This window comes from Durotheca rogersii, assembly GCF_024521655.1.
Source record: "Durotheca rogersii strain YMJ 92031201 chromosome Unknown GGS23scaffold_83, whole genome shotgun sequence".
NCBI lineage: Eukaryota > Fungi > Ascomycota > Sordariomycetes > Xylariales > Xylariaceae > Durotheca > Durotheca rogersii.
The window spans coordinates 1-61251 of record NW_026251314.1 but is presented as its reverse complement, the minus strand read 5'-3'; the positions used below and the strand labels follow the sequence as shown (position 1 = coordinate 61251).

General features: G+C 36.0%; 1 protein-coding gene across 1 annotated transcript; it reads left to right on the top strand.

Annotated features, from left to right (window-relative positions):
• Positions 1-16916: 16916 nt before the first annotated feature.
• On the top strand, positions 16917-20909 carry GGS23DRAFT_608397 (formamidase; the record flags this gene model as incomplete). Its single annotated transcript, XM_051520202.1, has 11 exons — positions 16917-17007; positions 17089-17195; positions 17267-17439; positions 17516-18260; positions 19006-19101; positions 19167-19185; positions 19258-19315; positions 19368-19886; positions 20061-20164; positions 20252-20494; positions 20614-20909. The coding sequence occupies 11 exons, from the start codon at positions 16917-16919 to the stop codon at positions 20907-20909; spliced, it is 2451 nt and encodes an 816-aa protein (XP_051366942.1).
• Between the last annotated feature and the right edge of the window lie 40342 nt (positions 20910-61251).

Below are 61251 nucleotides of genomic sequence, written 5' to 3'. Positions count from 1 at the left end.
GAATAATTAAATTAAAAAGCGTAGTACGGTAAGTCCCGATTAATATCTCCCCTTAAAAACTACCGCGAAACTCCATTCCTCCGGCTATTATTTAATTATTACGGCCGCGCCTTTAACTTCTCGTTTAATATTATAAGGAAGCTTCTCTATTACTTTACGGTTAACTTAGCCCGGTTTACCTTCGCCGATCTAGCCCGATCGGCGTTTTCCTTCTTTATTTCGGCTACCTTCTTCTTAGTTTCGTTTTAGCCCTTCTAATTAAGGGAATAGTAAAGGAACGGGCGCGTCTTAAGGGTTAATTAGGTATCTTTCCTCTACCTATACGGTATAAAGGTCTCCCTCGATTAAAAAGCCTTAATCCTTTCTAGTCCGGGGGAAGGAAGGAGGCGCGTTATAACCTTAACGAGGTTATTATAACGAAGATCTACGTCCGTTAATACGAAAAAGTAAGAGGGGTTAGGTATTAAGGCTATAAAGGAACGGCGGACTTCGGCTTACGCGATAAACCGAACGGAGGATTTACGGCTAAGGAATTCGCCGATCGGCGTACTTTAAGCGGATATTATAGCGTTAATAAGGTTAATTCGCTTTTAATAATTTACGGCTTACCGGAAACGCTTAACGATACTAACCCTTCCTTTAAAACCCGAACGCTATAAAATTACTCTACTACCTCGGCGTATTCTCTTATAATATTAAAGGAATTAAGGCCCTTATTTTCTTAGGCCTAACGCGCGACCTCGATCGGTCGTTTAAAGATAAGATACGGTAAAATACCGCTTTAAAAACCGTAACTATAGCTATCTTATTAATTCCATTAACGCGATATAGTAAGTAAACTAAGAGGTTATACCGGGCTCGAGGCTACCGTTTTCCTAGGCTCGCTATAATTAAGCCGAGCGCGTACGCCGCCCGATCGAAGGCGCCGTTCCTAACTATATTAAAACTATATAATCTCCGGAGCTTAAGGAAGGTATAGCGCTACGGCGAAGTAAGCCTAGAGAACTTCGTAGGGTCGGTAATAACTCGTTCGGGTTTATTAGATCCGTATAAATCGTAAAAACTAAAGTAAAGGCGGGGTTATCGAGGAGGTATTAACGGGTTAAGAAATCGAACGATCCTATCGATCGGTAGCTTATCGTTTAATACGGGTTTACTTCGAAGGCCGCCTTCTTACCTTCGAGGTCGTAATTAATTATAATATAAAGAACGCGGATATCTTCGTTAGTAAGGTAGTCGTAACGGGCGACGTAAACGAAAGAATTAACTAGAGCTACTTTCGTTTATTCCTATAGCTATTAATTTATAATTCGGGTCGATTAACGGATAGCCGGAAGGCCTAGGTTATATCGGATCCTAACTCGATCGGACCCTTCCCGAATCGTAATTATCTAAAATATTAAGTTAATATTTCTTTATATTACTTTAGTTATCCTTACTACCGTAAATCTCCCGTAGGAGTTTAATTAAGTCGGCTAAATCGGCGCGACGTACGTCTTTATAAACGGAGGGAAGGGAGAAGGAGAGGAGGATTCCGGCGGAGCGGGGGGAAGATATAATAAAAATAAAAAAAAAGAATTAGGGGAAGGGAAGAAAAGATAATAAATTAAAGGTAAAAATAAGAATTTAAATTAATAATAAGAAAGGTAGGCTAGAGATTAATAAGAATATAATAATTATAGGGAGGGGTTTTCGAAATAGGATACCTAAAGAGGAAAAAAAGAGGAAGAAGGGAGACGTATTAACGATATAGTTAGATATACCTTTACGGCTAACGCTTTAGGAAAGCGCGTTTCCCCGTATACGTATAAAGCTATAATAAAGACGCGTTAGCTTATAGCTTCCTATTATATATTCTTAATAAAGTAATAAGTACGTACGTTCGTAGACTCGTAATTAAACGTAGGCTAGGGTAGGTACTTATCGAGACTCTTCCTAAGTACGGTACTTACGACCTAGGTAACGTATTCGACTCTCTCGTTCTCGTCCGACCTCCCTCTTATTTCTCGCTATTCTACGGTTCCGATCTACTTCCTTTCTTTTATTCCTTAGGTCCTTTATCTTCGTTTTAATTCGTTTCTCGATTTTTCTTAATTCTAGATTTATAATTTCGTCGTTCCTATCTTTCTTTTTCTTATATATATATATATAATAAACCTTATTATCTAAAAGTAATTCCTTAAATTAAACCGGGCGACCGTTTTTAAGTTATTCGAATAACTAAAGGCTACGGGGATTACCGACGAGGAAATCGCCGGGGCGTTTAAGAAAGCTAAGAAGGATAAAAAAAAAGCCGTAACATATTAACGGATTAAGTCGATACCGCCGTCGGTAAATCTAATAAATAAATAACCCGACGAATCCTTCCGCCGCCTACCTTCTACCGAAGAGTTCCGGGACGTTAATCGGCTAATCCCTAAGCCCTAGTAAGTACCGTACGCCCCGTACTCCCGCCCGTTAAACTAAAGCCCGAAAGTAATTATCGGCCGATAGCTCCGAAGCATCGAGGAAATTCGGGTAATAAACTAATAACGCTAGATATATAGCTCTTAATATTAATAAGATTTATTAATTAAAGGCTATACTAACTAATAGTAAAATAATTCGTAACGTTTAGTTTTATTTTCTAGGTAAGCCGGCGGCCGGCCGGTATATCGTATAGGAAATTATAAGTAAGGACTTTTAAGAGGTTACTTACCTTTAGAACTATGCCATACCCCTCGCTCGTTACGTTTAATCCTTTTACCGCCGGACGTTATTTATAAAGATTAATAATAAAGGTCCGGTTAACGAGTATTTCCGTCGGTTAATAACGGATCTTCGTTACGTCGCTAGCCTATTCGTTTAATAATATAAGGTACTTAACGAAGTACCTTATTAATATTACGAACGCCGGTTCGCTTCCTCCGATATTATTAAATACGCGAATATATAGCCCTTCTTTTCCTACCGATCCTTAGCTCCCGATCGTATCTTTAGGTACTCTTACGGTATTTACTTCTTCTTTATTAACGGGATACGTTATAAATTCCGGAACGAACGATTTACCTACTTACGGGTAAGGATAGATCGTAATCCCCCTCTAGTAAAGGATTTAAGCTAGGCCTTATACATACTTATAATACGGATAACGAAAGAAAAGTTATTAGCTATAATAAACTCGAAAATCGCTACGTTCCGGGGATCGGGAAGTAAGTAAGTTTTTAGTTTTCTTAGTAACTAATAAATAAAGAATGGAATAAAGGAACTAAGAAGAAAAGAGAGGTATTAATCGGCGGTTATATATTACTTCTGGCTTATTTTTAGACGCGTATTCCTTTTCTTTTCCTTTTTTTTTACTTTTATTAATACGAATTACTTTCCTTACTTTTCCTTTAAATATTAAAATATACCTATATTAAAATATAATAATTACGTAATACTAGGATATTAATATTCCGGATTCCTAACGATAAACGCAAAGGATAACTTATTTAAGTATAGGAACGCGTTAATCGGCGTTAATAATCTATAGAAATATACTTTCTTTTAAGGTAAGAAATAAGGAGGCGTATCTATTAGTATTTATAATTTAAGGTATTAATTTCGTATATAGGCTATCGGTTTAATAACCATATAGGAATAACTTCTTTCTTCCTTATTTAGGAAAGCGACTATATATTAAGCTCCTAGGCTTTATTTCTCCTCGATCGATATAAGTAGGTCATTTTAAGGATACTATAGCCTTATCGTATTATAGTAAGAGGGTTATTTATTAAGTCGGATCGATCTTCTTAGTCCGGGTTTATCGTTAGGTATAACTTCGTATCCTTTAAGCTTTCTTATTTAGTATTTTTATTATAATTCGTAGCCTTATCGTTCGGGGCTAATTATTCTTCTTTCTTCGTCGTCGATTACCGAGGGCATAGGCTCTAGGCCTCTTTAGCTTAAGGGTCGTTAGTAGTCGTCGATTCCTAGTCCTTATATTTAATCGGTAGTAGGCGTATAATTTATTCGTCTTCCTTCCGGGTTCTCTAGCTCTTAAAACCCGTTAATATTTTAGATAAATTTCCGTAGTTTATAGCCTAAAACTAGGTATAATAACGTAACTCTATCCGGTTCTTTAAGCTTATAACGACTATAGCCTAAATCTTCGGCGATTAAGTACGGTTTCTTTTAATAGTACTTTAGTTTTACGGCTATCGACTTATTTATATATCGTAACGTATCGTATAATAGTACGAGGTCGTCGGTTTTTAAAGGCTCTTTTCGTATCCGGTAAGCGTTCTTTTCGTCCTAATACCGGATAGCTTCTTATATTTAGCCGCTAAAACCTTAGCTACGGTTAATATATCTTCCTAGCGTCTCTCGATTAATCGTACGCGTATAACTAAAAGCGATTCTCGGTCCGGGATATTCTTTCTAGTTTATAATACGCTAGGTTAGGATAACGGTTTCTATCGGGATAATAGCCTTACGCCTATATATTAATTCGTATAGCGATATTCCGTATAAACGCGTCGAAGTTTTATTTACTTATATAATTACCCTTAATAGGTTCGTTTATTCCCGATCGCTACCGTTTATACCTTTTATAAGGCCTCCGCGAATTACTTTATACCTAACTTCGATTATACCTTAGGATTACGGAAATAAGTAATACCGACTTTAACTCTAGTACCGATTAACTTTATTACTTTACGGATCTCCTTTTTATTCTCGGAACTATTATCGTATACTTAATTACTAAGGGTACGCCGTACTATAGGAATATCTACTCCTAAAGGAACTTAGCGATCGTCTTGGAATTTATTTTTCTAATGGCTCGGGCTTCGAAAAAGCCGGATAATTCGTTTCGTGCTTCGATTATTACGATAAATCCGTTATTTATTAATATATATTATACGTTTATTACCTAGTAAGTAAGAACGTTAATTAGCTCGTTATATAAAGCGGGATCGACTTTCGGTATATTATTTCCTTTTTAATATCTAGGATACGATTTAACCTTTCGGGCGACGTATTTAAATATACCGCGTTAATAGTATAGTTTAACTATTCGATCGTAGGTCGAAGTACGTTCCTTATAGCCGAAATCCTCGTAGTAATTCTTAACTATAGCTTTACGTAGTTTCTCCTAATCGATAACTCGTCGCATGCCCTTATACTTCTCGGGCTTCCTCTATAGGATATCTTCCGAAACGACGTATTTAAACGCTTCCTTCTTAAACCGGGTTTATCGCTTTTAATACCTTATTAATCGGTTATTTCTTAATCGGCTAGGTAGTTAAAATCGCGTAAGAAACGTTACTATTTCTTACGATTTTATCGATTATTCTTCCGGCGGTTATAACGATAGGGCTTTATCGTTAAATTACTCGACGACGTTAAGTAATACGACTATATTTACGTATATTATATTAAGTTATATATTAATAAAATCCTTTATATCGCCTTTTTATTAATCGTCGTCGTCGTCGCTTAAGCCGTTAGGTTTACGTAAGAAACCGTCCGTAGCGAAATATCTTTTACCGGATATATATTAAATATCGAAGCTAAATATTTTAATATAAGTTATCTACTTAGTAAGGATAACGCCCGGGAGACTAAAGAATCCGTCGTTAAGCTAAGCGATTAATACTTTAGCGTCGGTTTTAAGTACGAAATAGATACCGTAAAGGTAGTTTCGAAGCCGTCGTAGGGACTTAACGACTCCTAGATACTCTCGTTTCGTAGCGTCGTAATTTAATTCCGCCCTTCTCTAAATCCCTAACTCGTATCTCGAGGATTTAAAATTACCTTTATCGTTATCTTAACCTAGTACGTAGCTTTAACCGTTTCTTAATGCGTCGACTTTTACGCGGATTAGTTATTCGATAATATAATTTAAAATAATTAATACCGGTATATTAATAAGAATAGTTTTAAGTAAATCCATAATATATTATTAATCGATACCTTAAATAAAGTATACTTCCTTACGTATTAATACTAGGAGAGGTTTAGCGATTATAGCGTAATAATCGATCTATATTTTAAAGAAAACCATAATACCGATAAAAGACCTTACTTCGTTTATATTCTTATATAACTTTTACTTTAAAATCTTAATTATTTTCGCTTCCGAGGACTTCTTATCGTTTATACCGTATAAATATCCGACGATTACCGTACTACCTTTATACTAAATAAACTTAATAACGCTAATAATAATATCGGTTAATTCGAAGTTTAGGAAAACGGCGTCGATATTCTTTAAGTGCTTTAAGATAAAGCGTCGTATTTCCGGAAAAGCTTCTTAGTTATCGTATCTCGATATTAGCCCTTTAATACTAACGTCGTCGAAGAAGGACTCGTACTTAATAGGAACTAAATCGTAAAGAATTCGTATAACGGCTCGGAAAAAAGCGGTAACTAAGTTCGTCGCGCCTTATAATAGAGTCGTTATACGTAAAAGGCTAATAGAAGTAGCGAACGTAGTTAGGTTATGGTTCGTTTCCGTTAGCGTTACTTAATCGTACCTAAAGAAAAAGTCGACGATTATAAGGATTAAATATATAACGAATTCTTAGGTAAAGGAGTCTTTATTTCGGGGTAGGAAAGCGTCGCGAATAATCTAGGCGTTAAGTTTTATCGTAGAGTTAATAAGTCGTAAATTACTATCTTTCTTTTCGACTACGAATTACGTATTTCGATAAGGACCGTAATTTTTTCTTAGATTCCGTTCTTTAGTCGTATACGTAAGACTTCGATTACTCGTTCCTTAAGGGGTACTAAGATCGGGATGCCTTTAGCTTACTAGGCGTTATATAGTACCGTTCTAATCTCATAATCGGAGTAAACCTTAGGTCGGATTTTCCCGATTTTAGAGAAATCCTAGGCTAGGGCTATTTCTTTTCGGTATAGGATCTTAATAAGTACGTCTTTCTCCTAATCGGTTAGTTCCGTATCTAATAAACCTACTTTAATAGCGTTAAGTCTTTCCGTTATTAATCTAATACCTCGGGAGTTACTAACGAATCTTAGTATAATATTCTTATAGGGTTTATTACGTTATAATACCTCTAGCGGTTCGTACTTCGATTTAACCTCCCTTATTACTTAATCCTTTTAATCGAGTATTCCTAGCGGTATCTAGCCGTTTAACGGTACATTATCTACGGGTTAAACTTTACGCGACTTAGGCTTATATATAGTATTAATTAAAAACGTACGTTTAGCTTAATAAGTTAATTCCGAAATAAGGGCTAGGTTTCGCCTATATTATTTCGACTCCTACGTCGTATATCGAATTACCTTCGTAACGGCTTTACTAAAGACGTAAAGGAATTCTTCGTCGCTTAATTTAGCGATCGCTTTATTTCCTTTATCTAGATTAAGTTCGAGAACCGACGAGTCTTTAGCTTCGGAAATAAGTATTACCTCTATATCGTCGTTATAAAGGCGGGTATAATTAATTTTAGCTTAAAGGCTAGCGTCGGTCTCTAGGTATTCGGCTAGGAACGCGTTTTTAGGCTTATATGCGTTATTAAAGCGGCCTAGGGTATTAATGGTATCTAGTTTTCCTAATCGCCGAATATAAGGCTTAGTAGCGTATCGCTTCTTAAGTCGATAACGAGAGGAATCATTATCCGGGCCGAGCTAAAGTTAACGGTTTCTATGAAGGTACTTTCGTCGAATTCGAGTTTTATATAGGACTAAAAAATAAAGTTTATACTAAGTAATAAGGAGTAACTAACGAACCTATCTTTAACGACGTAAATCGGTAAGCGAAGGTAATAATCGGTAAGCTAAATAGAACCGTCGATTATTCCTATATATAGGGTCTTTATAAAGGATCTAAAACCTCGCTATATCGCCTTAATACCGGTTATAGGGAGACGCTACTTCTTTATATAGCTTTTTACGATTATATTAGACTACGCCCTTATATCGATTACCGTAGATACGAGAGCTTCGTTTCCGTTAGGTCTTACGTTAATTATTAATTTAAGGAAAAGCCGGATATAGTTTTTAGTATCCTTCGCGATAATAAAATTTACCGCTATTTTATTCGAAGGGTTAGTAAACGGGGCGGTAGTTTACGGTACGCTAGGTATTTTAACGCTTTCTTTCTGATCCTTTTATACCTATTCCTTTATGATCTTAATAACCTTAGGCTAACCTTCGTTAATCTCTATAGCGCGTATCGTAAGATACTTAATTACTTATTCCGAAAACCCGGATATAAACTTAATTAAATCGTCCTACGAAACTTCGAAGCGTTTCCTATTATTCTTATTAATCTTATCTAACTAAAACTCTCTTAATAACTCGTTAATAGTCTTCGCCTTTCTAGCTAGGTCGTTCGTATTCGAAGTAGTATTCTTACCGGCTTTAGTCGGTTTACGCTTAAGCTATAACGATAGGACTTCTATATCCTCTTAATCGGGTACTTCTCTTTCGATATACTCGCCGTTAGGACCTCTAGTTCGCTTAATTACGTTAACTTCGACTAAGTCCGTTTTAATGGTACCCTTATAATAGTAGATATCTTCGTCGTCGATAAAACCCTTAGTTTAATTATAACCTAAGATTCTCGTTTCGTATAATTCGTAGTTATATTTACGTTCGATTATTTAAATAACGTTAATTTCCGATATAGCTTTTAATATCTCTTCCTACTTCGGTATTACTTCTTCGTTTTTAAAGTATCGTAGGTTAAAGGATATAAGCTTTAGCTTTCCGGCTAGGTAGTAATATGCCATCCTACGTACCTACTCTAGAGATTTCTTACTTTAGTATACGTAAAATAAGATATAATAGGCGATCGGTTCTCCTTTACGCTTAGCTTAGGTAATAATCGATCCTAGGATTAGTATTAACTTTAGCTTATCCGGGTCTCCGTTTTCGAGGTAGTATAATCGCTTATTATTCCTATGGTAGAATTAATTCTACGTTATATCCATTAATAACGAATAGCGGCTATAGTTATAAAGCCGATCGAAAGTACTATAAAACTAGCATTCGAATTCCTTATAGTTATTCGTTTAGGTTAATAAAATCCTATTACGTATGCTTCGGTAGTTTAGTATGGTATTACGTCTAAAGCTTATTAAGGTTCTTTCGTTAGTTTATAGGTTATAAAGACTTAGGTTCCGAACCGCGTTTATTAGGAACGGGTTTTCTTATTAATATTATTAATCGGCGCCGTACGTACCCCTAGGGCTATAAGAGCTATTATTTTAACGGTAGTTCTACGAAGTTATCTTTATCTTTAGAGCGTTAAGTCGGTTATAAAGGGCTTATATACTAGCTTTTTAATTAATACTTAGGTAGCCGTAAGAGGGTCTAGGCTACGAAGAAAGCGGTAGTAAAGGTATTTAAAGGCTAGGAGTCGTTAATCGTTAAACTATTTATATTATAAGCTTCTCGGGCTCCTCGAAAGTTACCGTTTTTTACTATCGTCGTTCCTCGGCTTAGGTTTTATCGGTAATCTATATTACTATACGACGTTCCGCTTACTTATAAAGCTAAGTATAAAGAATCCGGTAGTTAATATCTCCGATCTTATTATAATCGTAGTCTTCCGTTTTATAAAACTTTATAATTAAAGATATCCGGAGTTTATCGGTTAGGTATCCTACTTTCTAGGGAAGCTTTCCGTTATCGTTTACGAGCTTAAAAAGACGTTTATAGTTTATGAAATACGTAAAGATCGCCTTAAGATCGTTAATTACGTTACTTCGTTTTAGCTATACGAGTTTACGTTTAACGTTAGCTTAGCCTAGTTTATCGGTAATCCTAAAGCGGTACTTTAAGGCTATAACGATAACTCTTTAAATCGTTTAATCCTTCGTAACGTCGTTAATACGCTCCCTAATAATTTTAGTTATAATTTATTCGCCGATCTCCTTAATTCTATCGTCGTCGCTTATACGGTAGCGGTTAAATAATCGATCTATCCTTTTTAGCTACTAGGTTACGTTATATTCGTTAAACTTAAGCTTAAGGTAATCGATAGGATTAGGGAATCTAATAACTAATATTACGATAATTAGGATAGCTACCGGTATATTCTAATTACTAAAGGCCCCGTTATTATTATTTTAAGATAATACTATAGGGATTAACGGGATAAGTATAAAGCCGCGGTTAAGGGGTAGCTAAGTAGGAGTTTTATCGTCGTTCTTCTTCTCTTCGGGCGGATATAAAGGCGGAAAGCTAGTATCGACTCTTAAGGTCTTTATTAATAGTTTAGTCTTTACTGCTTCGGGTCCTAATGGCGATTTATTCCGTTTCCTAGCTATAGACTCCGTTTAGTTTAGCGGTACGAGGTATAAAGTAGAAAGGGAGGTAGTAGGGGTCTTATTATCTAATATAGGGGTAAAGGTATAATAGCTATTATCTATATCCTAATACTTTTCCTTTAGTACAAGTATATTATTATTTATTATATTATCCCGATCGATAAAGTCCGGGTATTATACGAGCTTCTCTAGTCGGCTAACGCTTAATTAAAGTACGATACGTATTCCTTGGACTAATAATTTAATTATTATAAATAAGTCGACGATAATTCCTCCTATTAAGGTCTAGAACTCCTAACGTATAACCTTCGTTAAAGTAACTCGTATAAGGGATAGATCCCGAATAAGGAATCGCGCTAGATACGATACCGATTATAGCTATAAGCCGGTTTCGATCTAACGAAAGCTATTTAATAATATTAGCGGTATTACCGCTAGGCGTCGTTTTACGCCTATATTAATATTTCTCGCTATACTAGTTATTAGTTAATAATATAGGGCTAGTTTATATATAGGTATATCTATTAGCTCGACTTTAGTTCCGTTTCCTTAATCCTTTATATCTATATAGTCCTATTAATATTAATTCCTAATTCTCTTTAAAACTATCGGTTATTAATAGCTATTAGTTTATTAATTCCTATCTATATTATTAATGTAAATATCTATATTATATCGTATACTATATCGTCGAATCGCTACGCTTAGGTATCCTAAAATGCCTTTAATATAATAAGTTATTAGTATTTATATATTTAATCTATATCGATTAATAAGTTTAGAGGAAAAAAGAAGTTATCGTAAGGTCGGTTAGGGTATAATTATTATTAGCCTTTATCCGCCCTTAGTATTAATAAAGGAGCAGTAGGTCGTATGGGTTATCGTAATTTATACTAAGGCGTTCGTACGTCCTCTATATAGTAGGTAGGTAACTATAAAGGGGCTGCCTTAATCGTTAAAAGCGTTATTTACTCGCGTAAGATATACTATACTACTAGCGGTTCGAGGAAGCGGTTAGTATCGAAGGCTAAGTATTATTCCTAATAGCGGTAATATTACGACGATAGTTTCCTAGGCTTACGGGTTCCTCCGTATAGGTAGGTAAATAACGATACGAGGGATATCCTAATCGGTATAAACGCGGTTTAGTCGTCGTATTATATCGTAATATCGATAGCTTATTAGCGTTATAAGTATTAAGGGCTAGGTAATATCCTAGCGGCTATGGTATCGTATTAAAGGTTTCCGGGCTTATACGTACCTTCCTATAGTAGATAAATAACTATAAAACGGGATACTTTATTTAACGTAAAACGCGGGCTACTTCGCGGGTTAAATAGCGGCGCCGACGGCGATCGGTATCCTCTAAATCCTAGTAGCGTAATAAAAACTCCGTAGACTAAAGGTTAAAGGGTCGAAAAAGTTATAAAGTAGTCGCTACTAAGGAGGAGTAAAGCGTACGCGATATTAATAACCCGGATATATTTACTCGAAAGTATATTCTATCGAAGACTATAGTACGTACGATGGTTTAAGATAGATAAAACTAATGTCGCTATATTAATCGAAAGGTAAGGAATCTAATATAGTTATCGTATCTTAACTATATCCCTTAGTCGTAAAGATATAGTAATCGCTAGCCCGAAGGTATAAGAGGTAAGAAAAGAAAAGGGGTAAAACGTAAAAGTTACTTATTTAGCTATAGCGGTACGACGGAGTAACTTAAGCGCCTATAACTAAAATAGATATATTAATCGGTAAACGACGAATCTAATAATAAAAACGAATCTTTAATTAAGGTAAAAATAATAAAGATAGCAATCTAGCTAGATAATAATCTAAATAATAAGTATAGCATCTCCCGCACTTACGGAAGCTATAGTTACTCTATATAGGCATAAGGCCTATCGTAACGTGTTACGTAATGCATTAAGAGGGTATGTCTTACCGCACTACTACAATCCTCGTTGCCCTTTTCTAGTCTTCCTTTTCTTTCCTTTCCTAGCTGCCGTTTTTAGCTGGCCGATTAACCGATTATAGCTATTTATAGCTATAATCTTAGTTAATCGGCACTAGGCTAGTTATTAGTAGTTAGGTAGTTCTTATTTCGTGCCTCCGTTAGTGTACCTACGCTACTCCTGTTCAGTAGCGACTACCTAGTAGCTCGTCCTTACCTTATCTTAGGAGTGACCTTTTGTGACCGTTTTTATAGTTGTTAGGTTTAGAATTCGTCGATTAGGAGATCCCCAGAGTTTCGTTTAATTAGGAGCTATTTTCGTGGCTCCAGAGCCGTTTTCGTAGCTTTTGGTTTGAATTTTTAGGTGGCTGGATTAATAGGAAGGGCAGATAACTATGGCGACCATTTTAACAACCTACGCCCTCCCATTAGCTTTTGATTAGCTTACCTGAAAGCTCGTCCGCCGATTAGTAGGAACCCTTATTCTCGTTTCTTAGTTATCTTTTTTAAAGGAGCTATACCCGTTTTTATCTGGTTTCGCCCTCGTTTTTCAGTGCCTAGATAGCAGTTTTCTTAGTTAATCTAACTCCGTTACCGCCACTACCCCTTTTTACAACCTCGTACGCGCTTAAAGGTATCCGTTCTTTACCGATCGATTTATTTCAATTATAAGAGGCTTACTAATAGCTCCGATTACCCTTGTTTTATTTCTATTAGCTAGTTACGGTACCTAGGGAGGTTTCTCCTTAACCGATAGGTGCTACGATGCCCTTAATTACTATACGAAGATACCGACAGACCTTATACCTACGAACCTAATCGGAGAACCTACTGATTAGCGCGATAGACCTATAGACGATACCGATACGATACGAATTAAATAAATATTAAATAAGATAACCTAGAAATAGCTATAGGATAGAAACGAGTTACAGGATATTACCCGGAGACCCCTCTTATCGCCCTTACCGATATGTGGTTAGTAGGAAGAGCCAGAGCCCCTAGAACTATATATAAGGGAGGGATCGAGGGTTAAGGGAAGCCTAGTAAATACTGCCGGACGAATAACAGTTAGAAACGGAAATAGTCGGGCATGAATAGGATATATCAGTCAGTTTACAGAATCAGGATTAGTTGAAAGGATCGGTAAAGCCAGTTATGGACGAGAAGGACGGGATTACGTTGTATCGTATGGGATTATTTCTTTGTTTCTTACGGGAGCTACGCTTGTTTTACCTGCCCGTTGTAGTTCCTGTTTTCCGATTGATCCCTGTTGTTTCTTGGTGGCCCTGATGAACCTGGCTCGCTCCTAATTGATTAGGGTTAATTAAGAATAGGTTAATTAGGTTAGTTTATAAGTTATAGCTCCGCTAGCCTAGTTATTCTTGTTAATTAATCTATTCTATTATTTCCTGTTAATCGTTAATTAAACTAGCTCAGCTCCTAGTTAGTAGCGATTAAATAGGTTCGGGATTGATTAGGATTAGGTATAGTTAGGCACGGTTGCAGTTACCTACCCTACCACCTACTTGTTGCTGTTGCAATCGTTCCTAGTTAACCTATCTCCTGACTTATCCTATTGACCTTTAATTAAACTAGCTAGCTTTTAATTGATTAAGGTTAATTAGGATTAGGTTGATTAGGTTTAATAGAAACGAGAGCTACCGTATCTATTATTATATAGGGAGTTTAATTACTCCTTACAGATTAATTGAACTAAGGAGGCTGTAGTAGTGCGGTAGATCTAGGCCACGTAGCCTTTTCGATGTCTATTTATATAAGTCGCGTACTTATATTTTCATTAGTTAGACTTAGACCTGTAGCTATTATAGTTATTACTAGCTATAGTTATTTACTCCTTTTGCTATGCCTTTTCTCGCGATCCTCGTTACCCTTTTCTAGTCTCCCTTTTCTCTCCTTTCTTAGCTACCGTTTTTAGCTAGCCGATCAACCGATTATAGCTATTTATAGCTATAATCTTAGTTAATCGGCACTAGGCCAGTTATTGGTAGTTAGGTAGTCCTTATTTCGTGCCTCCGTTAGCGTGCCTACGCTGCTCCTGTTCAGTAGGTCTAATAACTATTCGATATAGGAATTAAACTCTTAACCTCTTAACGCGACGCCTTACTACTAGTTTTAGTCTGGCTCTAGGGCTTTACCGCGTAAGAGGCTGCGCTTGCCGCGCTCGTGTACGTGTAATTAAAGGAACCAAGCTACTAAGCTAAAGCACCTGAAGCGGGGACCGGGCTTATAACTATTACGTAAAACGTAGACGTCTACATTTACGCTTTACAATATATAGGCTTATATAAGCTAATTCAACTACTCCGTAATATACTATTAAATAGTAATAATACTTATCTTTATATATTAAGGAATCGGTTATAGTTATACAACCTATACTTTATATGCTTTTTAATTATACAATTTAAGGTATTTATTAAGAGTAAATTATATATTTAAAATTAATAACTAAAGAATTAAAAGGATAACTATTAAACTATAAAGATATCTTTCGTTTTATATAGTTATTTATAGCTAAAGTAGTAAGGTATCTTTCTAACGAGCAGTCGCTATTCTTTTCTCTTAGTACTGCCCGCAGGCGATTGTCTTTTTTTTTCTTAGCGTCGTTCGCAGGTAACTATCTTAACTTTTCTTAACGTCGCCCGTATAAGAGAAACTAAAATAATCTTATTCCTATAGTACCTCTATTTCTTTTCTTTTTACGTCTTTTAACCTATATTTATTAGTACTTTCTTTAATAGTAGTTTTTAATACTATCCTCCTTTTCCTTAATTCCTATTCTAAGAATCTAGTAGGAAGAACTTTCTTCTTTATCCATTATTTTCTTTTAATCTTTATTATATCTCCTTTTCGTTCTTTACTTTATTAATTAATTCGTAGTAAGCATCGTCGTAATATGCTTATATTTACTCTAAGGTTAACGGCTAATTCGTAAATACCTTATTTTCGTTACGTTTAATTATAACTTTCTTATCGTAATATTAATTAATTAACTAACTAAAAAGGGAACTAAGGAAAGAAAAAATTAAATAGTATAGTGGTGCGGTAAAACATGCCCTCTTAATGCATCACGTGACACGCTACGATAGGCCTTATGCCTATATAGAGTAACCATAGCTCCCGTAAGTACGGGAGATGCTATGCTTATTATTTAGTTCATTATATAGCTAGATTATTATCTTTGCTATTTTTACCTTAATTAAAGATTCGTTTTTACCATTAGATTCGTCGTTCTCCGATTAATATATCTATCTTAATTATAGGCGCTTAAGTTACTTCGTCGTACCGTTATAGCCGAATAAATAACTTTTACGTTTTGCCCCTTTTTTCCCCTTACCTCTTATGCCTTCGGGCTAGCGACTACTATATCTCTACGACTAAAGGGCATAGCTAAGATACGATAACTACATTAGATTCCTTATCTCTCGATTAATATAGCGATATTAGTTTCATCTATCTTAGACTATCGTACGTACTATAGTCTTCGATAGAGTACACTTTCGAGTAAACCTATCCGGGTCTCCAGTATCGCGTACGCTCTGCTCCTCCTTAATAGCAATAGCTAAAAAGGTACATTAAATAAAATAACATTTTCAACTATGTTAACTCTATAAAATACCTATAAAATAAAGATCATACAATAAAAAACTAAGTATAAAACCTATATAAATACTTATCAGAAAGGCTACGTAGCCTAGTCTTACTGCACTATTATAGTAAATAAAAAATAAATTCAAGAATACAAAAAGGTATCCAACGTAAAGAAAAGAATACTTTATAGCTTATTGAATAAACGACGAATTTTGATTTTTTAAATATCTTTAAAAATAAATGTTATGAATAATAGTAAATTACGTAAAAAAGCCAAGAAAATAACTAAGAAAGCAAATAAAGTATTACAAAATGTAAAAGAATACTTAAGTAAATAAAGAAATACCTAAAAAAGGAAAAGAATATCTAGAAAGCAAAATAGGAATTATATTATTATTATAAAAGCCTAGAAAATAATAATTAATTAACGCATTTTATTAATAGAAGATAGCTTATATAATAAATTACAGTTAATAATAAAGTTTTAATTATAAAAATATAGTATATAATTATTATTTATATGTTTATAAAAGTTAAGTTAATTATTTTAAGTATAGTTTTATAAGTATGTATTTTTTTCTTTTTCTTTATATAATTTTAAATTATTAATATATATTTTTTATATAGCGAGCAGCATTTGAAACTATAATAATATTTTATATTTAACTTGAAAGTAAATGATAAAAACTTAATATAAAAGAAACTATGCTTTAACTTAATCAGTGCTTTAGTTTATTTAAATAATAATTTAAATTTATTTTATTTAAAACAGAATAGTTATTTTTATTAATTATTTAAACTATAAGTATGATTGCCTACTAGCTTCCCTTAGGCTTCATTGTATAAGAATGGTCACGTGCTACACGCGCCTTATTTAGCTTTATCTTACCTATTACGCATTATTTGTCGTAGGCGATTACATTCTCAAGGATTTGTTCGCTTTATCCGGTTCCTCCTTTCTCTTTCTCGATTGTTACACTATCTCCCGATTTTGAGTATCTCTCCGCGGACGGCCTCCCCACCTATCCGCTATACCCTCATCGATAGCCAGACGGAACATGTCTAGACCAGAGAAAATGAGCAAGACGGAGCCCAAGGGGCCTTTTGACATGTCTCACTTCGACCCAAATGCTGTCTTACGGGGTACTCAGCTCACTCTCGTCGGCGGTATGTCCTTGTGTGCCTAATGTTAAAATAATTGCGTATGGGCTAGTAGTTAACAACCTTCGCCCACTTGTATCTATCTAGCCCATCGAGCCTTGCAGAACCCTGCCCTGTTCACCAATTCCCACTATAAGCAGGCCGCCGTTGCCGTTGGGGTCGGTATTGTCATTCGCTTGGCTATCGCTGTCCCTGTAAGAGACCCCGGTCCGAGGCCGTCTCGCCTGTCGGGACATTTCATGGTGACCATTCCAAACCGCTTTAGATTTTAGGAATCAAGCTTCTGTTGACCGTCTTCTCGTTGGTGTTCGACCTTGACAAGGCTACGTGGGACGATCAATTGGCGAATGGACTTGACTTGGTCGCCAACCACGTCCTCCAAATCCCGCTATTCCTCATGACCCTTATGAGGTACATCACACCAGCGTTGGATAATATGTACGCTCATTCTCCCTGTTTATCTACCCGTCTCCGGCACCGCCGACATTTGCACTCTTTGGTAATTGGTGGATAGGTTTATGGATTCGCTATGTTGGGTAGATACGACCTATCTCGAAAAGCACGCGCATGAGAATCCTGATAGGCTTCGAGGCATGTACTATCCTAACCTCCGCCATTACAAGAAACGGGACGGGAGTACACACTCAACGAGCGCTGCCGAGGCGATTACTATGTTCTTGTGGCGGTTCACCCGGAAAGCTATGGTATCCCTGGCCGTATTTACGCTTTCGTACGCCCCTTATTTCGGTCGATTGGTGCTCCCCGCGGTTAGTTTCTACACATTCAATAAGGCGGTGGGCCTGGGTCCGGCCGCCGTCATCTTCGGCACTGGGCTGTTTCTCCCAAAGCGCTATCTTGTGATATTCTTGCAGACCTATTTTGCGTCCCGTAGCTTAGTGCGAGAGCTACTCGAACCTTATTTCGCCCGCGTTCCCTTCTCCAAGGAACAGAGACGACTTTGGTTTCGTAACCGCGAGGGCCTCCTCTTCGGATTCGGCATTGGGTTTTACGCCCTGCTACGGGTTCCGCTACTTGGTGTGCTGGTATATGGTATCGCCGAGGCGTCGACGGCATACCTTATCACTAAGATTACAGACCCCCCACCAGCGTTCGACGCACCGCGCTCACAGGTGGAGGAATTCTCTGCCAGCCAGCAGGTGTGGAGGAATAGGCATGAGTTTCTCAGCCTCTCGCTAAGGAATCTAGACGATGTCCGTGGAGAACAGCCGCCGGCCGCTTACGATGGCGTGGTCGGGGACGTGAGTGGGAAACCCCAAGAGCAGAAACTCTAGACCACGAGCCCTTAGACGAGAAACGAATCAACAGGCCACTTTTGGATTCCTCTGTAGCTGAATAAGCCGGCTCAATGTTTGGCCTAGGCCTATCTATCACGATCTGTTTTTATGTGTCAAACCCTCAAGCAATGAGAACCTGGCTTACTAGCTATCTCTCGAGGAGTTGCATTTTCTTATCAGCTCTTTAGAGGATATCTCGAATGGCGGGGGGGGGGTATCCCGAAGCCTCCACGTGACGTCCTGGGGATCTTCTCCGGGGTGGGCGTCGCGGATCCCGAGTTGGGTGAATCTTATCTGTACATATGCATGCTGTAGCTCCATGTGCAGCAGCTGCACCGACAAGTCACGATAAGGAGGAAGTCCTTTGCATGTTGGGGGAGGGCCAAGGGGCAACTCAGGATATACACGGGACAACACACACGCTAGGGGGGCAACAGAGCCATACACGATGCCAGCTAGTTGGCGGTTACCACCTTCGTAAGTACGCACCCGGTGAGGGTAGTGTCACGAAGTCGATCACCAGTAGCTGCGGGGTATGTCTGCGCCGGATACTATGAACGGAACGTACACCACGTACAACACTGGGTTTGCATGGTCCTAACTTACCAAGGGATCTGTCTATATAAGCCCTGGGTGCGTCCCGCCTCCCGTATTCCGCTACGGGTATCCATCGCGAGGAGCACGACTACTGCTTGGCATTTACATTCAGACTCCCGAGACCGAAACAACCATGGGTAAGACGGAGATTCGTACGGTTGGAAAGGTTAGCTTTGAGAGGCCGGCGACGGAGCAATCAAATCTCCATGTACGTCGGTCATACAGGACAGCCCGCGGGAGCCATCAGACTCCGAACTAACATTCTCCTTATAGAACAGGTGGCACCCAGATGGTATGTACTACTAAGCACCCATTTCGTTGTTGGGCAGCTTGTTCTACAATACTTACATGCGGATGTGGCTAGTTCCCTTTGCCGGTACCATAAAGGACGGCGAGACTGTCAAAATTGAGTGTCTCGACTGGCAAGCCGAATATCTGCTCCTCGCCCGTCGTATCGACTAATGCCACTCCTAGGACCGGGGGACAGATCGGGAACAACGACAGCGCAGATGACATCCGCGATGTTGACCTCGATAGGTGCCATTGCCTTACGGGTCCTTTCGAGATTGAAGGCGCCGAGCCGGGCGATCTTTTGCTAGTTGAAATCATGGACGTCCAGCCGTTCCAAGACCAGCCGTGGGGATTCACGGGCGTTTTTCATAAGGACAATGGTGGTGGCTTCCTCGATGAGATCTATCCATCCGCCGCAAAGGCCGTCTGGGATTTCGAGGGTATCTTTGCTACCTCTCGTCACATTCCTCACGTGAAGTTCGCAGGGCTCATCCATCCCGGAATCCTAGGATGCGCACCGTCTGCCGAGGTCCTCGCGACCTGGAATAAGCGCGAGGCCGAATTGATATCGGCTAACAAACTGGATAGGAAGGTTGCTTTGCCACCAGATCCAACGGGAGTCCACGCCGGCGCGGCCGACGCGGCGCTTCGTGATAAGATTGGAAGAGAGGGTGCTAGGACGATCCCAGGTCGACCAGAGCAGTAAGGGCCTTCCACAGTCACTCCTAAATGATCTCATACTGTCACGACCGATGGTATCTGTTCCTGAGGGAGATTTGGGGGTCTCCTCGCAGTAGTGTACTCGGTCCTCCTCTCCCGGTTTGGGGAAAATGGGCGTATGTTGGCCGATGAAATCGCTAACCGCGTTTATTCTAGCGGTGGGAACTGTGATATCAAGAACCTCAGCAGAGGTTCCAAGATATACCTGCCAGTCCATGTTCTCGGTGCAAAGTTTAGTGTCGGAGATTTGCACTTCTCACGTGAGTTTTCTAGGATCAGGGGGAAACATCCTCGCCACCCCTCTCCCCCCAGACAACAAAAAGCTGCTCTACGCTGACCTAAGATAGAGGGGGACGGTGAGATTTCTTTCTGTGGAGCAATAGAGATGGCCGGCGTCATAACTATCAACTTCAAAGTCATCAAGGCCGGTGTGGCAAAGCTGAGCCTGAAGTCTCCGATCTATCTACCTGGGCCCGTCGAGCCCCAGTTTGGCCCGGGTCGGTATATTTACTTCGAGGGTTTCTCTGTGGACGAACACGGCAAGCAGCACTATATGGACGTCGCAGTTGCGTACAGACAGACCACTTTGCGTAAGTTGCTTGACAAGGCCCGAGGGGGCACGCTTTCTAATAGACTGAGGGGTCAACGGCAGAAGGAGAGGAGGGGGCCGATGGCGAGTTTGGATTCGAGTGGCTAATTACAACACCAGGCTGCATCGAGTACCTCCGTCGGTTCGGGTATTCCGACTACCAAATTTACCTCCTGCTGTCGTCGGCGCCTATCCAGGGCCACGTGGCGGGTATCGTGGACATCCCGAATGCTTGCACAACCTTGGGCCTGCCTGTCGATATCTTCGATTTTGATATTATGCCCTCTGCACCAGCGGAAATTTTGGATATGGGCAATTGTGTTTTTGAGACTGGAGCGGTCGAAGGCGAGATCACCAATGGGGGGAAGAATAGCGAACATAGCTGGGGTGGTGGGTTGACATATAAGTCATCCTAGACGACACGACCGGATACGTGTTCAGAACAAGGTTGTCGTTGCCGGACGTTCCGTCGCCGGAACTTCGTGAAGGGGAGCCAGAAACCTTATGAAGGGCCCGAGGCACCGCTGATATTGATTGGTATATTATATATATATACAGTACCGTCATCTAGAAATGTGTTGGCTGGGTCGCTGGGTGTAAGAGTATATACAGCTTAGTCACATGTGTTGCAAGCTATTCAGCATTAAGGTAAGGCATCCTAGGTATATAGAGCTAAGTAAGGCACTAGCTTTACGTTACTAGCCGTACCTAATTAAGTCTAAGTAAAGCTAATAGGTTCTTAATTTATACCTAACTTTTAAATATTCAAATTAGTTAAGTATTATATTTTAAGTTTAAAATACGTCGAAGCGCTCCGCGCTTCTCCAGGTTTTCGTGCCGAAAACCTAGAACCTCTCCGAAGGCTAGGGAAAAAGGGGTAAGTAGGAATCGACGCTTGATTGAACTGCGAAAAGGGATTGATTAGTAATCGACTCTTGATTGAACGGGGAGAAATTAACCTGGATTGAACGGGGAGAAACTGACCTGGATTGAACGAGAAACTGACCTAGATTGAACGAGAAACTGACCTGGATTGAACGGGGAGAAACTGACCTGGATTGAACGGGGAGAAACTGACCTGGATTGAACGGGGAGAAACTGACCTGGATTGAACGAGAAACTGACCTGGATTGAACGGGGAGAAACTGACCTAGATTGAATGGGGAGAAACTGACCTGGATTGAACGAGAAACTGACCTGGATTGAACGGGGAGAAACTGACCTGGATTGAACGAGAAACTGACCTAGATTGAACGAGAAACTGACCTGGATTGAACGGGGAGAAACTGACCTGGATTGAACGAGAAACTGACCTAGATTGAACGAGAAACTGACCTGGATTGAACGGGGAGAAACTGACCTAGATTGAATGGGGAGAAACTGACCTGGATTGAACGAGAAACTGACCTGGATTGAACGGGGAGAAACTGACCTGGATTGAACGGGGAGAAACTGACCTGGATTGAACGGGGAGAAACTGACCTGGATTAAACGGGGAGAAACTGACCTGGATTGAACGAGAAACTAACCTCGATTGAATAGGATTGAAATAGGTAGGAAATAGGATTGAACGCGTAGGTAAATAGATGGACGCGTAGGTAAATAGATGGACGCGTATGCTGCGGTTTTATTGGATGCATCCCTTTTAAGCGGGTCATACGAACGTTTAACCAATTAAAACGGCGTATACGAACTTTCAGCTAATAAAAACAGAGTTTCCCCTAAATGACACCCCTTTATAGGGGTATTTACAGGGGTATTTACAGGGGTGTTTAACCCCGCAATTAATTAGCATAACAGGGGGTTATGCGTATTATAACTATCCTCCGGATAGGATTATATTTGATAAATTTATGTAAATAAAGTAAGATAATGATAATATTAAAATATAATTTATATGTATATATAAAATTTATGAAAATTGATAATAATTTAATATACTATTATATGTTTATTACGTAGGTATGCGCCCCTAGTAGGAACCATCCAGCTTACCTAAGCTGGTTAAGCACTTCTATATGTACCTGTAGATTACTCCATACTCTCTAGTAGATTTTCTTCTTTTTAGTTAGTTAATATATACCTTCTTACCCGTATTCTATTACTTCCTTTATGCGTAACTTAATAAGCTATACGTAGCTCTCATTAGTTACGTAATAGTTATAAGCCCGGGGTACTCCTAAGGAGCTATTATTACTTAAGTTATTCTAGCGTAAGTAATGAGGAGGAGCAGAGCGTACGCGATGCTAGAGGCCCGGATAGGTTTACTCGAAAGTATACTCTATTAAAGACTATAATACGTACGATAGTCCGAGATAGATAAAACTAGTACCGCTATATTAATCGAAAGATAAGGAATCTAATGTAGTTATTATATCTTAGCTATGCCCCTTAGTCGTAGAGATGTAGTAATCGCTAGCCCGAAGGCATAAGAGGTAAGGGAAGAAAAGGAATAAAACGTAAAAGTTACTTATTCGGTTATAATAATACGACGAAGTAACTTAAGCGCCTATAATTAAAATAAATATACTAATCAGAGAACGACGAATCTAATAATAAAAACGGATCTTTAATTAAGGTAAAAATAATAAAAATAATAATCTAGCTAGGTAGAAAGTTCGATAATAAATATAGTATAACCCGTACTTACGAAAGCTATGGTTACTATATATAAGTATAAGGCCTATCGTAACGTATTATATAATATATTAAGAGGATATATTTTACCGTATTACTATAGCCTCCTTAGTTTAATTATATCATAAGGAATAATTAAATTAAAAAAGATAATACGGTATATCCCGATCGGTATCTCCCTTTAAAAATTATCGCGAAACTCTATTCTACCGGTTATTATTTAATTACTAAGGCCGAGCCTTTAACTTATTATTTAATATAACGAAGGAATCTCTCTATTATTTTATAGTTAACTTAGCCCGGTTTACCCTTACCGATCTAACCCGATCGGCGTATTCTTTCTTTATTTCGGCTACCTTCTTTTTAATTTCGGCTTATCCCTCTTAGTTAAGGGAATAATAAGGGAGCGGGCGCGTTCCGAGGGTTAACTAGGTATCTCTCCTCTACCTATACGACGTAGAGGTTTTCTTTAACTAAAAAGCTCTAATCCTTACTAGGCCGGGGAAAGGGAAGGAACGGGTCGTAACTTTAACGAAGTTATCGTAACGGAGGTCGGTATCTACCGATACGAGGAAGTAAGGGGGATTAGGTACTAAGGCTATAAAGGAACGGCGGATCTCCGCTTATACGATCGAACGGACGAACGATTTACGGTTAAGGAACTTACCGATCGGCGTACTTTAAGCAAATATTATAACGTTAATAAGGTCGATTTACTTTTAATAATTTACGGCTTACCGGAGACGTTTAACGATACTAACCCTTTCTTTTAAAACCCGAACGTTATAAAATTACTTTACTACCTCGGCGTATTCCCTTATAATATTTAAGGAGTTAAGCCCCTTATTTTCTTAGGCTTAGCGAACGACCTTAATCGGTCGTTTAAAGATAAGATACGGTAAAATGCTGCTTTAAAAACCGTAACTATAGCTATCTTATTAATTTATTAACGCGACGTAATAAATAAATTAAAGGGTTATATTAAGCTCGAGATTACCGTTTTCCTATGCTTATTATAACTAACTAAGTACGTACGCCGCCCGATTAAAGGCGCCGTTCTTAATTATATTAAAACTAAATAATCTTCGGAGCTTAAGAAGATATAGCGCTACGGCGAAGTAAGCCTAGGAGAACTCCTCGGGGTTAGTAATAACTCGTTCGGGATTTATTAGATCCGTATAAATCGTAAAGACTAAAGTAAAGGTAGGGTTATCGAGAAAGTATTAACAGGTTAGGAAGTTAAACGATCCTACCGATTAATAGCTTATTATTTAATACGGGTTTATTTCGAAGGCCGCCTTCTTACCTTCGAAATCGTAGCTTATTATAATATAAAAGGCGCGGATATTTTCGTTAATAAGGTAGGCGTAATAAGCGAGGTATACGAAAAAGTTAGTTAGGATTACCTTCGTTTATTCTTATTACTATTAGTCTATAGTTCGGGGCCGATTAGCGGATAGCCGGAAGGCCTAGGCTATATCGGATCTTAACTCGATCTAACCCCTTCCCGAATCGTAATTATCTAAAGTACTAAGTTAATATTCCTTTATATTACTTTAGTTATTTTTATTACTATAAATCTTCCGTAGGAGCTTTATTAAGTTAGCTAAATCGGCGCGACGTATATCTCTATGAACGAAGGAAAGGGAGAAGGAAAGGGGAACGCTAACGAAGCGGTAGGAAGATATCGTAAAAATAAAAAAAAAAGAATTAAAAGAAGGAAGAAAAGATAATAAATTAAAGGTAAAAATAAGAATTTAAATTAATAATAAAAAAGGTAGGCTAGAGATTAATAAGAATATAATAATTATAAAGGGAGAGTTTTTTAAATGGAATACCTAAAGAGGAAAAAAAGAGGAAGGGAGGGAAACGTATTAACGATATAGTTAGATATACCTTTACGGCTAACGTTTTAGGAAAGCGCGTTTCCCCGTATACGTATAAAGCTATAATAAGAAATACGTTAACTTATAGCTTCCTATTATATGCTCTTAATAAAGTAATAAATACGTACGTTCGTAGACTCATAATTAAACATAAGCTAAGGTAAGTACTATCGAGGCTCTCCTAAGTACGGTACTTACGATCTAAGTAACGTATTCGATTCTTACGTTTTCGTTTAATTTCTCCTTTTATTTCTCGCTATTTTACGGTTCCGATCTATTTTCTCTTTTCCTTTCCTTAGGTCCTCTATCTTCGTTTTAATTCGTTTTTCGATTTTTCTTAATTCTAGATTTATAATTTCGTCGTTCCTATCTTTCTTTTTCTTATATATATATATACTATAAACCCTACCCTCTAAAAAGAGCTCCTAAAACTTAACCGGGTATCCGCCTTTAAGCTACTCGAGTAGCTTAAGGCTACGGAAATTATCGACGAAGAAATCGCCGGGGCTTCCGGGAAGGCCGAAAAGACTAAGAACGATAAGAAGAAAGCCGTAACGTATTAACGGGCTAAGTCGATACCGCCGCCGGTAAAGCTAATAAATAAATAGCCTAACGAATCGTTCCGCCGGCTATCCTTTACCGAGGAATTCCGGAACGTTAATCGATTAATTCTTAAGCCTTAATAAGTACCGTATATCCCGTACTCCCGCCTCCTAAACTAAAGCCCGAAAGTAATTATCGGTTAGTAGCTCCGAGGTATCGAGGAAATTCAGGTAATAAACTAATAACGCTAGGTATATAGCTCTTAATATTAATAAGATCTATTAATCGAAGGTTAAATTAATTAATAATATAATAATTCGTAATATCCGGTTTTATTTTTCAGGTAGGCCGACGGCCGGCCGGTATATTACGTAAGAGATCCTAAGTAAGGATTTTTAAGAGGTTACCTACCTCTAAAGCTATGCTATATCCCTTACCCGTTACGTTTAATCTTTCCGTCGCTAAACGTTATTTATAAAGATTAATAATAAAGACTCGGTTAACGAATATTTCCGTCGATTAGTAACGGATCTTCGTTACGTCGTTAGTTTATTCGTTTAATAATATAAGATACCTAACGAGGTACCTTATCAATACTACGAATACCGGCTCGCCTCTTCCGATACCGCTAAATACGTAGGTATATAACCGTTCTTTTCCTATCGTTTCCTAACCTCCCATCGTATCTTTAGGTACTCTTACGGCGTTTACCTCTTTTTTATTAACGGGATACGTTATAAATTCCGGGACGAGCGGTTTACCTACCTACGGATAAGAATAAATCGCAACCTCCCTCTAATAAAGGATCTAAGCTAAGCCGCGTATCTGCATATAATACGGGTAACGGGAAACGAATTACTAGCTATAATAAACTTAAAAATCGCTACGTTCCGGAGGTCGGGAAGTAAGTAAGTTTTTAGTTTTCTTAATAACCAATAAGTAAGAAATAAAGTAAGAGAATAAAAAGAAAAAGAGAAGTATTAATTAGCGGGTATATATTACTTCTAGCTTATTTTTAGACGCGTATTTCTTTTCTTTCCTTTTTCTTTTACTTTTATTAATATGAATTACTTTCCTTAGTTTCCCTTTAAATATTAAAATATACCTAAATTAAAATATAATAATTTCATAACATTAGGATAGTATTATCCCGGATTCCTAACGATAAACGTAAAGGATAACTTATTTAAGTATAAAAACGCGTTAATCGGCGTTAATAATCTATAGAAATATACTTTCTTTTAAGATAAGAAATAAGAAAGGCGTATTTATTAATATCGTAATTTAAGGTACTAATTTCGTATATAGGCTACCGGTTTAATAACTATATAGAAATAACTTCTTTCCTCCCTTACTTAGGAAAGCGATTATATATTAAGCTCCTAGGCTTTATTATTCTTCGATCGGTATAAATAGGTCGTTTTACGATACTATAACCTTACCGTTTTATAATAAGAGGGTTATTTATATCGTCGGGTCGATCTTCTTAATCCGGATTTATCGTTAAGTATAACTTCGTATTCTTTAAGCTTTTTATTTAATATTTCTACTATAATTTACGCCTTATCGTTCGGGGCTAACTATTTTTCTTCTTCGTCGTCGATTACCGAAGGCATAGGCTCTAGGCCTCCTTTAGCTTAAGGATCGTTAATAATCGTCGATTCCTAGTCCTTATATTTAGTCGGTAGTAAGCGTATACTTTATTCGTCCTTCTTCAGATTCTCTAGCTCTTAAAACCTATTAATGTCTTAGATAAATTTCCGTAGTTTATAGCCTAAAACCGAGTATAATAACGTAACTCTATCCGGTACTTTAAGCTTATAACGATTATAGCCTAAATCTTCGGCGATTAAGTACGGTTTCTTTTAATAATACTTTAGTTTTACGGCTATCGACTTATTTATATATCGTAATATATCGTATAGTAATACGAGGTCGTCGGTTTTTAAGGGCTCTTTTCGTATCCGGTACGCGTTCTTTTCGTTTTAATACCGGGTAGCTTCCTTATATTTAGCCGCTAGAACCTTAGCTACGGCTAATATATCTTTCTAGCGTCTTTCGATTAATCGTACGCGTATAGCTAAAAACGATTCTCGGTTCGGGATATTCTTCTAATTTATAATACGCTAGGTCGGGATAACGGTTTCTATCGGGATAATAGCCTTACGCTTATATATTAATTCGTATAACGATATTCCGTATAAACGCGTCGAAGTCTTATTTACTTATATAATTATCCCTAATAAGTTCGTTTACCTTTAATTATTACCGTTTATACCTTTCATAAAGCCTTCGTAAATTACTTTATATTTAACCTCGATTATACCTTAGAATTACGGGAAATAAGTAATACTAACTTTAACTCTAATACCGATTAGCTTTATTATTTTACGGACCTTCTTTTTATTTTCGGAACCGTTATTATATTTAATTATTAGGGGTACGCCGTATTATAGGAATATCTACTCCTAAAGGAACTTAGCGATCGTCTTAAAATCTATCTTTTTAATAGCTCGGGCTTTGAAAAAACCGGATAATTCGTTTCGTACTTCGATTGTTACGATAAATCCGTTATTTATTAATATATACTATACGTTTACTACCTAATAAGTAAGAACGTTAACTAGCTCGTTATATAAAGCGGGATTAACTTTCCGGGTATTATTTTCTTTTTAATATCCAAGATACGATTTAACCTCTCGGGCGACGTATTCGAATATACCGCGTTAATAATATAGTTTAGTTATCCGATCGTAAGTCGAAATACGTCCCTTATAGCCGAAATCCTCGTAGTAGTTCTTAATAATAACTTTACGTAGTTTCTTTTAGTTAATAACTCGTCGTATGCCTTTATACTTCTCGGGCTTCCTCTATAGGATACCTTCCGAAACGACGTATTTAAGCGCTTCCTTTTTAAACCGAGTTTATCGCTTTTAATACCTTATTAATCGGTTATCTCTTAGTCGGGTAGGTAATTAAAATCGCGTAAGAAACGTTATTATTTCTTACGAGTTTATTAATTATTCTTTCGGCGGTTATAACGGTAAGGCTTTATCGTTAGATTATTCGGCGGCGTTAAGTAATACGGCTATATTCGCGTATATTATATTAAGTTATATATTAAGAAAGTCCTTTATATCGCCTTCTTATTAATCGTCGTCGTTATCGCTTAAGCCGTTAGGTTTACGTAAGAAATCGTCCGTAGCGGAGTATTTCTTACTGGGTACATGTTAAATATCGAAGCTAAATATCTTAATATAAGTTATTTACTTAATAAGGATAGCGTTTAAGAGACTAGAGAACCCGTCGTTAAGTTAAGCGATTAGTACTTTAACGTCGGTTTTAAGTACGTAGTAAATATCGTAAAGGTAGTTTCGAAGCTGACGTAGGAACTTAACGACTCTTAAATACTTTCGTTTCGTAATATCGTAATTTAACTCTACCCTTTTCTAGATCCCTAACTCGTATCTCGAAGGTTTAAAGTTACCTTTATTATTATCTTAACCTAATACGTAGCCTTAACCGTCTTTTAATACGTCGACTTTTACTTAGATTAATTATTCGATAATATAATCTAAAATAATAAATACTAATACGTTAATAAGGATAGTTTTAAGCGAATTTATAATATATTATTAATTGATACTTTAAATAAAGTATACTTCCTTACGTATTAATACTAGGAAGGGTTTAGCGACTATAGCGTAATAATCGATTTATATCTCAAAGAAAACCATAATATTAATAAAAGACCTTACTTCGTTTATATTCTTATATAACTTCTACTTTAAGATCTTAATTATCTTCGCTTCCGAGGGCTTCCTACCGTTTATACCGTATAAATATCCGACGATTATCGTATTACTTTTTTACTAAATAGATTTAACGGCGTTAGTAGTAGTACCGGTTAATTCGGAGTTTAAGAAAACGGCGTCGATATTCTTTAAGTGCTTTAAGATAAAGCGTTATATTTCCGGAAAAGCCTCCTGGTTATCGTATCTCGATACCGGCCCTTTAATACTAACGTCGTCAAAGAAGGGCTCGCATTTAATAAGAATTAAATCGTAAAGAATTCGTATAACGGCTGAGAAAAAAGCGGTAACTAAGTTCGTCGCGTCTTATAATAGAGTCGTTATACGTAAAAGGCTAATAAGAATAGCGAACGTAGTTAGATTACGGCTCGTTTCCGTTAGCGTTATTTAGTCGTACCTAGAAAAAAAGTCGACGACTATAATAATTAAATATATAGCGAATTCTTAAGTAAAGAAGTCTTTATTTCGGGATAGGAAGGCGTCGCGAATAATCTAGGCGTTAAGTTTTATCGTAGAGTTAATAAGTCGTAAACTACTATCTTTCTTCTCGACTACGAATTACGTATTTCGATAAAAACCGTAACTCTTTTCTAGGATTCCGTTCTTTAGTCGTATACGTAAGAGTTCGATTACTCGTTCCTTAAGGGATATTAGGATAGGGATACCCTTAGCTTATTAGGCGTTATATAATACCGTTCTAATCTTATAATCGAGGTAAACCTTAGGTTAGATTTTCCTGATTTTAAAGAAATCCTAGGCTAGGGCTATCTCTTTTCGGTATAGGATTTTAATAAGTACGTCTTTCTCTTAATCGGTTAGTTCCGTATTTAATAAACCTACTTTAATAGCGTTAAGTCTTTCCGTTATTAATCTAATACCCTAGGAATTACTAGCGAATCTTAGTATAATATTCTTATAGGGTTTATCGCGCTATAATATATCTAGTAGCTCGTACTTCGATTTAACCTTCCCTAATACTTAATCCTTTTAATCGGGTATTCTTAACGGTATTTATCCGTCTAACGGTACGTTATTTACAGGCTAAACTTTACGCGACTTAAGCTTATATATGGTATTAATTAAAAACGTACGTTTAGCTTAGTAAGTTAATTCCGAAATAAGGGCTAGGTTTCGCTTATATTATTTCGATTCTTACGTCGTATATCGAAATACCTTCGTAACGGCTTTATTAAAGACGTAAATGAATTCTTTGTCGCTTAATTTAGCGATCGCTTTATTTCCCTTATCCAGACTAAGTTCGAAGGCCGATAAGTCCTTAGCTTCGGAAATAAGTACTGCCTTTATATCGTCGTCGTAAAAGCAGGTATAATTAATTTTAGCTTAGAGGCTAGCGTCGGTTTCTAGGTATTCGACTAGTGAACAGGAGCAGCGTAGGCACGCTATGATGGAGGCACGAAATAAGGACTGCCTAACTACTAATAACTGGCCTAGTACCAATTAACTAAGATCATAGCTATAAATAGCTATAATCGGTTAATCGGCTAGCTAAAAACGGCAGCTGGGAAAGGGACTTAGAAAAGGGTAACGAGGATAGCTAGAAAGGCATGGTAAGAAACGAGTAAATAGCTATAGGTCGTGGTATCTATAGGTCTAAGTCTAACTGATGAAAATATAAGTACGCGACCTATATAAATATATATCGAAAAGGCTACGTAGCCTAGATCCACCGCACTACTATACTAGGAATGCGTTTTTAGACCTATATACGTTATTAAAGCGGCCTAAGGTATTAATAGTATTTAGTTTTCTTCATCGCCGAGTATAAGGCTTAGTAACGTATCGCTTCTTAAGTCGATAACGAGAGGGATTATTATCCTAGCCGAGCTAAAGTTAACGGTTCCTATTATAGTAGTGCGGTGGATCTAGGCTACGTAGCCTTTTCGATATATATTTATATGGGTCGCGTACTTATATTTTCGTTAGCTAGATTTAGACCTATAGATATTATAGCCTATAGCCATTCATTCGTTTCTTGCTATGCCTTTTTAGTCATCCTCCTTTACCCTTTTCTTAGTCTCCCCTTTCCTAGCTGCCGTTTTTAGCTGGCCGATTAACCGACTATAGCTATTTATAGCTATGATCTTAGGTTAATCGGCACTAGGCTAGTTATTAGTAGTTAGGTAATCCTTATTTCGTGCCTTTATCATAGCGTACCTACGCTACTCCTGTTCACTATAAAGATACTTCTGTCGAATTTAAGTTTTATACGGGACTAAAAGATAAAGTTTATACTAAGTAATAAAGGATAATTAACGAACCTATCTTTAACGACGTAAATCGGTAAGCGGAGGTAGTAATCGGTAAGCTAGATAGGACCGTCGATTATTCCTACGTATAGGGTCTTTATAAAGGATCTAAAACCTCGTTATATCGCCTTAGTATCGGTTATAAGGAGACGCTACTTCTTTATGTAGCTTTTTACGATTATGCTAAACTACGTCCCTATATCGATTACTATAAATACGAGAGCTTCGTTCCCGTTAAGTCTTACGTTAACTACTAGCTTAAGGAAAGGCCGGATATAGTTCCTAATATTCCTTGCGATAATAGAATTTACCGATATTTTATTCGAAGGATCGGTAAACAGAGAGGTAGTTTACGGTACGCTAGGTATTTTAACGCTTTTTTCCTGATCCTTTTATACCTATTCCTTTATAATCTTAATAACCTTAAGCTAACCTTCGTTAATCTCTATAGCGTATATCGTAAGGTACTTAACTACTTATTCCGAAAACCTAGGTATAAATTTAATTAAGTCGTCCTACGAAACCTTAAAGCGTTTCCTATTAGTCTTATTAATCTTATCTAGTTAAAACTCTCTTAATAATTCATTAATAGTCTTCGCCTTCCTAGCTTAATCGTTCGTATTCGAAGTAGTATTTTTCCCGGCTTTAGCCGGTTTACGTTTTAGTTATAACGATAGAGCTTTTATATCTTTTTAATTAGGTATCTCTTTCTCGATATACTCGCCGTTAGAACCTTTAGCTCGCTTAATTACGTTAACTTCGATTAAATCCGTTTTAATAATACCCTTATAATAATAGATACCTTCGTCGTCGATAAGACCCTTAGTTTAATTATAACCTAAGATCTTAATTTCGTATAATTCGTAGCTATATTTACGTTCGACTATTTAAATAACGTTAATCTTCGATATAGCTCTAGGTATCTCTTCCTACTTTAATATTACTTCCTCGTTCTTAAAGTATCGTAGGTTAAAGGATATAAGCTTTAGCTTCTCGGTTAAGTAATAATATACTATCCTACGTACCTACTCTAGAGATTCCTTACTTTAATACGCCTAGAATAAAATATAATAAGCGATCGGTTCTCCTTTACGCTTAGCTTAGGTAATAATCGATCCTAAGATTAATATTAACTCTAGCTTATTTAGGTTTCCGTTCTCGAGGTAGTATAGTCGCTTATTATTCCTATAGCAGAACCGATTCTACATTATATCCGTTAGTAGCGGGTAGCGGGCATAGTTATAAAGCCGATCGAAAGTATTATAAAACTAGCGTTCGAATTCCTTATAATTACTCGACTAAGTTAATAAAATCTTACTACGTATGCTTCGGTAGTTTAATATAATACTACGTCTAAAGCTTATTAGGATTCTTTCGTTAATTTATAGGTTATAAATACTTAGGTTCCGAACCGCGTTTACTAAGAACGGGTTTTCTTATTAATATTATTAATCGGCGCCGTACGTATTCCTAGAGCTATAAGAGCTACTCTCTTAATAGTAGTTCCACGAAGTTATTTTTATTTCTAAAGCGTTAAGTCGGTCGTAGAGGGCCTATATACTAGCTTCTTAACTAGTATTTAGGTAGTCGTAAGAAGGTCTAGGCTATGAAGGAAGCGGTAATAAAGGCATCTAAAGGCTAAGAGTCGTTAATCGTTAAATTATTTATATTATAAGCTTCTCGGGTTTTTTAAAAGTTACCGTTTTATACTATCGTCGTTCTTTGGTTTAGTTCCTATCGGTAATTTATATTACTATACGACGTTCCGCTTACTTATAAAGCTAGGTATAGAAAGTCCGATAGTCGATATCTCTGATCTTATTATGGTTATAGTTTTCCGTTTTATAGATCTTTATAATTAAAAACATTAAAAGTTTATCGGTTAAGTATCCTACTTCTTAAGAAAGCTTTCCGTTATCGTTTACGAGTTAAGAAAGACGTTTATAGTTTATAAGATAGGTAAAGATCGCTTTAGGATCGTAAATTATATTACTTCGTTTTAGTTATACGAGTTTTCGTTTAACGTTAGCTTAGCTTAGTTTATTAATAATCTTAAAACGGTACTTTAGGGCTATAACGATAACTCTTTAGATCGTTTAATCCTTTATAACGTCGTTAATACGCTCTCTAAGAATCTTAGTTATAATTTATTCGCCGATCGCCTTAATCTTATCGTCGTCGTTTATACGGTAGCGGTTAAATAATCGATCTACCTTCTTTAGTTATTAAGTTACGTTACGTTTATTAAACTTAAGCCTAAGGTAATCGATAGGGTTTAGGAATCTAATGGTTAGTATTACGATAGTCGAGATAGCTACCGGTATATTTTAGCTACTAGAGGCCCCGTTATTATTATTTTAAGATAATGCTATTAGGATTAGCGGAATAAGTATAGAGCTACGGGTAAGGGGTAGCTAAGTAGGAGTTTTGTCGTTATTTTCCTTCTCTTTAGGCGGCGGTAAGAGCGGAGAGCTAGTATCGATTCTTAAGGTCTTTATTAGTAGTTTAGTCTTTATTACTTTCAGTCCCGATGGCGATTTACTCCGTTTCTTAGCTACGGACTCCGTCTAGTTTATCGGTACGAGGTATAAAGTAGAAAGAGAGGTAGTAAAGGTCTTATTATCTAATATAAGGGTAAAGGTAAGATAGCTATTATTTATGTCCTAATACTTTTCCTCTGGTATAGGTATGTCGTTATTTATTATATTATCTTGATCGATAGAATCCGGGTATTATACGAGCTTTTTTAATCAGTTAACGCCTAATTAGAGTACGAGGCGTATTCCCTAGATTAAAAGTTTAATTATTATAAATAAGTCGACGATAATCCCTTTTATTAAGGTTTAAAACTCCTAACGTGTCACGTAGTAATTAAACCAGCCTATATAAGCCTACATACCGCAAAGCGTGAATGTAGGCGTCTACGTTTTACGTAACATAACGTATAATCTTCGTTAAAGTAATACGTATAGGGGATAGATCCCGACTAGAGGATCGCGTTAGATCCGATACCGGTTATAGCCATAGGCCGGTTTCGATTTAACGGGAGCTATTTAATAGTATTAGCGGTATTACCGCTAGGCGCCGTTTTACGCCTATGTTAGTACTTCTTATTATACTAGCTATTAGTTAATAATATAAAGCTCGCTTATATATAGGTATACTATAGTGGTACGGTAGATCTAGGCTACGTAGCCTTTTCGATGTTTATTTATATGGGTCGCGTATTCATATTTTCATTAGTCAGACTTAGACCTGTAGCTATTACAGCCATCAGCCATTTACTCGTTTCTTGCCATGCCTTTCTAGCTATCCTCCTTTACCCTTTTCTAGTCTCTTCTCTCCCTTTCCCAGCTGCCGTTTTTAGCTAGCCGATTAACTAATCAGCTGTTTACAGCTGTAATCTTAGGTTAATCGGCACTGGGCCAGTTGTTGGCAGTTGGGCAGTCCTTTTCGTGCCTCCGTCAGCGTGCCCACGCTGCTCCTGTTCAATACCTATTAGCTCGACTTTAGTTCCGTTTCCCTAATCCTTTATATCTACGTAATCCTATTAATATTAATTTCTAGTCCTCCTTAAAGCTATCGGTTATTAATAGCTATTAGTTTATTAATCTTATCTATGCTATTAATGTTAACATCTATATTATATCGTATATTATATCGTCGAGTTACTACGTTTAGATATCCTAAAATACTTCTTACATAATAAGTTATTAATATTTATATATTTAGTTTATATTAATTAATAGGTTTAGAGGGAAAAAGAAGCTATCGTAAGTTCGATTAAAGCATAATTACTATTAGCCTTTATCCGTCCTTAGTATTAATAAGGGAGTAGCGGGTCGTATAGGTTATCGTAATTTATATTAAGGCGTTCATACGTCTTCTATATAATAAATAAATAACTATAAGGGGGTTATCCTAATCGCTATAAGCGTTATTTACTTACGCAATATATATTATATTATTAGCGGTTCGAAGAAGCGGTTAGTATCGAGGGCTAAGTACTCTTCCTAATAGCGGTAGTATTACGATAAAAGTTTCTCGGGTTTTACGGGTGCCTCTATATAGCAGATAAATAATCATACGAAGGTTATCTTAATCGCTATAAACGCGGTTTAATTATCGTATCGTATCGTAATATCGATAACGTAAAGGCGTTATCGGTATTTAAGGGCTAAGCGTTATTCTAGTAATAGTAATATCGTTATAAAAGTTCTCGGGCTTATACGTACCTTCCTATAGTAAATAAATAACTATAAGGCGGGATACTCCGTTTAACGTAAAACGCGGACTACTTCGCGGGTTATATAGCGGCGCTAACGGCGATCGGTATCCTTTAAATCCTTATAGCGTAATAAAAATTCCGTAAACTAAAGGTTAAGGGGTCGAAAAGTTATAAAATAGTCGCTATTAAGGAGGAATAAAGCGTACGCGATACTAAAGGCCCGGATAGGTTTACTCGAAAGTATATTCTATCGAAGACTATAATACGTATAATGGTCTAAGATAAATAAAACTAATACCGCTATTAATCGAAAGATAAGGAATTTAATGTAGTTATTATATCTTAGCTATGCCCTTTAGTCGTAAAGATATAATAGTTACTAGCCCGAAGGTATAAGAGGCAAGGGGAAAAAAGGGGTAAAACGCAAAAGTTACTTATTCGGCCATAGCGGTACGACGAAGTAACTTAAGCGCTTATAATTAAAATAGATATATTAATCGGAAAACGACGAATCTAATAATAAAAACGAATCTTTAATTAAGGTAAAAATAATAAAGATAGTAATCTAGTTAGGTAGTAAACTCGATAATAAGTATGGCATGGCCCGTACTTACGGGAACTATAGTTACTCTATATAGGCATAAGGCCTATCGTAGCGTATTACGTGATGCATTAAGAGGGCATGTCTTACCGCACCACTACAGTATTAAAATATAAATAATAGCTATCTTATCTTTACCCCTATATTAAATAATAAGACCCTTATTATTTCCCTTTTTACTTTATATCTCGTACCGTTAGATTAAACGGAATTCGTAGCTAGGAAACGAAGTAAATCGTTATTAAGCCCTAAAGTAGTAAAGACTAAACTAGTAATAAATACCTTAAGAGTTAATACTAGTTCTCCGTTCTTATATCCGCTCGAAGAAGAGAAGAACGACGATAAAACTCCTACTTAGCTACCCCTTATTCGTAGCTCTATACTTATTTCGTTAATCCCTATGTCATTATCTTAGAATAGTAATAACGGGACCTCTAGTAGTTAGAATATACCGATAGCTACCTCGACTATCGTAATATTAATTATTAGATTCCTAAACCCTACCGATTACCCTAGGCTTAAGTTTAATAAACGTAACGTAACCTAGTAACTAAAGAGGATAAATTAATTATTTAACCGCTACCGTATAGGCGACGACGATGAGATTAAAGAAATCGGTAAATAAACTACGATTAAGACTATTAAGGAGCGTATTAATAATGTTATAAAGGATTAGACGATTTAAAAAGTTATCGTTATAGCCCTAAAGTATCGTTTTAAGATTACCGATAAACAAAGCTAAGCTAACGTTAAACGAAAACTCGTATAACTAAAACGACGTAACGTGATTTACGATCCTAAGGCGATCTTTACCTATCTTATAAACTATAAACGTCTTTCTTAACTCGTAAACGATAACGGAAAGCTTCCTTAGAAAGTAGAACGCCTAACCGATAAACTCTTAATATCATTAATTATAAAGCTCTATAAAACGAAAGACTATAACTATAATAAGATCAGAAATATGGACTACCAGACTTTTTATACCTAGCTTTATAAGTAAGCGGAACGTCGTATAATAATATAAATTACTAACAGTAATTAAGCTGAAGAACGTCGATAATAAAAAACGGTAACTTTCGAAGAACCCGAGAAGCTTATAATATAAATAATTTAACGATTAGCGACTCTTAGCCTTTAAATACCTTTACTACCGCCTTCCTCGTAACCTAAATCCTCTTACGGCTACTTAAATACTAGTTAGAAAGTTAATATATAAGCCCTTTACGACCGATTTAACGCTCTAAAGATGAAGATAACTTCGTAGAACTACCGTTAAGAGAATAACTCTTATAAGCCTAAGGATACGTACGACGTTAATTAATAATATTAATAGGAAAACCCGTTCTTAGTAAACGCGGTTCGGAACTTAAGTCTTTATAACTTATAAACTAACGAAAGAACCCTAATAGATTTTAAACGTAATACTATATTAAACTACCGAGGCATACGTAGTAAGATATTATTAACCTAATCGAATAATTATAAGGAATTCGAATATTAATTTCACGGTACTTTCGATTGGCTTTATAACTATACCCGTTATCCGTTACTAATATATATAACGTAGAATTAGGTTCATTATAGGAGCGAAAAGCGATTATACTACCTCAAGAACGGAAACCTGGAAAAGTTAGTATTAATATTAATCCTAGGATTGATTTTCGCCTAAGCTAAGCGTAAAGAAAAGCTGATTACTTATTATATCTTATTCTACGTATACTAAAATAAGGAATCTTTAAGGTAAATACGTAGGATAACATATTACTACCTAGTCGGAAAGCTAAAGCTTATACCCCTCGACTTCCGATACTTTAAAAACGAGGAAGTAATATTAAACAAAGAGGAGGTACCTAAAGCTATATTGGAAATTAACGTTATTTAAATAGTCGAACGTAAATATAACTACGAATTATATGAAATTAAAATCTCAAGTTATAACTAAACGAAGGATTTTATCGACGACGAAGGTATTTATTATTATAAGGGTACTGTAGTGGTGCGGTGGATCTAGGCCACGTAGCCTTTTCGATATCTATTTATATGGGTCGCGCACTCATATTTTCATCAGTCAGACTCAGACCTGTAGCTATCACGATAGCCATCACAGCCTTATAGCTATTCACTCGTTTCTTGCCATGCCTTTTCTCGCTATCCTCGTTATCCTTTTATAGTCTCTCCTCTCCTTTCCCAGCTGCCGTTTTCAGCTGGCCGATCAACCGATTACAGCTATTTACAGCTGTGATCTTGGTTGATCGGCACTGGGCCAGTTATTGGTAGTTAGGTAGTCCTTTTCTCATGCCTCCGTCAGCGTGCCTACGCTGCTCCTGTTCAGTACTATTAAAACGGACCTAGTCGAAGTGAACGTAATTAAGCATGCTAAAGATTCTAACGGCGAACATATCAAGAAAGAAGTACGCGATTAAGAGAATATAAAAGTCCTATCGTTATAGCTGAGACGTAAATAGATTAAAGCCGGGAAGAATGCTACTTTAAATACGAACGACTAAGCTAGGAAAGCGAAAACTATCGATGAATTATTAAGAAAGTTTTAGTTAGAGAAGATTAATAAGAATAATAGGAAACGCTTCGAGGTTTCGTAGGACGACCTAATTAAGTTTATACCTAGGTTTTCGGAATAGGTAATTAATTACTTCATAACGCACGTGATAAAGATTAACGAAGGTTAGTTTAAGGTTATTAAGATTATAAAGAAATAAGTATAAAAGGATCGGGAAGAAAGCATTAAAATACCTAACGTACCGTAAACTACTATCCCGTCGATTAACCCTTCGAATAAAATATTAGTAAATTCTATTATCGCGAAGGATACTAGGAACTATATCCGGCCTTTTCCTAAGCTAGTAATTAATGTAAGACCTAACGGGAACGAAGCTTTCGTATCTACGGTAATCGATATAGGGACGTAGTTTAATATAATCGTAAAAAAGCTACGTAAAGAAGTAGCGTCTCCTTATAACCGGTATTAAGACGATATAGCGAGGTTTTAAATCCTTTATAAAGACCTTATATATAGGAATAATCGACGGTTCTATCTAACTCGCTGATTACTACTTCCGTTTACCGATTTACGTTATTAAAGATAGGTTCGTTAATTACGCCTTTTGATTTAATATAAACTTTATCTTTTAGTTTTATATGAAACTCGAATTCGACGGAAGTACCTTTATAGGAACCGTTAACTTTAGCTCGGCCCGGATAATAATCCCTCTCGCTATCGACGTAAGAAACAATACGTTACTAAGCCTTATACTCGGCGATTAAAAAAACTAGATACTGTAGTGGTGCGGTGGATCTAGGCCACGTAGCCTTTTGGATGCGTATTTATATGGGTCGCGCACTCATATTTTCATTAGTTAGACTTAGACCTGTACCCATCACTTGTTACAGCTATTCACTCGTTTTTTACCATGCCTTTTCTCGCCCTCCTCGTTGCCCTTTTCTAGTTCCCTTTCCCAGCTGCCGTTTTCAGCTGGCCGATCAACCGATTACAGCTGTTTACAGCTGTGATCTTGGTTGATCGGCACTGGGCCAGTTGTTGGCAGTTGGGTAGCCGTTTCGTGCCTCCGTCAGCGTGCCCACGCTGCTCCTGTTCAATACTATTAATACCCTAGGCCTCTTTAATAACGTATATAGGTTTAAATACGCGTTCTTAGTTAAGTACCTAGAAGCCGACGTTAGCCTCTAGGCTAAAATTAATTATACCCGCCTTTATAACGACGATACGAAGGTAGTACCTATCTTTAAAACAAAGGACTTATCGGCCTTCGAACTTAGTTTCGATAAAGAGGATAAGGCGATCGTTAAATTAAGTAACGAAGAATTCCTTTGCGTCTTTAATAATGCCGTTACGAAGGTAATTCGATATACGACGTAAGAGTTGAAATAATATAAGCGAGGCCTACCCCTTATTTCGGAATTAACTTACTAAGTTAAACGTACGTGTTTAATTAATACTATATATAAACCTAAATCGCGTAAAGTTTAGTCCGTAGATAACGTATGTTAGATGGCTAGATACCGTTAGAAATATTAAATTAAAAGGATTATGTATTAAAGGAAATTAAATCGAAGTACGAGCCGTTAGATATATTATAACGCGATAGATCCTATAAGAATATTATACTAAGATTCGTTTATACCTCCCGAGGTATTAGATTAATAACGGAAAGGCTTAACGTTATTAAAGTAAGTTAATTAGATACGGAATTAATCGATTAGGAGAAAGACGTACTTATTAAGATCCTATACCTAAGAGAGATAGCCTTAGCTTAGGATTTCTTTAAAATCAGAAAAATTCGACCTAAGGTTTACCCTGATTATGAAACTAGAACGGTATTATATAACGCTAGGTAGGCTAAGGGTATCCCTATCCTAGTATTCATTAAGGAACGAGTAATCGAAGTCTTACGTATACGATTAAAGAACGAAATCTTAGAAGAAAGTTACGGTTCTTATTAAAATATATAATTCGTAATTAAAAAGAAAGATTAGTTTACGACTTATTAACTCTGCGATAAAACTTAACGCCTAAATTATTCGTAACGCCTTCCTACCCTGAGATAAAGATTCCTTTATTTAAGAATTCGTTATATATTTAATCCTTATAATCGTCGACTTTTTCTTTAGATATAACTAAGTAACGTTAGCGGAAACGAACCGTAACCTAACTACGTTCGTTACTTTTATTAGCCTTTTACGTATAACGACTCTACTATAGGACGCGACGAACTTAGTTACTGCTTTTTTCCAAGCCGTTATACGAATTTTTTATAATTTAATTCCTATTAAATGCGAGCCCTTCTTCGACGACGTTAGTGTTAAAGGGCCGGTATCGAGATACGATAACTAAAAGGCTTTTCCGGAAATACGACGCTTTATCCTAAAGTACTTAAAGAATATCGACGCCGTCCTTCTAAACTTCGAATTAACCGGTATTATTATTAACGCTATTAAGTTTACTTAATATAAAGATAGTATGGTAATCGTCGGATATTTATACGATATAAACGGTAGGAAGCCCTCGGAAGTAAAGATAGTTAAGATTTTAGCATAGACGCTAAATAGGAATATAAACGAAGTAAGGTCTTTTATCGGTATTACGGTTTTCTTTAGGATATAGATCGACTATTACGTTATAATCGCTAAACCCTTCCTAATATTAATACGTAAGGAAGTATACTTTTTTTCAGATATCGATTAATAATATATTATAAATTCGCTTAAGATTATTTTTATTAACGCATTAGTATTAAGTATTTTTAAACGATATTATCTAATAATTAATCTAAGTAAAAGTCGACGTATTAAGAAACGATTAGGGCTACGTATTAAATTAAGATAACGATAAAGGTAACTTTTAACCTTCGATATACGAGTTAGAGATTTAGAAAGTAACGGAATTAAATTACAACGCTATAAAACGAGAGTATTTAGGAGTTATGAAGTCTCTATAACGGCTTCGAAACTACCTTTCCGGCATTTACTTCGTATTTAAAACCGACGCTAAAGTCCTAATCGCCTAATTTAACGACGGATTCTTTAATTTCCTAGGCGCTATCCTTATTTAGTAAATAACCTATATTGAGATATTTAACTTCGATATTTAATATATATTAAGCAAGAAATGCTTCGTTACGGATGGTTTCTTACGTAAACTTAACGGCCTAAGCGACGATGACGACGATTAATAAGAAGGCGATATAAAGAACTTTATCGATATATAGCTTAATATAATAAACGTAAATATAGCCGTATTACTTAACGCCGTTAAGTAATCTAGTAATAAAGCCTTACTACTATAACCGCCGGAAGAATAATTAATAAAATCCTAGGAAATAGTAACGTTTCTTACGCGATTTTAATTACTTATCCGATTATGAAATAACCGATTAACAGGGTATAAAAAACGACGGATATGGTTTAAGAAGGAAATGCTTAAAAACGTTATTTTAAAAGATATCCTATAAAGGAAGCCCGAGAAGTATAAAGATATACGACGAGTTATCGATTAAGAGAAATTACGTAAAGCTATAATTAAGGATTACTATAAGGATTTCGGCTATAAGGAACGTATATCGACTTACGATCGGATAGTTAAACTATATTATTAGCGTAGTATATTCGAATACGTCGTCCGAGAGGTTAAATCGTATCTTAAATACTAAAAAGAAAATAATACCTAGAAAGTCGACCCCGCTTTATATAACGAGCTAATTAACGTTCTTACTTACTAGGTAATAAACGTATAATATATATTAATAAATAACAGATTTATCGTAATAATCGAAATACGAAACGAACTATTCGGTTTTCTCGAAGCCCGAGCCATTAGAAAGATAGATTTTAAGACGATTGCTAAGTTCCTTTAGGAGTAGATATTTCTATACTCCGGCGTATTCCTAATAATTAAATATAATAGCGGTTCCGAGAATAAAAAGAAGGTTCGTAAAATAATAAAACTAGTCAGTATTAAAGTTAAAGTCGGTATTACTGTAGTGTTGCGGTAAGACATGCCCTCTTAATGTATTACGTAACACGCTACGATAGGCCTTATACCTATATAGAGTAACTATAGCTCCCGTAAGTACGGGACATGCCATATTTATTATTTAGTTTATTATATAATTAGATTATTATCTTTATTATTTTTGCCTTAGTTAAAGATTCGTTTTTATCATTAGATTCGTCGTTCTCCGATTAGTATATCTATTTTAGTTATAAGCGCTTAAGTTACTTCGTCGTACCGCTATAGCCGAATAAGTGACTTTTACGTTTTATTCCTTTTCTTCCCTTACCTTTTATACCTTCGGGCTAGCGACTATTATATCTCTACGACTAAGGGGTATAGCTAAGATACGATAACTATATTAGATTCCTTATCTCTCGATTAATATAGCGATATTAGTTTTATTTATCTTAGACTATCGTACGTACTATAGTCTTCGATAGAGTATACTTTCGAGTAAACCTATCCGGGTTTTTAATATCGCGTACGCTTTACTCCTCCTTAGTAGCGACTACCCTATAACTTTTTCGACCCCTTAACCTTTAGTTTACGGAGTTTTTATTACGTTATTAGGATTTAAAGGATGCCGATTACCGTCGGCGCCGCTATTTAACCCGCGAAATAACCCGCGTTTTACGTTAAATAAAATATCCCGCCTTATGGTTATTTATTTATTATAAGGAGATACGTATAAGCCCGGGAACTTTTATAACGATATTATTATTACTAGGATAATACTTAATCCTTAATACTTATAACGTTAATAAGCTATCGATATTACGATATAATACGACGATTAAATCGCGTTTATACCGATTAGGATATCCCTCGTATGGTTATTTATCTACTATACGGAGGAACCCGTAAAACCCGGAGAACTTTCGTCGTAATACTACCGCTACTAGGGATAGTACTTAATCCTCGATACTAACCGCTTCCCCGAACCGCTAATAATATAGTATATCTCGTGCGAGTAAATAAAGCTTATAGCGATTAGGGTAGCCTCCTTATAGTTATTTATCTATTATATGGATTAAACGTACGAGCGCCTTAATATAAATTACGATAACCTATATGACCCGTTACTCCCTTATTAATATTAAAGGCGGATAAAGGCTAATAGTAATTATACCTTAACCGACCTTACGATAGCTTCTTTTTCCCTTTAAACCTATTAATCGATATAAATTAAATATATAAATACTAATAACTTATTATACTAAAGGCATTTTAAAATACCTAAGCGTAGCGATTCGACGATATAATATACGATATAATATGGATATTTATATTAATAGCATAAATAGAAATTAATAAACTAATAGCTATTAGTAATCGATAGTTTTAAAAAAAACCAGGAATTAATATTAATAGGACTACGTAGATATAGAGGATTAGGGAAACGGAACTAAAGTCGAGCTAATAGGTATACCTATATATAGGCTAGCCTTATATTATTAATTAATAACTAATATAGCGAGAAGTACTAATACAGGCGTAAAACGGCGCCTAGCGGTAATACCGCTAATATTATTAAATAGCTTCCGTTAAATCGAGACCGGCTTATGGCTATAACCGGTATCGTATCTAACGCGATCCTTTACTCGGGATCTATTCCTTATACGTATTACCTTAACGAAGGTTATACGTTAAGAGTTCTAAACCTTAATAAGAAGGATTATCGTCGACTTATTTATAATAATTAAACTATTAGTCTAGGGAATACGTATCGTATTTTAGTTAGGCGTTAGCCGACTAGAGAAGCTCGTATAATACCCGGATCCTATCGATCGGGATAGTATAATAAATAATAATATACCTATACTAAAGGAAAAGTATTAGGATATAAATAATAGCTATTATACCTTTATTCTTATATTAAATAATAAGACCCCTACTATTCCCCTTTCTACTTTATACCTCGTATTAATAAACTAAACGGAATCCGTAGCTAGGAAACGGAATAAATCGCCGTTAGGACCCGAAGTAATAAAGACTAAATTACTAATAAAGACCTTAAGAGTCGATATTAATTCTCCGCCCTTACGTCCGCCCGAAGAAAAGGAAGACGACGATAAAACTCCTATTTAACTACCCCTTACCCGCGGCTCTATACTTATCCTACTAATTCCTATGGCATTATCTTAAAATAATAATAACGGGGCCTTTAGTAGCCAGAATATGCCGGTAGCTACCCCGATTATCGTAATACTAGCCATTAGATTCCCTAACCCTACCGATTACCCTAGGCTTAAGTTTAACGAATATAACGTAACCTAATAACTAGAAAGGATAGATCGATTATTTAACCGCTACCGTATAAGCGACGACGATAAGATTAAGAAGATCGGCGAATAAACTACGACTAAGACCATTAAGGAGCGTATTAATAACGTTACGAAGGATTAAACGATCTAAAAAGTTATCGTTATAGCCTTAAAGTACCGCTTTAGGATTACCGATAAACCAGGCTAAGCTAACGTTAAACGTAAACTCGTATAACTAGAACGAGGTAACGTAATTAACGATCCTAAGGCGATCTTTACGTATCTTATAAACTATAAACGTCTTTTTAAGCTTATAAACGATAACGGAAAGCTTCCCTAGAAAGTAGGATACCTAACCGATAAACTCCGGATATCCCTAATTATAAAGTTCTATAAGACGGGAGACTATAACCATAATAAGATCGGAGATATCGACTACCGGACTCTTTATACCTAGCGCTATTAGTCTATTACCCGAATCCCCTCGATACCCCGGAGCTACCGGCCGATGATTACTTTCGGGCTCTAGTCTAGTAGGCGGGAGTACGGGGCGTACGGTACCTACTAAGGCTTAGGGATTAGCCGATTAACGTCCCGGAACTCCTCGGTAAAGGATAAGCGGCGGAAGAATTCGTCGGACTACTTATTTATTAGGTTTACCGGCGGCGGTATCGATTTAACCCGCTAATACGTTACGGCCTTTTTCTTATCTTCCTTAGCCTTTTTAAACGCTTCGGTAATCTCCTCGTCGGTAATTCCCGTAACCTTTAACTACTCGAGTAGCTTAAGGGCGGTCGCTCGGTTTAATTTAAAGAATTACTTCTAGATAATAAGGTTTATTATATATATATATATAAGAGAAAGAGAAATAGGAACGACGAAATTATAAATCTAGAATTAAAAAAAATCGAAAAACGAATTAAAACAAAGATAGAGGATCTAAGGAATAAAAGAAAGGAAGTAGATTAAAACCGTAGAATAACGAGAAATAAGAGGAAAGGTCGGACGAGAACGAGAGAATCGAATACGTTACCTAGGTCGTAAGTACCGTACTTAAGAGAGTCTCGATAGTACCTACCCTAGCCTACGTTTAATTACGAATCTACGAACGTACGTACTTATTACTTTATTAAGAGTATATAATAAGAAGCTATAAGCTAACGCGTCTTTTATTATAGCTCTATACGTATATAGGGAAACGCGCTTTCCTAAAGCGTTAACCGTAAAGGTATATCTAATTATATCATTAATACGTCTCCCTTCCTTCCTCTTTTTTTTCTCTTTAGGTATCTTATTTCGAAAACCCCTCCTCCTATAATTATTATATCCTTATTAATCTCTAGCCTATCTTTCTTATTATTAATTTAAATTCTTATTTTTACCTTTAATTTATTATCTTTTCTTTTCTTTCCTTTAATTCTTTTTTTTTATTTTTATTATATCTTCCTTCCGCTCCGCCGGAATCCCTCCCTCCTTTTCCCTTCCTTCCGTTTATAGAGACGTACGTCGTACCGATCTAACCGACTTAATAAAACTCCTACGGGAGATTCATAGTAATAAAGATAACTAAAGTAATATAAAGGAGTATTAGCTTAATACTCTAGATAATTACGATTCGAGGAGGGATTAAATCGAGTTAGGATCCGATATAGCCTAGGCCTTCCGGTTATCCGTTAATCGACCCCGAATTATAAACTAATAATTATAGGAATAAACGAAGGTAGCCCTAGTTAACTTTCTCGTATACCTCGCTTATTACGATTACCTTACTAACGAAGATATCCGCGCCCTTTATACTATAACTAGCTACGATCTTAAAGGCCGAAAGGCGGCCTTCGAAGTAAACCTATAATAAACGATAGGCTATCGATCGGTAGGATCGTTTAACTTCCTAACCCGTTAGTACTTCCTCGATAACCCTGCCTTTACTTTAATCTTTACGATTTATACGGATCTAATAAATCCCGAACGAATTATTACCGACCCTTTAAAGTTCTCCTAAGCTTATTTTACCGTAATACTATATCTCCTTAAGCCCCGAAAATTATTTAGCTTTAATATAATTAAGGACGGCGCCTTCGATCGGACGGCGTACGCGCTCGGCTAGCTACGGCGGGTATGGAAAGACGGTAATCTCGAACCTAATATAACCCCTTAGTTTACTTATTATATCGCGTTAGTAAACTAATAAGATAGCTTTAGTTATAATTTTTAAAGCGGCATTTTACCGTATCTTATCTTTAAACGATCGATCGAAGTCGCGCGCTAGGCCTAAAAGAATAAGGGCCTCGACCTTCTTAATATTATAAGAGAATACGCCGAAGTAGTAGAGTAATTTTATAACGTTCGGGTTTTAAAGGAAGGGGTTAGTATCGTTAAGCGTTTCCGGTAAACCGTAAATTATTAAAAGCGAATCGACCTTATTAACGTTATAACCTCGGCGTAAAATACGCCGATCGGCGAGTTCCTTAGCCGTAAATCCTCCGTTCGGTTTATCGCGTAAGCCGAAGTCCGCCGTTCCTTTATAGCCTTAGTACCTAACTCCCCTTACTTCCTAATATTAACGGACGTAAACCTTTATTACGATAACCTCGTTAAGGTTACGACGCGCCTCCTTCCTTCCTCCGGCTTAATAAGGATTAAAGCTTTCTAGTCCGAGGAGACCTCTATACCGTATAGGTAGAAGGGAAATACTTAGTTAATCCTTAGGACGCGCCCGCTCTCCTGCTATTCCCTTAACTAAGAAGGCTAAGACGAAACTAAAAAGAAGGTAGCCGAAATAAAGAAAGAAAACGCCGATCGGGTTAGATCGGTAAAGGTAAACCGGGTTAAATTAGCTATAAAGTAATAAAGGAACCCCCTTATAATATTAAACGAAAAGTTAAAAGCGCGGCCGTAATAATTAAATAACAGCCGAAGGAATAAAGTTTCGCGATAATTTTTAAGGGAAGATATTAATCTAGATATACCGTACTACCCTTTTTAATTTAATTATCCCTTACGGTATAATAAAACTAAGGAGGCTATAGTAATACGGTAAGATATACCCTCTTAATATATTACGTAATACGCTACGATAGGCCTTATACCTATATAAAATAACCATAGCTTCCGTAAGTACGGGACATACTATGCTTATCATTTAATTTATTATATAATTAAATTACTATCTTTATTATTTTTACCTTAGTTAAAGATTCGTTTTTATTATTAGATTCGTCGTTCTCCGATTAATATATTTATTTTAATTATAAGCGCTTAAGTTACTTCGTCGTACCGCTATAGCCGAATAAGTAACTTTTGTATTTTGCCCCTTTTTTCCCCTTATTTCTTATGCCTTCGGGTTAGCGACTATTACATCTTTACGACTAAGGGGCATAGTTAAGATACGATAACTACATTAGATTCCTTATCTCTCGATTAATATAGCGATATTAGTTTCATCTATCTTGGACTATCGTACGTATTATAGTCTTCGATAGAGTATACTTTCGAGTAAACCTATCCGGGTCTCCAGCATCGCGTACGCTCTACTCCTCCTCATTACTTATTTCTAGTAATTTTAAAGCGTAATCGAGGTTAAATATAAAATAATTTACAGAAGCCTTATAAAAGGTATAAACGGTAATAATCGAAGATAAACGAACCTATTAAAGGTAATTATATAGGTAGATAAAACTTCGACGCGTTTATATAGAATGTCGTTATACGAATTAATATATAAGCGTAAAGCTATTATTCTAATTGAAACCGTTATTCCGACCTAGCGTATTATAAACTAAAAGAATATCCCGGACCGAGAATCGCTTTTAATTATACGTATACGATTAATCGAGTAACGTTAGGAAGATATCTTAGCGGTAGTTAAGGTTTTAACGGCTAAATATAAGAAAGCTATCCGGTATTAGGACGAAAAGAACGCTTACTAGATACGAAAAAAGCCCCTAAAAACCGACGACCTCGTATTATTATACGATAGGTTATGATATATAAATAAATCAATAGCCGTAAAACTAAAGTACTACTAGAAGGATCCGTACTTAATCGCCGAAGATTTAGGTTATAATCGTTATAAGCTTAAAGAACTGGATAAAGTTACGTTATTATACCCGGTTTTAAGCTATAAACTATAGAAATTTATTTAAAGTATTAACGAATTTTAAGAGCTAAAAAACCTAAAGAAAGACGAATAAAATATACGCTTATTACTAATTAAATATAAGGACTAAGAATCGACGATTACTAACGATCCCTAAGCTAAAGAAAGCCTAGAGCTTATACCCTTAGTAATCGACGACGAAGAAGAAGAATAATTAGCCCCGAACGATAAAGCGCGAATTATAGTAGAAATATTAAATAAGAAGCTCGAAGGATACGAAGTTATACCTGACGATAAACCCGGACTAAGAAGATCGATTCGGTTATATAAATAATCCTCTTATTATAAAACGATAAGGCTATAATACCGTAAAACGACCTACCTATACCGATCGAAGAATAATAAAGCTTAGGAGCTTTATATATAATCGCTTTCCTAAGTAAGGAAGGAAAGAAGTTATTTCTATATAGTTATTAAACCGGTAGCCTATATATAAAATTAGTACCCTAAATTACGATATTAATAAATACGCCTTCCCTTATTTCTTACTTTAAAAGAAAGTATGTTTCTATAGATTATTAACGCCGATTAATGCGTTCTTATATTTAAATAAGTTATCCTTTATATTTATCGTTAGGAATCCGGGATATTAAAATCCTAATATTACGAAACTATTACATTTTAACATAGCTATATTTTAACGTTTAAAGGGAAAGTAGGGAAAGTAATTCATATTAATAAAAATAAAAGTAAAAAGAAAGAAAAGAAATACGCGTCTAAAAATAAGCCAGAAGTAATATATACCCGCCGATTAATACGTTTCTTTTCCTTTTTATCCTTTCATTTTATTCCTTACTCGTTAGTTGTTAAAAAAAACTAAAAACTTACTTACTTCCCGACCCCTGGAACGTCACAATCTTTGAGTTTATTATAGTTAGTAATTTATCCTCCGTTACAAGTAGGTACGCGGCTTAGTTTAGATCCTTTATTAGAGGGGGGTTACGATCCGTTTTCGCCCGTAGGTAGGCGAACCGCTCGTCCTAAAATTTATAATGTATCCCGTTAATAGAAAAAAGGTAAACGCCGTAGGAATATCCGAAGATACGATTAAAGGCTAAGGAACGGTAGGAAAAGAACGGCTATATTCCTACGTATTTAACGGTATCGGAAGAAGCGAACCGGCGTTTGGAGTACTAGTAAGGTACCTCGCTAAGTACTTTATATTATTAAATAAATAAATAAATAACGTAACGAGGATCCGTCGCTAATCGATAGAAACATTTATTAACCGGCTTATTATTATTAGTCTTTATAAATAACGTCTGATAACGGAAAGACTAGACGTAACGGGTAAGGAATATAGTATAACTTTAAAGGTAAGCGACCTCCTAAAAATCCTTACTTTAGATATCTTACGTAACGTACCGGTTAACCGCCGGCCTACCTAGAAAATAAAACCGAACCTTACGAATTATTTTATTATTAATTAATTTAACCCTCGATTAATAGATCTTATTAATATTAAGAGATATATACTTTGTGTTATTAATTTATTATCTGAATCCTTTGGATACCTTAAAGTTATCGGCCGATAATTACTTTCGGGCTTAAATTTAAAGGACGAGAATACGGGATATACGGTACATATTAAGGCTAAGGAATTAACTAGTTAACGTCCCGGAATTCCTCGGTAAAGGATAGCCGGCGGAACGACTCGTCGGGTTACTTATTTATTAACTTTACCGGCGGCGGTATCGACTTAACCCGCTAATGCGTTACGGCCTTTTTCTTACCGTTCTTAGCCTTCCCGGCCGCCCTAATGATCTCTTCGTCGGTAATTCCCGTAGCTTTAAGCTATTCGAATAACTTAAGGACGGCCTCCTAGTTTAGTTTCCTAAGCTCCTTTTCGAGGATAAGGTTTATAATATATATATATATATAAGAAAGAAAGAGAGGAACGACGAAATTATAAATCTAGAATTAAGAGAAATATAAAAACGAATTAAAATAAAGATAAAGAACCTAAGGAAAGGAAGAAAGGAAATAAATCAGAACCGTAAAATAACGAGAAATAAAAGAAAAGGTTAAACGAAAACGAAAGAGTCGAATACGTTACTTAGGTCGTAAGTACCGTACTTAAGAGAGTCTCGATAATACTTACCCTAGCTTACGTTTAATTACGAGTCCGCGAACGTACGTATTTATTACTTTATTAAAAGCATATAATAAGAAACTATAAGCTAACGTATCTCTTATTATAATTCTATACGTATACGGGGGAACGCGCTTTCCTAAAACGTTAGCCGTAAGGATATATCTAACTTTATCGTTAATACGTTTCTCTTCCTCCTTCTTTTTTTCCTTTTTAGGTATCCTATTTCGAAACCCTTCCTCCCCTAATTATTACATTCTCATTAATCTCTAACCTACCTTTCTTATTATTAATTTAAATTTAAATTTTACCTTTAACTTATTCTTTTTCTCTTTTTCTTGTCTTAATTCTTTTTTTTTATTTTTTATAATAACTTCCCCTCGCTCCGCTAACGTTTTCCTTTCTTTCTTCCTTCCTTCCATTTATAAAGACGTACGTCGTATTAATTTAGCCGACTTAATAGAACTCCTACGGGAGATTTACGGTAGCGAAGATAATTAAAGCGATATAAAGAAATATTAACTCGGTACTTTAAAAAACTATAACTCGAAAAAGGGTAAGATTGAGTTAAAATCTAATATAGTTTAAGCCTTCCGGCTATCCGTTAATCCGTTCCGAACTATAAACTAATAGCTATAGGAATAAACGAAGGTAGCCCTAGTTAATTTTCTCGTATATCTCGCCCGTTACGCCTACCTTATTAACGAGGATATCCGTATCCTTTATATCATAATAAATTACGACCTCGAAGGCAGAAAGGCGGCCTTCGAAGTAGACCCGTACTAGACGATAAGCTACCGATTAACGGGGTCCTTTAATTTCTTAACCTACCGGTACCTCCTCGATAACCTTACGTTCGCTTTAATCGTTACGATTTATACGGATTTAATAAACCCGGAACGATTTATCGTTAACTTTAATAAGTTTTCTTAGGCTTACTTCGTCGTAACATTATACTTCCTTAAGTTCCGGAGATTATTTAGCTTTAATATAATTAGGAATAATACCTTATATCGGGCGGCGTACGCGTTCGGTTAATTACGACGGACTTAGGAAAAAGGTAGTTTCGAGTTTATTATAACCCCTTAGTCCGTTTATTACGTCGCGTTAATAAACTAATAAGATAGCTATAGTTACGGTTTTTAGAGCGGTATCCTACCGTATCTTATCTTTAAATAACCGATCGAGGTCGCCCGATAAGCCTAAGAAAGTAAAAGGCTTAATTCCTTTAATATAATAAGGGAATACGCTAAGATAGTAAAGTAAATTTATAACGTTCGGGTTTTAAAGGAGGAAGTTAATATCGTAAAGCGTTTCTAGTAAGCCGTAGATTATAAAAAGCGAATCGACCTTATTAACGTTATAGCCTTTGCCGAAAGTATCCCGATCGGCGAGCCCCCTAGCCGTAAATCCTCCGTCTGTTTTATCGCGTAGGTTAAGGTCCGCCGTTTCTCCGTAGCCTTAGTACTTAATCCCTCCCGCTCCTTCGTATTAATAGACGTAAACCTCCGTTACGACGACTTCGTTAAGGTTATAAGCCGTCCTCTCCTTTCCTCCGGCCTTACTAAGATTAAGGCTTTTTAATCTAAGGAGACCTCTATACCGTATAGTGTAGTGGTGCGGTAAGACATGCCCTCTTAATGCATTACGTAATACGCTACGATAGGCCTTATGCTTATATAGAGTAACTATAGCTCCCGTAAGTACGGGATATATCATACTTATTATTTAATTTATTACCTAGCTAGATTACTATCTTTATTATTTTTACCTTAATTAAAGATTCGTTTTTATCATTAGATTCGTCGTTCTCCGATTAATATACCTATCTTAATTATAGACGCTTAAGTTACTTTGTCGTACCGCTATAGCCGAATAAGTAACTTTTACGTTTTGCCCCTTTTTTTCCCCTTACTTCTTATACCTTCGGACTAGCGACTACTATATCTTTACGACTAAAGGACATAGCTAAGATACGATAACTATATTAGATTCCTTGCCTTTCGATTAATATAACGATATTAGTTTTATTTATCTTAGACTATCGTACGTACTATAGTCTTCGATAAAATATACTTTCGAGTAAACCTATCCGGGTTTCTAATATCGCGTACGCTTTACTCTTCTTTAGTAGCGATTATTTTATGACTTTTTCGACCCCTTAACCTTTAGTTTACGGAGTTTTTATTACGCTATTAGGATTTAGAGGATACCGATCGCCGTCGGCGCCGTTATTTAACCCGCGAAGTAGTCCGCGTTTTACGTTAAATAAAGTATCCCGCCTTATGGTTATTTATTTACTATAAGGAGGTACGTATAAACCCGGGAACTTTTATAACGATATTATTATTACTAAGATAATACTTAGCCCTTAATACTTTATAACGTTAATAAGCTATCGATACTACGATATAATACGACGACTAAACCGCGTTTATACCGATTAGGATATTCCTCGTATAGTTATTTATTTACTATACGGAGGAACCTATAAAACCCGGGAGAACTTTCGTCGTAATACTACCGCTACTAGGGATAATACCTAGCCTTCGATACTAACCGCTTCTTCGAACCGCTAATAACATAGTATATCTCGTGCGAATAAACGGAGCTTATAGCGATTAAGGCAGCCCCCTTATAATTATCTATCTACTATATAAATTAAACGTACGAGCGCCTTAGTATAAATTACGATAACCTATACGACCCGCTACTCCCTTATTAATACTAAGAACGGATAAAGGCTAAATAATAATTATATCCTAACCGACCTTACGATAGCTTCTTTTTTTCCTTTAAACCTATTAATCGACATAAATTAAATATATAGATATTAATAATTCATTATACTAAAGGCATTTTAAGATACCTAGGCGTAACGATTCGACGATATAATATATAATATAATATAGATATTTATATTAATAACATAAATAGGAATTAATAAACTAATAGCTATTAATAACCGATAGTTTTAAAAAGAATTAGGAATTAGTATTAATAAGATTACGTAAATATAAAGGATTAAGGAAACGGAACTAGAGTCGAGCTAATAGGTATACCTATATATAGGCTAGCCTTATACTATTAATTAATAGCTAATATAGCGAGAAGTACTAATATAGGAGTAAAACGGCGCCTAGCGGTAATACCGTTAATATTATTAAATAGCCTCCGTTAAATCGAGGCCGGCTTATAATTATAACCGGTATCGTATTTAACGCGATCTTTTATTCGGGATCTATCCCTTATACGTATTACCTTAACGAAGGTTATACGTTAGGAGTTCTAAACCTTAATAGAAGGGATTATCGTCGATTTATTTATAATAATTAAACTATTAGTTTAGGAAATACGTATCGTACTTTAGTTAGGCGTTAGCCGATTAAAGAAGCTCGTATAATACCCGGACCTTATCGATCGGAATAATATAATAAATAGTAATATACTTATATTAAAGGAAAAGTATTAGGATATAAATAATAACTATTATACCTTTATTCTTATATTAGATAATAAGATCCTTATTATTCCCCTTTCTACTTTATACCTCGTACCGCTAAACTAAACGAAATCTATAGCTAGAAAACGAAGTAAATCGTTATTAGGATTTAAAGTAATAAAGATTAAACTACTAATAAAAACCTTAAGAGTCGATATTAATTTTCCGCTCCTATATCCGCCCGAAGAGAAGGAGAACGACGATAAAACTCCTACTTAGCTACCCCTTAACCGCGGCTCTATACTTATCCCGCTAATCCTTATGGTATTATCTTAAAATAATAATAACAGGGCCTTTAGTAGCTAGAATATACCGGTAGCTACCCCGATTATCGTAATACTAGCCATTAGATTCCTTAACCCTACCGATTATCCTAGGCTTAAGTTTAACGAATATAACGTAACTTAATAGCTAAAAAGGATAGATCGATTATTTAACCGCTACCGTATAAGCGACGACGATAAAATTAAGAAGATCGGCGAATAAATTACGACTAAGACCATTAAGGAGTATATTAACGACGTTACGAAGAATTAAACGATTTAAAGAGTTATCGTTATAGCCTTAAAGTACTGCTTTAGGATTACCGATAGATTAAATTAAGCTAACGTTAAACGTAAACTCGTATAGCTAGAACGAGGTAACGTAATTAACGATCTTAAGGCGATTTTTACGTATCTTATAAACTATAAACGTCTTTCTAAGCTCGTAAACGATAACGGAAAGCTTTCCTAGAAAGTAGGATACCTAACCGATAAACTCCGGATATCCTTAATTATAAAGTTCTATAAGACGGAAGATTATAACTATAATAAGATCGGAGATATCGATTACCGGACTCTTTATACCTAGCTTTATAAGTAGGCGGAACGTCGTATAGTAGTATAAATTACCGATAAAACCTAAGCCGAGGAACGACGATAATAGAAAACGGTAACTTTCGAGGAGCCCGAGAAGCTTATAATATAAATAGTTTAACGATTAACGACTCCTAGCCTTTAGATACCTTTACTACCGCCTCCTTCGTAACCTAGATTTTCTTACGGTTACCTAAGTATTAGTTAGGAAGCTAGTATATAGGCCCTTTACGACCGACTTAACGCTTTAAGGATAAAGATAACTTCGTAGAATTATTATTAAAAGAATAGCTTCTATAGGCCTAGGGATACGTACGGCGTCGATTAATAATATTAATAGGAAAACCCGTTCCTAGTAAACGCGGTTCGGAACCTAAGTCTTTATAACTTATAAACTAACGGGAGAACCCTAGTAGGTTCTAAACGTAGTATTATATTAAACTACCGAGGCATACGTAATAGGATTTTATTAACCTAAACGAGTAACTATAAGGAATTCGAATACTAGTTTTATAATACTTTCGATCGGCTTTATAACTATAGCCGCTATCCGTTACTAATGGATATAACGTAGAATCGGTTTTACTATAGGAATAATAAGCGATTATACTACCTCGAGAACGGAAACCCGGATAAGCTAAAGTTAACGCTAATCCTAGAATCGATTATTACTTAAGCTAAACGTAAAGGAGAACCGATCGTTTATTATATCTTATTTTACGTATATTAAAGTAAGGAATCTTTAAAATAAATACGTAGGATAGTATATTATTACCTAACCGAAAAGCTAAAGCTCGTATCCCTTAACCTACGATACTTTAAGAACGAGGAAGTAGTACTAAAGTAGGAAGAGATACTAAGAGCTATATCGGAAATTAACGTTATTTAGATAATCGAACGTAAATATAGCTACGAATTATACGAAACGGGGATCTTAGGTTATAATTAAACTAAGGGTCTTATCGACGACGAAGGTATTTATTATTATAAGGGTATTATTAAAACGGACCTAGTCGAAGTTAACGTAGTTAAGCGAACTAAAGGTTCTAACGGCGAATATATCGAAAGAGAAGTACCCGATTAAAAGGATATAGAAGTCCTATCGTTATAGCTTAGGCGTAGACCGACTAAAGCCGGTAAGAACGCTACTTCGAATACGAACGACTTAGCTAAGAAAGCGAAGACTATTAACGAGCTATTAAAAGAGCTTTAATTAAATAAGATTAATAAAAATAATAAAAAACGTTTCGAGGTTTCGTAGGACGACTTAATTAAATTTATACCCGGATTTTCGGAATAAGTAGTAAAGTATCTTACGATACGCGCTATAGAAATTAACGAAAGTTAGCTTAAGGTTATTAAGATTATAAAGGAATAAGTATAAAAGGATCGGGAAGAAAGCGTTAAAATACCTAGCGTACCGTAAACTACCGCCCCGTTTATTAACCTTTCGAATAAAATAACGGTAAATTCTATTATCGCGAAGGATATTAAAAACTATATCCGGCTTTTCCTTAAGCTAATAATTAACGTAAGACTTAACGAGAACGAAGCTCTCGTATTTACGGTAATCGATATAAGGGCGTAATTTAATATAATCGTAAAAAGCTATATAAAGAAGTAGCGTTTTCCTATAACTAGTATTAAAGCGATATAGCGAGGTTTTAGATCCTTTATAAAGATCCTATATATAGGAATAATTAACGGTTCTATTTAGCTTATCGATTATTACCTTCGCTTACCGATTTACGTCGTTAAAGATAGGTTCGTTAGTTACCTCCTATTACTTAGTATAAACTTTATCTTCTAGTTCCGTATAAAACTCGAATTCGACGGAAGTACCTTCATAGGAACCGTTAACTTTAGCTCGGCCCGAATAATAATTCCTTTCGTTATTAACTTAAGAAGCGATACGCTACTAAGCCTTATATTCGGCGATTAAAAAAACTAGATACCATTAATACCTTAGGCCGCTTTAATAACGTATATAGGCCTAAAAACGCGTTCCTAACCGAGTACTTAGAAACTAACGCTAGCCTTTAAATTAAAATTAATTATGCCCGCTTTTATAACGACGATATAGAAGTAATACTTATTTCCGAAGCTAAGAATTCGTCGGCCTTCGAACTTAATTTAGATGAGGGAGATAAGGCGATCGCCGGATTAAGCGACGAAGAATTCCTTTACGTCTTTAGTAAAGCCGTTACGAAGGTAATTCGATATGCGACGTAGGAATCGAAATAATATAAGCGAAACTTAGCCTTTATTTCGGAATTAGCTTACTAAGTTAAACGTACGTTTTTAATTAATACTATATATAAGCCTAAGTCGCGTAAAGTTTAGCCCGTAGATAACGTACCGTTAAACGGTTAAATACCGCTAGGAATATTCGATTAAAAGGATTAAGTAATAAAAGAGGTTAAATCGAAGTACGAACCGCTAGAGGTATTATAACGCGATAAACCTTATAAGAATATTATACTAAGATTCGTTAGTAACCCCCGAGGTATTAGATTAATAACGGAAAGACTTAACGCTATTAAAGTAGGTTTATTAGATACGGAACTAACCGGTTAGGAGAAAGACGTACTTATTAAGATCCTATACCGAAAAGAGATAGCCCTAGCCTAGGATTTCTTTAAAATCGGGAAAATCCGACCTAAGGTATATTCCGATTATAAGATTAAAACGGTACTACATAACGCTTAGTAGGTTAAGGGTATCCCTATCCTAGTATCCTTTAAGGAACGAATAATCGAAGTCTTACGTATACGACTAAAGAACGGAATCCTAGAAGAAAGTTACGATCCTTATCGAAATACGTAGTTCGTAATCGAAAAGAAAGATAATAATTTACGACTTATTAACTCTACGATAAAACTTAACGCCTAAATTATTCGCGACGCCTTTTTATCCCGAAATAAAAACTCCTTTACTTAAGAATTCGTTATATATTTAATCCTTATAGTCGTCGACTTTTTCTTTAGGTACGACTAAGTAACGCTAACGGAAACGAACCGTAACCTAACTACGTTCGTTATTTCTATTAGCCTTTTACGTATAACGACTTTACTATAGGGCGCGACGAACTTAGTTACCGCTTTTTTCCGAATCGTTATACGAATTCTTTACGATTTAGTCCCTACTAAGTACGAGTTCTTTTTCGACGACGTTAGTATTAAAGGGCTAGTATCGAGATACGATAACTAAAAGGCTTTTCCGGGAATACGACGCTTTATCTTAAAGCACTTAGAGAATATCGACGCCGTTTTTTTAAACTTCGAATTAACCGGTATTACTACTAGCGCCGTTAAGTCTACTTGGTATAAAGGTAGTACGGTAATCGTCGGATATTTATACGGTATAAACGGTAAGAAGCCCTCGGAAGCGAAGATAGTTAAGATCTTAGAGAAAAAGCTACATAAGAATATAAATAAAGTAAGGTCTTTCGTTAATATTACGGTTTTTTTTAAGATATAGATCGATTATTACGCCATAGTCGCTAAACCCCTCCTAGTATTAATGCGTAAGGGAATATACTTTATCTAGGGTATCGATTAATAATATGCTATAAATTCGCTTAAAATTACTCTTATTAACGTACGGGTATTAATTATTTTAAACTATATTATCGAATGGCTAATCCGAATAAAAGTCGACGTATTAAGAAACGATTAAAGCTACGTATTAGGTTAGAATAACGATAAAGGTAACTTTAAACCTTCGAGATACGAGTTAGGAATCTAAAGAAGGACGGAGTTAAATTACGACGCTACGAAACGAGAGTATCTAGGAGTCGTTAAGTCCTTACGATAGCTTCGAAACTACGTTTACGGCATTTATTTCGTACTTAAAACTAACGCTAAAGTATTAATCGCCTAGTTTAACGACGGATTCTTTAGTTTCCTAGGCGCTATCCTTATTAGGTAAATAACCTATATTAAGATATTTAGCTTCGATATTTAATATATACCCGGTAAGAGATATTCCGTTACGGACGGTTTCTTACGTAAACCTAGCGGCTTAAGCGACGACGACGACGATTAATAGGAAGGCGATATAAAGGACTTTATTAATATATAGCTTAATATAATATACGCGAATATAGTCGTATTATTTAACGTCGTCGAGTAATCTAGCGATAAAGCCTTATCGTTATAACCGTTAGAAGAATAATCGATAAAGTCGTAAGAGATAGTAACGTTTCTTACGCGATTTTAATTACTTAACCGATTAAGAAATAACCGATTAATAAGGTATTAAAAGCGATAGATTCGGTTTAAAAAGGAAGTGCTTAAATACGTCGTTTCGGAAGGTATCCTATAGAGGAAGCCCGAAAAGTATAAGGATATACGACGAGTTATCGACTAAGAGAAATTACGTAAAGCTATAGTTAAGGATTATTACGAGGATTTCGGTTATAAGGAACGTACTTCGACCTATAATCGGATAGCTAGACTATATTACTAGCGCGGCATATTCGAATACGTCGCCCGAAAGGTTAAATCATATCCTAAATATTAAAAAGGAAATAATACCCGAAAAGTCGATCCCGCTTTATATAACGAGCTAATTAACGTTCTTATTTATTAGGTAATAAACGTATAATATATATTAATAGATAACGGATTTATCGTAATAATCGAAGTACGAAACGAATTATTCGGTTTTTTCGAAGCCCGAATTATTAGAAAGATAGATTCTAAAACGATCGCTAAGTTCCTTTAGGAGTAGATATTCTTATAGTACGGCGTACCCCTAGTAATTAAGTATAATAATAATTCCGAAAATAAAAAGGAGGTCCGTAAAGTAATAAAACTAGTCGGTATAAAAGTTAAAGTCGGTATTACTTATTTTCCGTAATCCTAAGGTATAGTCGAGGTTAGGTATAAAGTAATTCGCGAAGGCCTTATAAAAGGTATAAACGGTAGCGATCGGGGGTAGACGAACCTATTAAGGGTAATTATATAAGTAGATAAAACTTCGACGCGTTTATACGGAATATCGCTATACGAATTAATATATAAGCGTAAGGTTATTATCCCGATAGAAACCGTTATCCCGACTTAACGTATTATAAATTAAAAGAATATCCCGGACCGAGAATCGCTTTTAATAATACGTATACGATTAATCGAAAGACGTTAAAAAGATATATTAACCGTAGTTAAGGTTCTAGCGGTTAAATATAAGGAAGCTACCCGGTATTAGGACGAGAAAAACGCTTACCGAATACGAAAAAAGCCTTTAAAAACCGACGACTTCGTACTACTATACGATACGCTACGATATATAGATAAGTCGATAGCCGTAAAACTAAAGTACTACTAGAAGGAACCGTACTTAATCGCTAAGGATTTAGGCTATAGTTTATTATA